The sequence below is a fragment of the Triticum aestivum genome, chromosome 5D (genome assembly GCF_018294505.1).
Source record: "Triticum aestivum cultivar Chinese Spring chromosome 5D, IWGSC CS RefSeq v2.1, whole genome shotgun sequence".
Classification (NCBI taxonomy): Eukaryota; Viridiplantae; Streptophyta; class Magnoliopsida; order Poales; family Poaceae; genus Triticum; species Triticum aestivum.
In genome coordinates, this window is record NC_057808.1 from 468,551,488 (window position 1) to 468,622,188 (window position 70,701).

General features: G+C 47.5%; 5 protein-coding genes across 5 annotated transcripts; 3 read left to right on the top strand and 2 right to left on the bottom strand.

Annotated features, from left to right (window-relative positions):
- Positions 1–21,020: 21,020 nt before the first annotated feature.
- LOC123120934 (probable glucan endo-1,3-beta-glucosidase A6) lies at positions 21,021–22,748 on the top strand. Its single transcript, XM_044540894.1, has 2 exons — positions 21,021–22,485; positions 22,708–22,748. The coding sequence occupies exons 1-2, from the start codon at positions 21,042–21,044 to the stop codon at positions 22,746–22,748; spliced, it is 1,485 nt and encodes a 494-aa protein (XP_044396829.1). The 5' UTR covers positions 21,021–21,041.
- Positions 22,749–33,402: 10,654 nt separating this feature from the next.
- On the top strand, positions 33,403–34,456 carry LOC123122857 (transmembrane protein 256 homolog). Its single transcript, XM_044543220.1, has 5 exons — positions 33,403–33,560; positions 33,648–33,718; positions 33,844–33,924; positions 34,013–34,056; positions 34,203–34,456. The coding sequence occupies exons 1-5, from the start codon at positions 33,509–33,511 to the stop codon at positions 34,300–34,302; spliced, it is 348 nt and encodes a 115-aa protein (XP_044399155.1). The 5' UTR covers positions 33,403–33,508; the 3' UTR covers positions 34,303–34,456.
- A 385-nt stretch (positions 34,457–34,841) lies between these two features.
- Positions 34,842–36,826, bottom strand: LOC123122856 (glucan endo-1,3-beta-glucosidase 1). The gene is made up of 3 exons (XM_044543219.1): positions 36,604–36,826; positions 35,695–35,952; positions 34,842–35,165 (listed from the first exon to the last, which is right to left on the bottom strand). The coding sequence occupies exons 1-3, from the start codon at positions 36,728–36,730 to the stop codon at positions 35,131–35,133; spliced, it is 420 nt and encodes a 139-aa protein (XP_044399154.1). The 5' UTR covers positions 36,731–36,826; the 3' UTR covers positions 34,842–35,130.
- Positions 35,951–42,545, top strand: LOC123122854 (protein TORNADO 1). Its single transcript, XM_044543217.1, has 3 exons — positions 35,951–39,160; positions 39,461–40,692; positions 40,923–42,545. The coding sequence occupies exons 1-3, from the start codon at positions 37,603–37,605 to the stop codon at positions 42,276–42,278; spliced, it is 4,146 nt and encodes a 1,381-aa protein (XP_044399152.1). The 5' UTR covers positions 35,951–37,602; the 3' UTR covers positions 42,279–42,545.
- A 28-nt stretch (positions 42,546–42,573) lies between these two features.
- Positions 42,574–46,113, bottom strand: LOC123122855 (oligopeptide transporter 3). The gene is made up of 5 exons (XM_044543218.1): positions 45,470–46,113; positions 44,672–44,769; positions 43,729–44,566; positions 43,456–43,638; positions 42,574–43,359 (listed from the first exon to the last, which is right to left on the bottom strand). The coding sequence occupies exons 1-5, from the start codon at positions 45,986–45,988 to the stop codon at positions 42,745–42,747; spliced, it is 2,253 nt and encodes a 750-aa protein (XP_044399153.1). The 5' UTR covers positions 45,989–46,113; the 3' UTR covers positions 42,574–42,744.
- Positions 46,114–70,701: the final 24,588 nt, after the last annotated feature.

Consider the following 70,701-nt stretch of genomic DNA (forward strand, 5'->3'; position numbering starts at 1 on the left):
CCACAATCAATCACGGGGAATGCACAAGCAACAGGATGCAATACATGAATGATATGCAAGATATGATATGCGATGCATATGCGTGCTCTGGACGAAAAATGATGAACAAGGCAGTAACTTGGCAAACCAAGCATGCCATTGGAAAGATGAGATGATTTCGGTTGAAATCGATATAAAGATCACCGGAAATGGATGCACGGTTTGCAAATGGCAAGCAAAACAAGAATGACACGAATCTGTGATTAACAGCATGATAGCACTTAGAACACAACAAGTAACAATGCTACAGCACTCCAACATAGCAACAAAGCTTATGAAAGTAATCTACAGGTGATGCTTGACAAAAGATGGACATTGAGCTACGGCTAGATCACAACACAACAGGTTCAAACAAGCATGGCAAAAGTGCAAAAGATATCAGGTTCACAGACTTAGTGAAATTACTGGACATGCCTGAAACAGCATCAGGTAGCAATGTTCAGAGCACGAAATCAACATGCTACAGGAACTTAACATAGTAAAACAAGGCATGGCTGTAATCTACTAAAAGCATAGAACAAAAGTCCCTTACTGACCATAAGCCAAAACGGACCAGAAGATATGATGGCAACCATGTAAACATAGCAAGTTTCGTTAACAGGTTCCAGACTTGGCAGAAAACAGAGAATGACAGAAACAAAAATAGGAAGGCATCTTAGTGAGCTTGATGCACTCATCACAAAGCAATCCATGACAAAAAACAGCATACCTACAGCAAGATGGCATGTTTATGAAGCTATCCATGGCAAGAGCAAATACATAGCATGAAAGGAACAACTACAAAAAGCTTGGAAAAATTGAATATCATGTTAACAATCTGCCAGAAATATTTTATAGCAAAAGTAGAGCAATATTGAGTCATGCTATGGCACTCCATAATTGCAAACAAGGGCATGGATGGATCAACTACAACCATATCTACAAAACATCCTTACTGAACATCCTCAAAATAAGCATGGATCTCTCTGTAGCCACATGGATATATAGCAACAAAATAACAGCAGTCACAGACTTGGAGAAATCACGAAGTCCCTGAAATCAGAAACATTACGGAGCCTAGTTTGCATGCTTGTGCTAGTCACCAAAGAGATCACAAAAATACATGGCATACACCCCTGTAAAGATGGCATGGCATACAACAAAACACATGTAGAGCTCATGCCCATAAGATGCACAGATTAAATGAGACAAACATAACAAATCCTCAAGTTCTGATAGGTAACAGCAGTTAACAGCAATTAGCACTCTTGCACCAGAGATTTGGGCATCAAGATGGACTCAAATGAACATGACCAATGGAACAAAATGTAGAGCATCTCGTAACGAACATTTAGATATATTACACGCGTGAAACGGAGCTATATGCAGAGAGTTATGATGCGATGAACAGAGGCACATATTGTAAAAATATTAGGACTTCGGATTTCGGGAGAGGGGGAAAGTCAACCTTCGGGTTTGACTAGATCGGGATCGGCTCGAGGCAGCGGGCTCGCCGGAGCTAGGGTTCGTCGCCGGAGAGAGCTCGTGCGAGGGAGGAGGAGGAGGCGCCGGGGGACGCCGTGGTCGGCGGGGACGACGGCGGGAGGAGGCGGCGAGGACGGCGGAGGAGAGGGGCGGCGTCGGGCGACGGGAGGCGAAGGCGCGACGGCACGCCGGCGGGCTCAGGCAGCTCCGTCGCAGTCGAGGCGGAGCGGCGGCGAGGACGCCCTAGGCGCGGCGACGGGAGACAGGAGGTGGAGGCGCGGGGCGGCGGGCCGGGGAGGGCCTCCCGCGGGCTTCCCGGGCCGCGGCGGCATGGCGTACGGGGCCGCCACATGGCGCCCCCTGGTTGGCCGGGCGCGGCGGCGGGGATGCGTCCGGCCGGCGACGGACGTGTCCGGCGGCGCGGGGCGATGTTTGCTAGGGTTAGGGTGGTTTTTGCCCGAGATTTCGGAGGGGGAGGTGTTTAAATAGCTAGAGGGAGCTAGGAGACTCCAAATGGAGCACGGTTTTCGCCCACACGATCGTGATCGAAAGACCGAGAGCATGGAAGTGACTTAGAGGGGTTTTGGGCTGTTTAGAGGGGGGGTTTTGCTGCAACACACAAAAGGACTTTGCGGTTACCCGGTTAACCGTTGGAGTACCAAACGACCTCCAAATGGCACGAAACTTGACAGATGGTCTACCGGTGGTATACCAAGGCCACTTGGCAAGCCTCGGTCCATTCCGAGAACGTTCAACACCCGCTCACGAAACAAAACAAGAGGGGTGCGCTAGAGGAGGTGGGAGTGCCGGATTGCAAAACAGACAACGGGGAAAATGCTCGGATGCGAGAGACGAACACGTATGCAAATGCAATGCACATGATGACATGATATGAAATGCATGACAAGAACAAAATGCAAAACGACAAACAAAAACCCGGCCACGAAGGGAATATCATAACACATAGCCGAAAATGGCAAGAGTCGGAGTTACAAATATGGAAAGTTACATCCGGGGTGTTACATTGGCCGACCACACATGGGGCTCCCTGATAACCCACAAGTATAGGGGATCGCAACAGTTTTCGAGGGTAGAGTATTCAACCCAAATTTATAGATTCGACACAAGGTGAGTCAAAGAATATTTGAAGGTATTAGCAGCTGAGTTGTCAATTCAACCATACCTGGAGATTAATTATCTGCAGCAACGTGATCAGTAGCAAAGTAGTATGATAGTTTTGGTAATAGTAGCAGCAGTAACGGTAACGGTAACAATGATCTCTACTCCTAATGGAGCAGTTGGTAGTCTCGCTTCCAGGGTTTTTTTCGTCCCACCTCTCATGATTTTTTTGGTACCTCCTCCCACCTTCGCTGGTTTTTTTTCGTTCCCTCCCCCCACTTCATCGGTTTATTTTCGCGTCACCCTCTCACACAACGAAAGAAATCTGAACAGATCAGAACTTTCCATACTGGCGCAAGTTATTTAGTAATGTAGAATCAATCACGAACAATCTCTAAAGATCAAATCTAAATTAATTAACCTTACCTTAAATCACTCAATCACATTAATTAGAAAATAAATAATTGATTTTCAGAAAAATCGCTCAATCACATTAACCTTACCTTAACTCACGGATGGTAATCAATCTCCAAACAAAGGAAACAATACATCGAGGGAGCAGTAAATAAACTCCCTTTCTTATGACATGTATATGATCTTCCCTTCCCTCTCCATTGTCGAGCGTTCTTGATTCTCGAGGCCGATGCTTGCGTTGCGTCACTGGGTCGCGACGGTGCCGGACGACGAGGACGGCGAGGCCGGGTGCCGCGGCACCCCGTTGGCCGCGGCCGGTGAAGGGGGCGAAGAAGCGCGGCTTCCCTAGCCGTGGTCGTGGCCCTGGGAGTTGGTGCGGTGGAAGCGGCACTTGAAGGACCCGGCGTGGGTGGCCGGCGCACAGACGCACTTGGAAGCGGGCCTATGGCCCGCGCCGGACGGCGCCAACGCCGACCCGGGCCACCTCCTCCGCGTATTCTTGGAGCTGTGGCTGGCCGATTTACATGAAATTAATTCCTTCAGTTGTGGTGGCAAATATAATACACATAATCCATATTGTTATGCACTAGCGTGTGTGTGTGTGTGAAATAGATGGATTATGGTCCCGTACTGTTGAGGATATAACCATTAGAGTCACCCGCCCAGGAGGGGCCAGGTTACGTCATAATGGTCATCACGCGAAGCCGAACACCAAACTTGAAGACGGCGGGTCAATAATGGGCTTAAGACCCGGAGATGGCTTAAGGCCCGTAGTGTTAACCGTCGTTAGGGTGAAACTTGTAGTGTAAGGCAAGAATAGTTAAGAGTCCGAGCCGGACGCTGTTATGAGCCGGCCGGGGCTCTGAGAGCCGTTGGGCGTCAACCTTTCTATATAAAGGGGCGACCCGGCGGCGGTTTAGAAGGAGGTAAGACAAACTCGATAACCAGGCAGGATGGTTTAGCTCCTGGTCATTGAAACCCTAATCAATACCACCTCAACTGGACGTAGGCTTTTACCTTCACCGTAAGGGGCCGAACCAGTATAACCCTCGTGTTCCTTGTCCCGTTTAACCCCTTTAAGCTTCCTAGCTGCGATGGCTCTACGACTAAGTCCTTGCTCGAGGACATCTGCCGTGACAATTCCACGACAGTTGGCGCCCACCGTGGGGCCTGCGCACGGTGGATTTGAGTTCTTGAAGGGCAGCTTCGAAGGGCTCAAGGGATACGCTGTGGGCCGGATGACCAAGAGTCGTCGCGGCAAGCTCTACATCGACGATACAAACTGGGGCCCCGACGCCGGCTCAATTGAGTACGGGTACCGGGTCCCCTTCGGCGGAATTCATGTCTTCATTGGCAAGATTGGTGAGCCGGGCCCTGAGCCGGATCTCTGCGCCGATCTCATCGAGACGGCTCAGCGTGCACGACCCGCCCGGGCTTTACCTGCCTTGAAGCATGCTTTCGTGGGATGTGTCCACGGAGGACTCTCTGAAGGATCTGGATCTGGTGATGAGACGGCCGCTGGCTCTGACGGCGAGTCGTCTACGGATGAGTCAAACTCGTTGTATCAACTTCAAGATGGCAGGCTCAGGGGTTGTTCCGATGGCGACAGCATTCCGGACCCCTTTGAGCCGCCGAGCCGGGTTGGAATCTTCATGGCCGGCGCGCAACCTGTTCAAAACCCCGCCTCCGGGTCAGGAAGCCCGGTGCCTTCGCCGGCTCAGGTGCTGATGGATCTCACAGATAAGATGACGGTCCTGTTGACCGCTACGGTTGCTCCGGCGGATCAAGTTCAGCATGACGCGGAGGTGGCACAGTTAAAGTTGGATCTAGCAAAGGCCAAGGAGGATCTGGCGGCGGAGGGGATCAGGATGGCTGCAGAGAGGGCGGCTCTCGACGCCCAGACTCAGCTGATTCAGGCACAGTCCTTCCGGCTCACGATGGATCAAAACGCGTCCAATGAGGTCATGAGAAGGAGGCATCAAAAGGCCCAATCTCGACTCCCTCCGGTTTACGATCCTCGAAACCTTTTCAACACGCCGGGTGCAGGGTCTAGTGACCCGCCATAGATCATAGTGCCCGGGGTTGGGACGCCAATTCAGCCCCAAGTGATGGGACCTCCCCGGGTGAACCCTGCCCCGCCTCAGTACGTACCAATACCACCGGGTCATTATGCCAACCCGTTGGAAAACATGGTCGCCGCGGCGGCGCGGCTGGCGGCTCTCCCAATTGATGGTGACTCTCCAACGGCGGTTGAAACCCGCCGGGTCAGAGAACTCCTTCAGACGGCTCTGGCGCAGCAAGAGGCATATTCTTATAGCCGGGACAGGATTCATTCAACCCCTCGTCCAGGCCGGAGCCCGAGTTATAGCAGACACATGGTCTCAGCGATCGGCTCAAGTAATGTCCGACGCCATGACTTGCCTCCTGGCCACGGCCCGGCTCATAACGGGGCCTTTCACGCGGTAGACCAAGACAGAGCACGGCAAGAGGCGGAGCAGGTGCCTCAGTTGACGGCTTACCAGCCACCCCCGGCTTATCCAACGGCTTCCATCGACGTGGGTATCCCTACGAGGACTGGAGGTGTCCCTTGTCTAGTGCCGGCTCTCCGCAATGAACGTCTGCCCAAGGATTTCAAAGGGCCTAGGAAGGTGCCTAATTACACGGCTGATTTACAACCCGGAGCCTGGATCGAGAGTTATGAGATGGCCATGGAGTTGCTGGAGGTCAGCGAAGCGGCAATGGCCAAGTACTTCACCATGATGTTAGATGGGACTGCCCGCACTTGGTTGAAAGGGCTGCCACCGAATTCTATCGGGTCTTGGGCTGAGCTGAAAGCCCGGTTCATCCAAAACTTCAAAGATACCTGTAGGCAGTCTATGTCAATTGTGGATTTGACTAACTGTAAACAGCAGGAGGGTGAGTCCACAACCCATTGGGTTCGCCGGGTCAAAGAGATAATACATTCATCTGATAAGATGGATGCCGGCTCTGCAGTCTTAATGTTGGAGCAGAATTGTCGTTTCCTGCCCCTGAAGATGAAACTTGGGCGGCTCAAGCGCGATTGCAATGATATGGGTACGCTGATGGCGGCTCTCGTCAAGTACGCCGACTCTGATAGTACCAAGGACCCCGCGTCAGATGATGAAAGGACAGGGAAGGGAAAGAAGAACGGCAATGGCAAGGGCCCACAGCATAACCCGGCGAACCAAGGAGGTAGCAAGCGTAAGGCTGATGGCAGCATAGAGTTTGTGGCCAATGCCAGCTCACAGGGTAACAACCAGCGACGTAAGGGGAGGCCACCTCCCCGAGCCGGCGGTTCAGGCCCAACGCTTGAGCAGTTGTTGAATGAGCCCTGTCCAAGGCATGGCTCTAGGGAGAAGCCAGCTACTCATCTATGGAAAGATTGCGCAATCATGAAGGCCTTTAAGAATTCCAATGCCTTTAATGGCAACAATGGCTCGGGCGGCGGCTCAGGCGCTGGCGGCTTTCATGGCCCGGGCGGCGGCTCAAATTCCAATCTTCAGAATGTTCAAGGGGGCTTTAATCAGCAGTCCGGCCAGGGTCATCAACAGCAGCAGGGGGATACCAGACCAATCCAAAGCAGCCCAATGGTGGACAGTATCATGTGTTTACCACCAGTCTGTGTAAGCGAGATCAGAAGCTTCATAAGAGGGCTGTGAATGCTGTTGAGCCGGCGGTTCCACGCTATTTAAGATGGTCTGAGCAGCCTATTGTGTGGAGTAGGGAGGATCACCCTCCCCGGGTTGATAATCCGGGTCACCTGGCCCTGGTGGTGGCTCCTCAGGTGGGAGGATATAAGTTCACTAAGGTGCTCATGGATGGAGGCAGCAGCATCAACATCCTCTATTATGAGACCTTCCGTCGTATGGGGTTGATTGATAAGAACCTCAGCCAGTCCAATACTGTTTTCCATGGTGTGGTGCCTGGTAAGTCGGCTTATCCAGTTGGTAAGATCGAGCTGGAAGTGGCCTTTGGAGATGAGTACAACTACAGGGCGGAAAAATTGACCTTTGAGGTGGTCAAGATAAGAAGTCCGTATCATGCCATATTTGGGCGGCCGGCTTACGCCAAGTTCATGGCACGGCCGTGTTACGTATATTTACAGCTCAAGATGCCGGGTCACAATGGGACCATTACGGTTCATGGCAGCCGAAAGATAGCCTTGGAGTGTGAGGAAGGTGACGCGGCTTATGCAGAATCTGTTTGTGCAACAGAGGAGTTGAAGTTTTACAAGGACAATGTTGACCCAACAGATATGACATCTCTGAAAAAGCCGACCAGGGAGCATGAGCCGGCAATGAAATTTAAGTCAGCTGATGAGACTAAACTTGTTGATTTCGTTCCAGGTGACTCATCTCAGCAGTTTAGCATCAGTGCCAATCTGGATCCAAAATAGGAAAGCGCGCTCATCGAGTTCATCCGTGAGAATAGGGACATTTTTGCATGGAAACCTTCTGACATGCCAGGTGTACCTAGAGAACTCGCTGAGCACACTCTCAATATTGATCCGAAATTTAAGCCGGTCAGGCAATTCCTTCGGCGGTTTAATGAGGAGAGGCGGAAAGCCATCGGTGAGGAGGTGGCCCGGCTCTTGGCGGCCGGGTTTATTGTCGAAGTCTTTCATCCAGAATGGTTAGCTAACCCGGTGCTCGTGCTCAAGAAGAATGGCACCTGGCGGATGTGTGTGGACTACACGGACTTAAACAAGGCGTGTCCGGCTGATCCTTTTGCTCTCCCCCGTATTGATCAAATCATTGATGCTACGGCGGGTTGTGAGCGCTTAAGTTTCTTGGATGCTTATTCTGGATACCATCAGATTAAAATGGCAGTTAAGGACCAGGAGAAGACGGCGTTCATCACTCCCTTTGGAGCCTTCTGTTATGTGTCTATGCCTTTTGGACTCAAGAGTGCTCAGGCGACTTATCAGCGTTGTGTGCAGAATTGTCTTCATAACCAGATTGGGCGCAATGTTCATGCCTATGTGGATGATATCGTGGTTAAGTCCAGGGAGAAGGAGACCCTGGTAGATGACCTTAGAGAAACCTTCGATAATCTCCGGGTTTACAAGATGATGCTTAACCCGGCCAAGTGCGTTTTTGGTGTTCCCGCAGGCAAGCTCTTGGGTTTCCTGGTTTCTAACAGAGGCATTGAAGCTAACCCGGAAAAAATCAAGGCAATCACCTCTCTGGCTAAGCCGGCGTGTATAAACGACGTCCAGCGCCTGGCAGGCCGCATCGCTGCTTTGAGCCGGTTTATAAGCCGTTTGGGTGAAAAGGCCATGCCACTGTACCAGTTGATGAAGAAAACTGATGACTTTATCTGGAATGATGCTGCTTTTGAGGATTTGAAGAGACAGCTGGCTGAGCCCCCAGTTCTTGCTGCTCCGGTTGACAAGGAGCCCTTATTACTGTATGTAGCTGCTAACACACGAGCCGTCAGTGTGGCTGTGGTGGTGGAGCGCAAGGAAGAGGGTAAGGAGTATCCGGTTCAGCGGCCGGTTTACTACGTCAGTGAGGTGCTCATCGAGTCCAAACAGCGGTATCCACATTGGCAGAAGCTTGTTTATGGTGTGTTCATGGCAAGCCGGAAGCTTAAGCATTCCAGGGTCACCCCATCACTGTGGTTAGTTCTGCTCCCCTTGGAGATATCATCCAAAACAGAGAAGCCACAGGAAGAGTGGCTAAGTGGGCTATAGAGCTTGGGGCTCATGGTCTGAAATACGTACCACGCACTGCTGTTAAATCTCAAGCTTTGGTGGATTTCATCAACGATTGGACAGAGCTACAGGTGCCTGAAGAAAAGCCGGATAATACATATTGGACTATTCACTTCGATGGGTCTAGGCAATTGGAGGGCTCGGGGCCTGGAGTTGTATTGACTTCCCCTAAAGGTGACAAGTTTCATTATGTGCTACGGTTGATGTTTCCTTGTACTAACAATGCGGCTGAGTACGAGGCCTTGCTCCATGGTCTTCGGATGGCTAAGGAGATGAGCTTGAGCCGGGTAAGGTGCTTCGGTGACTCAGATTTAGTGGCTCAACAAGTATCAGGCAAGTGGGATTCCAAGGACCCTCTCATGGCGGCTTATCGCCGTGAAGTTGATGCCATCGCTGGACACTTTCAGGGTTACCAAGTAGAGCACGTTGATCGCAGGAAGAACGAAGCGGCTGATGCATTAAGCCGGCTGGGCTCTCAGCGAAAGCCGGTGCCGCCTAATACTTTTTTGGACATCTTGCATAACCCTTCTGTTAAGTTGCCTACGGAGGAAGACTTGGCTGTCCCTGACCCGGAGGCACAGTTGGTGGCGGCTCTCCACATCACCCCAGACTGGACAGTACCATACTTGGCTTACATGACCCGGGGGGAGTTGCCTGAGGATGAAACTTTGGCCAGACAAATAACCCGGCGGTCTAAGTCAATGATAATTATCAATGGTGAGCTACATCGCCGCAGTGTCACTGGAACTTTCCAGCGTTGTGTTTCCCCTGAGGAAGGCCAAGATATTTTGCGTGAGATTCACGAGGGGGATTGTGGCCATCACGCCGGCTCAAAATCTCTTGTGGCCAAGGCTTTTCGTCATGGTTTTTATTGGCTGACGGCTCATGCTGATGCGGAGGACTTGGTCAGTAGATGTGACGGTTGTCAGAGGTTCTCGCGACGGGCTCATGTGCCGGCTCAGGAGCTGAGGATGATTCCAATTACTTGGCCGTTTGCGGTCTGGGGGCTTGATATGGTTGGGCCTTTTAAAAGGTCCAAGGATAAGAAGACCCACCTTTTGGTGGCAGTTGACAAGTTCACAAAGTGGGTTGAGGCAGAGCCAGTTAGCAAGTGTGACGCGGCCACAGCGGTTCAGTTCATGAAAAAGGTGATATTTCGCTTTGGTTTCCCACACAGCATTATAACTGACAATGGTACCAATCTGTCTAAAGGCGCCATGGAGGAGTTTTGTCAACGAGAGCATATTCGACTTGATGTTTCATCAGTGGCTCACCCTCAATCCAATGGTCAAGCTGAGAGAGCTAATCAGGAGATTTTGAAGGGCATTAAGCCCCGGCTTTTGGTCCCTTTGCAACGGACGCCGGGTTGTTGGGTGGAGGAGTTACCCTCCGTGTTATGGAGCATTAATACTACTCCTAACAGATCTACGGGTTACACGCCTTTCTTCATGGTTTATGGAGCGGAAGCAGTCCTCCCTAGCGACATCCGTCATGACTCACCTCGAGTGGCGGCTTATGTTGAGGCGGATAATGAACGGGCGCGCCAAGATGCTCTTGACTTGTTGGACGAACAGCGTGATGTGGCAGCAGCCCGCTCGGCGATTTACCAACAAGACCTGCGCCGTTATCACAGCCGCCGGGTTAAGTCCCGGGTCTTCCAGGAAGGTGATCTGGTGCTCCGGCTCATCCAAGATCAAACAGATGCACACAAGTTATCCCCGCCTTGGGAAGGGCCCTTTGTGGTCAGCAAGAACTTGCACAACGGGTCATACTACCTTATCGACGTTCGGGAGCACAAGGATTCACGTAAGTCGGAGGAAGAGACCCGTCGGCCGTGGAACATAGCTCAGCTTCGGCCTTATTACACTTGAGCCACCGGCTCTCATAATGTACATATTTCTATAGCCATGTATATATTATGATAAATAATAAAGCAGGACCTCTGTCCTTTTCTCCTCCAAAGGTAAAACGTGTTATTTCCATTACAACATCACATGGTCACTTGGAGGTGGATCCGGCTTATGATCGTATTCGAATCTAGCCGTAAACAATATGATCACCTGGGGGCTTCCTGTTCAAACATAGGTCGCATTCGAACCAAAGAGAACATAGCTGTCGATACCCACTTGATTGGCAAATTGCCGAGCTCATTGGGGAGTTTTCTTTGATCATATTTGAATCATAGCTCAACCCCCTTTGGGAACCGACGTGGATCGTATTCGAATCAGCGTCGTTAAACAACTCTTAAGGTCATTTGGGGGCTTCCTGTTCAAACATGGGTCGTATTCGAACCAAAGAGAACATAGCTGTCGGTACCCTCTTGATTGGCAACGCCAAACCCACTGGGGGCTATATGATCGCATTCGAATCTTAGCTTAACCCCTTTGGGACGGTTCTCTGGTCGTATTCGAATCAGAAGCCCTTAAGTTTGGATCTTTTGGTTTACAACAAGTTATTTTGATCATGTCAACCGTGTGCAAGGGCGGTTCTGGCTCTGCCGGCTTAACTTTGGTAACACGCAATAAGCTTTACCAATGCTGGTGAACAGGAGTTGAGATGTCAACCTCATTATTCGGGTTACATAAACCGGCAGAATATTTGAAGGCTTGTAAGTATGCTATTATGGTTACATCGAGGATATAATTGAGGGCCAGTCTTTGGTGACTTTGGTTCATATTCCGGGTTATATATATAAGGTCTGGGACTCTCAGTGCGGTAAGCCGCCTAGAGACTTGTGATTTGTTTTCTATGCAGGATGGTTAAAGACAGTTCTTCAAGCATAAGGAAAATAAATGGTCAATTGTAATCCGGAGGAATATAAAGAAGCAGCTTCAATGGAGTTAAGCATTCAAAACATGCACGATGGCACGACAAAGTTAAGTGTTTGTCCTACTCTATTACAAGACTCCCAGAGTCCAAAGATGAGGCATTGTTTTTAAGGCATGTCTGTAAGCCGCTTAACAGATCAAGGAGCTTGTTGGGTCGAAGCTTCCGACTCATCCCTCTCCGCTTCTCCGGCTGTTCCCATGACCTGGAAGGTTGATGATTTCCAGTCAATGCCGCTCAAAGCCTCGAATTGAGCCTCATCATCAATTAACCCGGCCGGGTCAACTTCTGGGGCAAAGGTGTGCTTACGAGTCGGCGGAATCAGGCTGATTGCTTCATAGCGTGGAGTTGGGATCCTCTGATTCTCCGTGTCATAACCCGGCTGATACTTGGTAAGATCTGTGTCGTTCCCGATCATGGTAGCCACCGGGCGCACGCTTTTCACACAGGCGGCAAAGTCTTTTTGGTCGAAGGGGGTGCCGTCTTCCTTCAGGCTGGGGTATCCAAGAGCGATGTCGGCCGGGTCTAGCTCCGGGAGAAAAGCCTTGGCCCGGCTCAGTGCAGCTATAGCTCCGGCTCTTGCAGAGGCCCGTCTTAGCTCTTGGAAGCGCTGAGGAAGAACGGCAAGCCGCCTGAGTACATCCGCCAGGTGAGTCGGAACCTCGTTGGACAGGGCCACAACGGCTAACGCACGCTGTGACCCGGTATAGAGTTGCTCCACCAAGGTGTACACGGCCTTCAGCTTGGTCAGAACATTCTGGTTAAGGTTGGAGCTTCTGGGACCTGTTTAACAAAGTCAGATAAGCCGATGGCAGTAGTGGGACTTATGAGACATAAAGAATGAAAACTTGTTAAAAGCTTGCAGAATGACTTACCGAAGATTGCGGAGACCATCTGGGACACATGGCGTTTTAAGCCGGAGAGTTCGGCGGTTCTCTCAGTTAGGGCAGCCTCTGCTTTTTCGGCCCGGCTCAGCAAGGCGGCTCTCTCCTCGGCCCAAGTTTTTCTTTCTGTTTCAAATTTCTTCTTCAGCTTTTCCTGTGCAGCAACACTGAACTCGAATTTAGCATTGGCCTTCCGGGTCTCAGTTTCCTGAGTCTTCAGGCGGTTCTTCAGCTCAGAGATTTCAGATTCAAATGTCTTGCAGGCAGCCTGTACAAATTCGGGATTACAGTGTGAATAATTATCATGCAGCATTAAAGTCCCAAGCACTTTGCAAAGCAAAGACACTTGGCACTTGGGGGCTAATGTATGTTGAAAGACTCTATTTATAATTGCCGGTTCATGAAGGTAAGCCGGAAGTTAAGTCTACAACCTATTCTATCATAAGTAATAGACTTGGGGGCTAGCATGGTAAGGATGATTATGGAGTAAGCAAGAGAGTTATACCTCAGATTTTTGTTGTAGCTGCTTCACCATGTCAATCTCCAGGTCCCGACTGTTGTGCACTTGACTAATGTAACCTGAAACAATGTCTCCAATGCTCAAATTCGCATAGTCGGTAATCTCCAGTCTGGCCCTGCGGCGCTCCAGCAGTTCTTCTTTGGCAGAGCATTTGGCCAGCACAGTGGGTCTCCCCGGTTCGACAAATTCTGTCCGAGTGATTACAACGTCCGGGTCATCGGCCGGCTGAGCTGGGCTGGGGATCTCCGGGTTAGTGGAAGCCTCTATGACTGGCTCGTCAGTTGGAGCGGTGGCTTCAGGAGCTGAGGCAGATGGCGGCTCTTGAGCAGAAGCCTCCGGTTCAGTCAGGACCGGTTCTTCGACCGGTTTGTTCTTTTTCGCCCTCTTGCTGAGCTTTGCTTGAGCACTGAAAGGACAGAAGGTTAGTACAAAAGCATGAGTAAAGATAAGCACAACATAAGATGATCATCATTACCCGGGTGCGGTCTTGAAAGCCGGCAAGTTAGATTGCATAGAGTCACCAGAGGAAGGTGAAGTTTCCTGATAATTTGAATCAGACTAATTGAGCGGTTGACGGGTAACGCCCGCTAAAGGATGAAAAGGGTATAAGTTGGAGATAACCTCGGTCCGGCGCTTTCTTGATGCCTCGGGTAAGCCGGAGGAGAGGTCTGCATCCTTGCTGGCCCGGGTTTGCCTCCGGCTCTCATGAATCTGGTGCTTCAAAATAAATTGAGGATCTTGATAAGCTAAAGGATGCGAAAATCTTACTTTCCGGGTTACTCTTCGGACTTTCAGCCTTGGCAAGGGGTCCGAGTCGGAGGAAAGTATAGTTACCTCTTCAGTCACCGGGTTACTCGCTCCGGTATCATCCTGCGGATAATCAAGTCGATAAGGTGGTTAAAAAACAGACGAAAAGCAGAATAGGAGCCTAACGAATCAAGGGTTACCTCTGACTCGGAGCTATCATCCAACTGAAGCAGCTCTGAGGCGCTAGGCCTACTTCCCTTCTTACGGGGAGCGGCTCTCCTGGCGGCTTTCTTAGCCTTCCTGGCCTTTTTAGCCGCCTCATGGTCATACTTGACCTTCCAGACTTATCATTAGCCTGAAAAATACGACAAAGATTTCTTAAGGTTCGGATGAAAACTATTAAAAGGGAAAGTAAGGTGCTCAGGTTAGTGGCTCACCGCCGGAGCCGGGTTAGCTCAGCAGAAGGGGCTTAAGCCGGTCCTTCCACAGTCGGCTAAGCTCTCATTCAAGAGAGACTTGGTCATGTCGTCCACGACGTCCTCAGGAAGATCGTTGGAGCTGTGCCGCAGAGGGTCATCCTTCCGGCCCGTGTAATTACACATTAAGCCGGGGCGGCGGCTCAGGGGAATCACCCGCCAAGAAATCCAGAACCGGACCAGATCAACGCCGTTAAGGCCATTTCCCAGAAGAGCCTTAATCTTGTTGATGGTAGGGATCAGTGGTTGACGTTCGGCTTAAGACAGTTTGTCTAGCGGGGGTGAGTTGGCTCCAGACGCAGAGCACGAAAACCGGGCAGAGGGTTCTCATCAGCCGGAGAAGTATCTTGGCAGTAGAACCATGTCTGATTCCAGTCCTTTGGGTGGCTTGGCGGCTCAGCGTAAGGAAAGAGGCAATCTCTCCGTCGTTGAATGGAGATTCCACCAAGCTCCAAGCTAGGCCCGTTGGCGCACTCATTCTGGTGGGTCAGATAAAACAGCTCCCTGAAGAGCAGTAGGCTGGGCTCTTCTCCAAGATATACTTCGCAGAATACTTGAAAGTTGCAAATATTTGACACGGAATTGGGTCCTATGTCTTGCGGCCGCAGATCGAAGAAGTTCAGAACATCTCTAAAGAATTTTGAGCCGGGAGGTGCGAAGCCCCGGCTCATGTGATCAGCAAATATCACCACCTCACCATCTCTTGGTTGAGGTCTTTCCTCTGACGGGTCAGGGGCACGATAAGACATGACCTCCTTCTTGGGCAGGTAACCCGTCTTCACGAAATCAGCTAAGGTTTCATCAGTGACATTGGATCTCATCCAGTTGCACGTAATGGGTGCCTTGGGAGCCTTGGGCGGCATTGTGAAATATGAAGCCTATGACAAAAGGAAATGCCCGGTTCAACTATAAGCCGGAAGAAGTTTACGGTTTAGCACTCAAAATGGCGGCTTATGAAGGGGCCTAATGACATATGGCTAATTGTGTCGGGTTATCTAAGCCGCTGTGGGCGTCGTGAGTAATTCAAGTTGTCTACAGCTTTATCATAAATGAGCCGGAAAGATTACAGCGCGTGGCCTCTTTTAAGCCGGAGATATGAGCCGCCATAGCTAAACAGATGCAATTTTTGACTAAGTGTGGCGCAAACAAGTTTCACAGATCGCAGTAATTATTTTGGATCAAACGATCGGCTAAAAAGAAAAATTTCTAGACCTAGAACTGACACAGATGAAGTTCATAGGCTCGAACGGGGCCTCTATGCAATGGAAAGGATCTATGTGCATTCGGAAACGGGTGCGAAACGATTACCGCAGCAGGTTCATACTGTCTAAAGATCAGGAAAGGGTGGTAAAGGTGGAATCCATCAAGTGTTCGTGACGAACGGTGACGAACACCGACGAACTCGAAGATCACTAATGCAGATCTAAGGAACAGGGAGGGGAAAACTTACAGATGCAGAGTTACTGCAGAGATCCGTCACGTTTTTCTGGTCAAGTCAGGTTGATGCAGCGGCCTGAGTTGGTGAAGACGAGGAGATCCGCGGTGGCGGCGGTGGAGCTCGAGCGGCAGTACAGTAGCGAGAGGAGGAAGACGATGGAGGCGACAGGTGAATGGAGACTCATGGGCCGGGCTTATTTATAAGGTGCGGTTAATAAGTGGGCGCGAGAAACGAGGAGGCCACGGCATGATTATCTCGCCACCAAAGCGCCTCGATTTTCAGGATGGCCATTAAAGATAAGATCTGTTGGGATATGACAGAATAAAAAAATGAACTTAATGGAAGATGACGTCATGGCGGGTTATCAGGAATCCAGAAGATGACGTCACGGCGGGTTAAAGCCTTCGCACAAATATAAGCTGGAAGATTTTCTCTCAAAGGGATTGAAGATTGACATGAACCGGTTCAAATCAATCTGGGGCCTAATGTTGAGGATATAACCATTAGAGTCACCCGCCCAGGAGGGGCCGGGTTACGTCATAATGGTCATCACGCGAAGCCCAGCACCAAACTTGAAGACGGCGGGTCAATAATGGGCTTAAGACCCGGAGATGGCTTAAGGCCCGTAGTGTTAACCGCCGTTAGGGTGAAACTTGTAGTGTAAGGCAAGAATAGTTAAGAGTCCGAGCCGGACGCTGTTATGAGCCGGCCGGGGCTCTGAGAGCCGCTGGGCGTCAACCTTTCTATATAAAGGGGCGACCCGGCAGCGGTTTAGAAGGAGGTAAGACAAACTCGATAACCAGGCAGGACGGTTTAGCTCCTGGTCATCGAAACCCTAATCAATACCACCTCAACTGGACGTAGGCTTTTACCTTCACCGTAAGGGGCCGAACCAGTATAACCCTCGTGTTCCTTGTCCCGCTTAACCCCTTTAAGCTTCCTAGCTGCGATGGCTCTATGACTAAGTCCTTGCTCGAGGACATCTGCCGTGACAATTCCACGACACGTACCCAATAAGATGAATATGTGTGTGTGTGTGTTAGAGAGAGAGAGGGAGAGGGGGAGAGAGAGTGAGGAAGAGGGAGAGATAGAGTGTGTGTGTGAGGATTTGATGGTAAAAAAGGTCGCCAATGTCACTTGATATGTATGAGAATATTAATATTGAACTCTTAAAGTTAATGTGGCCCCGTTGCAACGCATGGGCGTTCTTCTAGTAGCAGTAGTTTGGTAGCAAGTGTAACAGTAACAGCAGCAGTAGTAACTTAGCAAGATCACTATAGGACAAATTTGTAGGCATTGGATCGGTGACTTGTTGGATGATATTCGTCATGAGACAGTTATAACCTAGGGCGATGCGGCACTAGCTCCAGTTCGTCAATATAATGTAGGCATGTATTCCGTAAATAGTCATACGTGCTTTATTAAAAGAACTTGCATGACATCTTTTGTCCTACCCTCCCGTGGCAGCGGGGTCCATATTGGAAACTAAGGGATATTAAGGCCTCCTTTTAATAGAGAATCGGAACAAAGCATTAACACATAGTGAATACATGAACTCCTCAAACTACGGTAATCACCGGAAGAAGTCCCGGTTGTTGTCACTCCGGGGTTACTGGATCATAACACGTAGTAGGTGACTATAACTTGCAAGATCGGATCTAGAACATGGATATAATGGTGATAACTTAAACGGTTCAGATCTTAAATCATGGCACCCGGGCCCAAAGTGACAAGCATTAAGCATGGCAATGTCATAGCAACATCACCGACCAGCGAGCCTACAAAGGAATTACTCACTCCCGGTGGGGAGCATCATGGAATTGGCGATGGAGAAGGGTTGGTGATGACGAAGAACAAAGATCCCCCTCTGCGGAGCCCCAAACGGACTCCAGATCCGCCCTCCCGAGGAAGAACGGGGCTTGGCGGCGGCTCCGTCTCGTGGATCGCGATAATTCTTTCTCCCTAATTTTTTCTGGAAAAATAGGATTTTATAGCGTCGGTTTCAGGGTCTGCGGGGCCACCAGGTGGGGACAACCCACTTGGGCGCGCCTAGTGAGGGGGGGGGTGCCCTGGTGGGTTGTGCCCACCCAGGTGCCCCCCTTCGGTAGGTCTTGGCTCCAGAAATTCTCTTATTTGATATAAAAAATCCTTGCAAAGTTTCGTTCCATTCCGAGAACTTTTATTTCTGCACAAAAACAACACCATCGTAGTTGTGCTGAAAACAGCGTCAGTCCGGGGTTAGTTTCATTCAAATCATGCAAATTAGAGTCCAAAACAAGAGGAAAAGCGTTAGGAAAAGTAGATATGTTGGAGACGTATCACTCCCTCATGGGGGCCCCACCCCTCCCAAAACATGCTCCACTATCTTTGAGATAAAGGCCCAAAGGGGGGCTTTCTTACCCAACCAAAAGCCATCAAAAGGGGGCTGCCCCCAAAGGGGGCTTTCCCAAAAAGCACTCCCACGAATCATGGGATCTTGTCTCCTCACGCTGAGACAAGATTTTTTCCGCGACCGTTCTCTCCGAAAAAAATCTAGAAGGTCCAGAACATTTTCGGCGGCCTCTAAAATAATTCTGGATGCGTTCCCAAACATTTCTAGTATGATGGTTTTACTCCAAAACAATTTTTGGTTTCTCCGACACACTTCAGGTTTTCTCTTTGAAACTTTTTCTCGTCTCTGAAACTTTTCTGGTGACTATCTCTCGGACTCCCTATCTAGTACTCAGCAGATCGATGACCCTTAGTGTGTGACCGTATAGGTTCGGTGAAATATAGACATGACCGGAATCCCTTCCGAGATCAATAATGGAACTGTGGACATCCATATTAACCCCTATACGGCTATACCCATACGAATAAATATTCGAGTGAACCTGTAGTTACCGAATGTTGTTCCTATTGCTTCGTGATATGTTACAAATACTCGAGGTGACATTTAACGGCATCCCCGTGTATCAACAACTTGTTCACAATGGGAGTTACCTCGTTGCCTATTTTGTTCTCTTTTCTCGCTCCCGCGTTCCAACGTTCATGTGATCCAATCACACTATATCTGGCCAGACAATGATGGATACTGTAACACCGAGACGTCCCTAAGAATATCTCTCCATCACCGGAGGAGAAAATCCCAGTCTTGAACTATTTAATTCCTTGTCATACTTTTCCACGAATCCGTAAGCCGCCGTAATAGCCATCCTGTTACAGATGTCGTTTTACACACCCCAAAGTTCATGAAGCAAGTATGAAGGGACTCGATACTCTCATGGTTTAAGGAGTTATGCAAACGTATAACTTTCTCTGTGTTATAAAACCATTAACTCATGACGAATGTATCTCATAGCATAACATCAATTGGGTCAATTCAACACAAGTGTTCTTCTAACATTGTGTCCTCAAAGTTGTCGGCATATTATGCCAATGATCAGGAAAACGTGACCATCATGCATCACTTGAGCTAGTCTTAGAGGCACGATTAGGAATATATTTTTACCATTTATTATTCCATACATGCACATAGGTTTTCCTCTGATCCTTTATGAATATATGGGCTCAAGGGCCGTTGCAATTAAAGCACAAAACATAAACATTAATTACAAACTTGAAGATAAATAATAACTGTTATTATTGCCTCTAGGGCATATCTCCTACAGTCACCACGCGCCAACTGGAGTTCCTCAGCTTGGGTCTTCATGCACTCTGGTGACCATACTGCTCGCATGCATGACGTCACACAAGCACCATCCTTCCTCATCCCTACATAGATTTGTTTGCCCCACACAACACTGGCGCTCTGAACCAATGAAGTTGTGGACCAAGTGCTTCTATATCCGCTTACCAAGTTTTTGGGTGCGAGTGATAGGTGTGTTGACATTAGTGATTTGCCCATTGACGACGAGTTCACCTTTATATGATTAGATTTTCGATAAGTACTAATTACTAACTTTTATTATTCCCATGTGATATCATCTCTTTCTTTCATTGTTTACATGGTGTGATGCTTGGAATTTAATTGTTTGTTAAGTATCGGGTGTTGCTCTATTGACTCGCGAGCCCTTTTTTCATGGTATGTCACTCACCATCTGTTGCTCTCCTTTCATATCCAGTTAATTTTTTTAATCAACCTAGATCATCTCTTATACGTTGTTGAGCGGGACTGTCAAGAATAACATACGAAAGGTGCTATATTCAATTTTGTTTCAGGAGTTCACCAAAATCTAAGACATGTGATGTACATACATTGCTATGATATGAATACGATAAGCCCTGGAACATCAACAATGGCTCTTACATGGGCTAGGATCTTTTACTTCTATATTCTCTCATGAATCATAACACATGTAAGATGTTTGAATGGTTCCGAGTTCTTAATATCTAGAGATGCATCATGTTTATAGAATTTTAGACCCCAGTTGATGATAATGTAACAAGTTTATATGAGTTCAGTTTGATCATCATTGTATTTATATTCAATATTTTTGTGCACCCAAGTATCATTTTACAATTCATATTTTAGGTCCTTCATGGTGCTCCATGGTGTGCAGGTGCTAAGGGTGCCACATAGGCAAAACATTGATGTGAGAAAGCAATTAAAGAGGAGTGAAAGCATTACGATGCCTCGGAAAGAAATGATGTTAAGCACGTGAACCTATGCAAAATGGCTACCAACCAATGCATGTTAAGGAAGATTAGCTACAAAAGTTAATCACATATGCATTTGGGAAATTAGGACCTCACCAAAACACCAATGCACCGGAAAAGATTTGTCTCTAACTTCCGCAGTAACGCTTTGGATAGCTTCTACTCCCTATGTAAACTCATTGACAAACGTCTATATTACTGAACGCAGGGAGTACTATGCAGTCATATGTATAGTTACGTACCCTAGAGTAGGGATGCAGAGCGGCGCCCGATCCGCCCCACTTTGTAGTCAAAGTAGATCAAGTTAGTTATAATCCTCCAGGTTCAGCTTTAGTTCAGTTTAAACTAAACTCCTGTTTTTGCGGGCTTATGCAGGATGCCCGTTTGCATCCCTACTCTAGAGCCCTGAAGTGCCGTTGGTATTTGTCCATAAGTTAACTATCGGTGACTGCGAGCAGTGATCGAAACACGAGTCACACTAAAGAACGCCATTGTTCTTGATCCAAACGCGCATGAATTTTATCTGATTTTTCTTTACGACCTTGAGTCGTTGCTTGTGCGTAGTGGGACAATAACAATGGCCGCTGGCGTCTTGAGATCGATGCCTTCACCTGCTGCCTCTATCGTATTCCTCAAAAATTAATCGTATTATACCAAATTTCTCTACTTTTATCGCTGGAATCCTGCAAGTTGTGCTTGCGTTATGCTACATCCACGTTATAAACAGAAGTCTCCCGCTATGCTATGCCATGCCATACCATTAGGGTTCACCTCCGCCATGGCAATGGCATCATCGTCCCTCACCGTCCTGCTCAGCTTCATCTTCCTCGCCATTGCCGCCGCGGAGCCGGCCTCGGGGACAGCGCAGCACTTTCTGGGAGTCAATTACGGCAGGCTTGGCGACGACCTCCCGCCCCCGCACATCGCGCTTGAGTTCGCCCGCTCGGCCGGCGCCGCCGCGGTCAGGTTCTACGACGCCAACGCCACCTTCCTGGCCGCGGCCGCATCCTCCGGCCTCGGCTTCGTCCCGGCCGTGCCTAACGAGCTCATCGTCTCCCTGGCCGCCTCCCAGCGCGCCGCCGACGCGTGGGTCGCCTCCACGCTCCTCCCCTTCCGTCGCAACCGCCGCCTCCGCTACCTCTTCGTCGGCAACGAGGTGCTCTCCGACCCCACCACCAAGTCCCGCTGGTCCCGGCTCGTCCCCGCAATCACCAACCTCCGCCGCGCGCTCCGACGACATGGCCTCAGCCGCGTCAAGGTCAGCACCACGCTCGGGATGGACGCTCTCGTCGGCCAGAACGTGTTCCCGCCGTCAGCCGGGGTGTTCCGCCCCGACATCATCGACGTCGCCGTGCGCCCGCTCCTCGCCTTCCTCGAGCGGACGGACTCGTACCTTTTCTTTGACGCGTACACCTACTTCACCTGGTCGGCGAATCACACAATCGTGCCGCTCACCTACGCGCTGCTCGAGCCGTCGCCGGCGCCGGGGTTCCAGTACCACGACCCCGGAACGGGGCTGTCGTACACCAACCTCCTCGACCACATGCTTGACGCCGTGGTCGCCGCCATGTGCCGCGCGGGCTACTGCGGCGTCAGGCTGGCGCTGGCCGAGACCGGCTGGCCCAACGCCGGCGACCTCAACGAGTTCGGCGCCAACGTGCGGAACGCGGCCACGTACAACCGCAACGTGGCGCGGCACCTGGCGTCGGGCGCCGGCACGCCGCGGCGGCCGGGGATGCGCATGCCGGCGCTCGTGTTCGCGCTCTTCAACGAGAACCTCAAGGGCGGCCCCGGCACAGAGCGGCACTGGGGCCTCTTCTACCCCAACGGGAGCGCGGTGTACGAGGTCGACCTGACGGGGCGCCGGCCGGCGGCGCCGTACCCTCCGCTGCCGCCGGCCACGAACGACCTGCCATACCCCGGGAAGCTGTGGTGCGTGGCGAGGACGGACCGCCACGTGGCGGTGGCGAACGAGACGGCGGTGAGGGAGCAGGTGGCGACGGCGTGCGCGGACGAGGCCGGGCTGTGCAACCCCGTGCGGCCCGGCGGCGAGTGCCACCTGCCGGACACGGTGGCCGCGCACGCGAGCTACGTGTTCAGCGCGCACTGGAACAGGTTCAGCAAGCAGTACGGCGGGTGGTGCTACTTCGCTGGCCTCGCCGTGGAGACGACCGTCGATCCCAGTGAGCCATTCTTTCGCCTTACATCCTTGTTTACATGTTGCTCCAGAAATTATTTTCAGAAGTTTACTATAAATACACTCGAAATGTGCCAATGACATTGCACATTTGAATGTGTGTTCTACTTATTGCCTATATGTTGTAGAAACATGATGAAACTAACTTAGGAACCGCGGCCATCCAACTATCCACCATCTAATAAGAATTCTTATAATCCTTTTTCAGGTCATGGATCGTGTAAATTTCCCAGCGTTACACCAGGCTGAAGAAGTGAAGATGCTGGTGGCGTTCCCTCCGGTCTAAAACACACCAATGATTGAATAGTGAACGCTTGTACCTCCCGCTATATGTGTCTTGCTGCAGTCAACTTTCAGGATATTCTAGTTTGAACTGTCTCACGGTTCGTATTGGAGGAAATAAAATTTGATGGTTCTTGTTGTTGGTAACCCAGTGGCGGAGCTAGGGGGGCAGCGGCCCCCCCGGCCTCAACATAGGTACGCCATTGTGGTAACCTTTGCTGGTTATATTACTATGTGGCAGCGCTATATTGTTCGCCAAGTAGAAGAAAATCTGACCACCTGTCAGTAGTGCACGAAGAACACTTGAAAATATGTTCGGCTGAACAGAAGCATACATATTTCTTTTCTTTCTTTTGAAAGGAAACACAGATTTCTATTACGATTACTCGCTGGCCATATCATCAGCAACAACATCTAGTACAGGTTGCGGAAAGTGACCAAGCCAGGTCTCATAGCAGCCACTCTCCATACAGACTCCACTCGCAGCTAACATATGTGCTGCTTTATTGCAACCACGGCTATAATAATCCACACTTGCAACATTTAGACCTACGTACATCTTAAACTTCACATCTGTAAACAAAGTGCTTAAAGCTGAAAGATCATAGTTGTTACTTGTTATTGCTTCCTTCAGCGTTGTGGAATTTGTTTCAAATATCACTTTGATGGCAGCCCAAATGAGTAGTAGTAATAGTTGCTTGCTGAAGGGCCAAAGCTTCAACATGCAATGGATTGGAGACATGATTCAGATTCCCTGCACAAGCCGCCAGGAGTGTTCCTTGGTCATTCCTGATGGTAAAACCCCAGCCACCTGAGTGTGTTTCTTCAGTAAAGGATCCATCTGTGTTTATCTTGAGAATTCCCTTCGGAGGTGGCTTCCACTTATGTTTTGCTTGCTTGCTCATCTCTTCCTTCTTCGTCTTGTCCTTCATGCACATGTTCAGATGATAGTCAGTTGAAGATGATATTTGTTGTATACTTCGTGTGTGTTCAACCTTATTACTTTGTTTCTTTCATGCCACCATAACCATAAAAGTAAGCAAACTTTCAAGCACTCGGTTTTCTTTAAAGTGAGAATGTTTTTGAATACTTCCTTTGGGTCATGACATTCAACTAACTTTAGTATGATATGTTCAAGTTGAGACGCTCTCCACAGATTTTTAACCTTTTTGCATTTCAAAAAGAGGTGGCCTCCATCCTCATCCAATCTATAACAAAGAGGGCACCTAGTATCAACAGGAATACCTTTTCCGTGAAGTTTCATTCGCAAGGGAAGGATATACGTCACAACTCTCCATAAGAAGTGCAGTACTTTGTTTGGTAGAGGGAGCGCCCATAACTTCTTCTAGTTGAAGCTTGAGATTTCCCCTTCTGCAATGGAAGTTGAAGTTAACCCTGATACAGAATCTCTAGCTGCACTATCTACAGCCACCTTATAAGCCGATTTAACAGAAAATGATCCTTTTTTATCATAATGTCATGCAATTAAATCACACGTATCTTCTTGAATGGGTATTCGCATTATGAGGTTTGCATCCTCAGCCGATAAGGTCTGTTGTACCAGCTACATAGCCCATTGGTTTGTTATCGGGTTTATCAAATCAGCTACTTTGTCCACTAGATGGTTACCTTTTGGTGTATTGGGCCTCCGTGTGTTTCCTCTAGGAATCCATGGATCAGTCCATATTTTGATCCTTTCCCCGTTTCCCACTCTCCCTATCATCCCTTTCTTCAGTAATTGTATGCCTTTTATTATGCTTCGCCAAGTATAGGAAATACCTGCACAAGGAATAGCCTCAAGCATTGATCCATTTGTGAAATATCTGGCAGCCAGCACTTGGGAGCACAAGGAATGGGGGTTCTTTAGAATCCTCCATGCCTGTCTAGCCAACATAGCTAGGTTGAAATAGTGCAGATTCTGCCAGGGCTCCGCCTCCTCCTCCTCCTGCAAGAAAGAAAGTTAGGGTTCGTGCCTCTCGCCGGCGCCGGCGCAGGTCCGCCTCGTCTCCGGTGGCCCTAGGGCCATGGAGGAGCGGTGGATCCTGGCAAGGGCCGGCGGGAGGGCTCCGTTTTTAGTCGTTTTTTTCAATCTTGTTAGGGTTTGTGTCCTACGTAGGAAGGCGAGACAGCGGCGGCTCCCTGAAGATGGAATAAAGGTCTCCCCGCCTAGCCCCCGTTCCGGCGGTGCGTCTAGCATCGTTGGTGGGCGTGTGGAGGTGTGTCTCCGGCAGATCTATCTTTGGTGGATTTGCTCAGATCTCGTCATTGTTCGTCTACGTTCGTGTGTCTTCGGTTTGGATCATTCCTATCTACGTTATTTTTCATCGGCGGCGGTTGCTGTTCTGAGGTGCTGGTCCTATGGGGCCTTAGCACGACGACTTCCCGACTGTCTACTACAACAAGTTGTGCCCGGCTCCGGCGATGGAGGGGCGACGATGGCGGCGCGCCTTCGGCTCGCTTCGGTGCTTGTAGTCGTCGCTAGGTGGTCTACGAATCTGGATGTAATTTTTATTTCTGGTGTTCGTTGTACTGCCATGATTGAAGAGGAATAGATTGGAAGTTTCTCCGGAAAAAAAAAGAAATAGTGCAGATTCTGAAAACCCAGACCTCCATCTGTTTTCGGCTTTGATAGCTTTTCCCAACTAACCAAGTGGATTTTATTGGTCTTGTCCATTTGGCTCCACCAATAGTGTCCTATGAGAGCACTCAGGTCGTCACAGAAGGTTTTGGTCAGGTCCAAGCATGCCATTGCATACACTGGAATTGCAAGCGCTGCAGCTTTTATCAATATTTCTTTCCCTGCTTTTGCCAACAATTTCTCCTTCCATCCCTGTATCTTTTTCCAGACCTTCACTTGAATATAGCTGAAATTCTTTGCTTTTCCTTTGCCATTATATGTAGGAAGGCCTAGCCCTCTTGATGCTCATGATCCTCTTCATATTGTTTTTCCGTCCCTCATCCGTATTTTTGCTAAAGAATATTGATGATTTATCCTTGTTTATCATTTGGCCTGAGCACTATTCGTATGTACTTAATATCCTATTTACCTCTTGTGCTGCTTCCTCACTTGCCTCCATTAACAATAATGAGTCATCTGCAAAGAGGAGGTGGCTAACACTAGGGGCGTTTCTGCATATTCTTATGCCTCTGAGCCTTCTATTTGCTTCGGCTTCATTCAACATTGCAGAGAAACCTTCAGCGCAAAACAAAATTAGGTATGGGGATAAATGATCTCCTTGGCGTAGTCCCCTCTGAGGTACGATCACATCAGTTTTGCCCTGGTTTACCTTAATTTGGTATCCTACACTAGTTATGCACTCACTATCAGCTGGACCCAAACCCTTCTAAATCCTAGTTTTATCATCATGTCTTCAAGAAACTTCCATTCTACTCTATCATATGCTTTGCTCATGCCCAGTTTTAATGCAACAACACCTTTTGGTCCAGATCTTCTTCTCTTAATAAAGTGTGTCAGATCATAGGCAAGCAAAATGTTATCAAAAATCATGCGGCCTGGTATAAATGTGCTTTGATTTGGAGAGATGATGTCAGGTAAGACAAGTTTGACTCTGTTCGCAATTACCTTTTATACCACTTTATATAAGACGTTGCAAAGACTTATGGGTCTTAAATCCTTCACGCTTTCTGGTCTTGGTGTCTTGGGGATCAACACAATTGTCGTGTTGTTCCAATCTTCTGGCATATCTCCTCCATTTAGAACATGCATCACCTCTCTTGTTACTTGGTTTCCCACAATATCCCAAAATCTCTTAAAAAATTGCATGCATTCCGTCAGGCCCTGGTGCTTTTAGATCTCCAATGCTAAAAAGATTTGTTCTTACTTCCTCCTCCGTTTATTCCGCACACAGAGCTTCATTCATGCCTTGGTGGACTTTCGGAGTGATCATCTGCAAGATGGCCTCATTGTTTTGGTTTGTAGTTGAGGTAAATAAGTTTCAGAAATAACCTGCGATATGATCTTTTAGTCGTTCTTCGTTCTCCACCCAACTACCATCCTCTCTTTTTAATTTGCTTATAGTGTTTTTCTTTTTCTCTCGGAAGCAAAGGCATGAAAAAAAGCAGTGTTCTTATCCCCGGATTCAAGCCATTTGACATGCGCTCACTGCCTCCAATATATATATCCTTCTGGCTCTCTAGTCTTTCTAGTTTCTCTTTTAGGAATGCTCCTGAGATGTCCCCTCTTCTTACCACTTCTAGTTCAGTTTTAAGCTCTTTTATCCTCTTATCTAGTTCACCTAGAACATTGGTGTCCTAGTCTTTGAGTTCTCGAGCCACTAAAATTTTCGTGAAGTGCTGTTTCCTTCTTGCAGGCCAGCCTCAATCCATGCATTATTTATCACTTCCTCATAGCCGCAATTTTCCCTAGGCTGCAGGACACGGGGAGGCTGTAAAAAGCGCGCTACAGGCTCCTGGGAACTCGAGAAGTTCAACGTCATGCTCGGACACGACATAGGTGAGCTCTGGCGATGATTGCAACAAGACTAGCGCTGGCGAGCTCACGGGTGCAACAGGAACGGTGGCTAGAGGTGACACGCGAGGACGAGGGGTTAGGGAAAAGGGGGACAAGCTCACTGCGGTTCCAATGGGCAGGTCGGCGGCTCGGGGGAAGCTCGGTACGACGCAAATCGACCGAAGTCGTGCGGCGGTCGTGGCGAGGAAGACGGCGGCGATGGCGATGAAGCAGGGCGACTCTGGTCGCATGCTCCTGCGTAGAGGTCGAGGGAGACACGAGGAACCTCCTGGACATGCTATCTTGACAAGGTTGGTCACAGGCCGCGCGGACGGCGAGCAGCGGCGACGGGCTCGCTTGGGGATGCGAGAGAGAAAGAGTGCCAGAGAGGAGGAGAGAGGCCAGAGAGCGAGGGGAGAGATCGAGGGGGTCGTGCATGTCTCCTGGGCGAGGGGATTGTGGGACGGGGAGGGCGTGAAGCAGGCATGGAGGAGGAGGGCTCACGCGCGCGTGCGTTCGACACGCCTCTGAAGACGGCGAAATCACTAATTAAGGAGTACTCGTTGCAAAGAACACTCCACTTTCTCAGGTCGCGACAAATGGCGCACATGCAGTGCGGCACTTGTCGCAATCTGAAAGTTTTCCTTTTTTTGTAGATCCGTTTATTCAAAACGTTTTATCTCCAAAACCGTGCGTCCAAATCTCGAACCGTTTTCACCATTGGATTCCTCGCGTCGAGATCTTCAAAACTAGATCCCATGTTGATAGGTTTTGATGAACTTTTTTTTATGAAAAAAAACGGACGAAAAAACGAACCGGGAGCACGATTTTTTTCCCCTTTCCGAAAGAGGCACGCCCGTGCCTCTCGCGAAATCACAACCGTGCCTCTCGTGAAAGCAAAACCGTGACTCTCGTGGAAGAAAAAAAACAGAAAACGTGTTTTTTCCCGTTCCCGAGAGGCACGGCCGTGACTCTCGCGAAAGCAAAGCCGTGACTCTCGCGAAAGAAAAAAAACAGAAAACGCGTATTTTTTTCCCTTTCCGAGAGGCACGGCCGTGACTCTCGCGAAAGCACAACCGTGCCTTTCGCGGAAGCAAAACCGTGACTCTCGCGAAAGAAAAAAAAAACAGAAAACGCGTTTTGTTTTTCCCTTTCCGAGAAGCACGGCCGTGACTCTCACGAAAGCACAACCGTGCCTCTCGCAGAAGCAAAACCGTGACTGTCGCGAAAGAAAAAAACAGAAAACGCGCTTTTTTCCGTTTTCGAAAGGCACGGCCGTGACTCTCGCTAAAGCACAATCGTGCCTCTCGCGGAAGAAAAACCGTGACTTTCGCGAAAGAAAAAAACGCGTTTATTCATGCAAAAAAAAATTTCAAAACTTTTTTTAATTGAAAAGCTAAGAAAGACCAGGGAAAACCAAAACGTCGAAAAAGCCCGAGAAAAACCGTTTTAAAAGCCGAAAACGCGTGCGGAAAAAAAATTCCGGAGGGAGCGTCCAGAGCGCGACACGTGGCGAATGGCTGAGAGCGCGCCAAGTGACGCTGATCGTTGCGAGGCTCCCGAAGGAGCGCTCGTTAACTAGTTGCTCTCTGGCGCTGGTGGGCTGGACCTCAGCTACAGTAGCAGGCCGCAGGTAAGTGCCTAGGTAGTTTCCTCTCTCTCTTTTTTTATATCTTTATGTTTTTTTATTTTGCATGTTTGCTTGAATATGGTTACTGGACCAAATCATTTTATAAACTTCTGAAAATTATTATGTGGCGTGTTAAAATATATTCAAAGCCACTCACAAACTTTCAGAATTATTGGAGTTATATTTAATATATAACAAATATAAATCCAATTCAAGTAATTATTGGATTAACTCGAATGCCCAAAATAAATATTTCTGAGATTCCAAAAATATTTGCTTGAATTTTAACTCTTGCCAATATTTTTATATATTAACAGGAACATTTTCTTGGACTTGTTTGAAGAGGATTTTAATGTTGATCATTTTTAGAATATTTCTGAGGCTTTGAGAATTTCCTCAATTCAATTTCCTTTTAAATTGAAATGGTGCATGATGATGCTCATGAATGCAACTATTTACAAGCAATATTCTAGGGCTGTGACAGCAGACTACATTGATGACAATTTGGTGATGACAGAGAGCACTTCTATCTTCTATGTCAAACAATTTGCAACGACTATTGTAGAAGTGTTTGGTCCACCGTACTTGAGAGCACCCAATGCTCAAGATTCTTAGAGGCTTTTGGAGATGAACAAAGCCCGTGGGTTTTCAGGTATGCTAGGGTCCGTCTATTGCATGCACTGGAAGTGGAAGAATTGTCCTAAAGCATGACACGGACAGTTCAAGGGTCACGGGAAGGATGCCACCATCATTCTTTGAGACCGTTGCCGATCAAGAAACATGGTTTCGGTATTCATATTTTGGGATGCATGGATCCTGCAATGATCTCAATGTGCTCGACCGATCACCTCTTTTTGTGAAGTCAGTCAATGGAGAAGCACCACCGGTGACCTTTGAAGCAAATGGCCGCACATACAACTATGAATACTATCTGCGGATGGGATCTACCCGAGGTGGAGTACTTTTGTGAAGCCAATCCAAACCCCCTAAGGTAAGAAAGAACTCTACTTTCACAATGCTCAAGCGGCGGCTAGAAAATATGTTAAGAGGGCATTTCGGATTTTGCAACCCCAATTTGCTATTGTGCGAGAACCATCTAGATTCTGGGATAAAAAAGTTTGGCATATCATGACTGCTTGCGTGATCATGCATAACATGATCATTAAGAATGAGCGTGGACAAGATTTAGATTACACCTTCTACGATCTGATGGGTGTACGTGTTATGCCGATGAGAAAAGAGGAGCGAATCAGACGTTTCATGTAGGTGTACAATGAGATTAGAGACTCCGATGCGCACAATGAACTTCAGAAAGACTTGATGGAGGAGTACTAGAAATGACATGACGAAAGAACTGACTAGTTTCATTATTTGTTTGTTGTATTGTGCAAGAACTTCATTGTATTTGTCTTGCATTTGATGTTGTGAATTTGATAAACTAGATGATACCCCGCGCGTTGCGGCGGGAACTGGTTGATATATATTTTGATGATAATCAATTGTACTGATCCTTTGCATTTCATAACCATCCTCACCAATGTGAAAACCACATTTTATCGAAGTATATATAAACGGGAACTATGTTTGGTTAGGAAATTGGAATCAATACAAATAACCATCACAATTAATTTGGAACCGCATTAGTGACAAAATTGACATCTTGAAATGGCAACGTATGACAGAAAATGAGGAATGGACTTGATAACCACCAGCATATGTATCTTATGGAAATATTACAAATTAACAAAGTGAAACATTTTTTATAGTAACACTAACTGAAACTTGTTTTGGCTGTGAAACATGACATATCCTAAAGCATCGAAACAACTGCACTGAACACTAAATTTGCAAGAAGCATCTCCAACAAATCAGTGGAAAAAAAATTATCACCTTAGTCAAGGGGACTCACAAACAAATGATGGATGAGTTACCTCTGGCACATCAGACATGATAACCATCATAGATTATGTGTATCACTGGCACCGTGTTCCCACTGCATGGATGTGAACTAAACATAAATTTAGTTGTGAAACCAATAGTAGATCAAGAAATTATAAGATGTGACCATTAAACCATATATAGTACTAAAGAAAAATATCTAAAATTGAAAGCTAACCTTAGCATCTTGAAACGGTTCAACGGTTCTTCTTAGATAAGCAACAACCAAATATATATATATTGTTCTCTATTGCCACATTCTGCAAGGAATAAGTGCAAGAAAATTCGCCTAAGGGTGAATAGGGTGCATTTTGTAACAAAGATGAAGAAAACAAAGCGAAACACAATCGTATAGATGAATGGCAATAAATAGATTGGCATGGTAATATTTTAATATACCTCCTCCAAATGGGCAGGATGCATCTGGCAAGATTAAATGCATACAAACTATTAATAGAGAAAAAGAAGAACATATTTGTACTGCATGAAATAACTTATTCGGCCACATCGGTAAATCATTTCATGAATCGGTTAATATGAATCTACTTATATGTGTTCCGTGAAGAGGCAAAATCCGAACATATTTCGACTTCCAAAAAATCATAACATGTTTAAGATATGTATAGATGTTGAATTCTGATGCTTCTATGTCTATCCTAATTTTGCAAAGGCATACCGACCGATGGATTGAAGTTGCAACACTTATATGATAACCTATTGGGAAGAGCACTTGTGTACTAACTTGTTCAATGGAGCAATTTACAAACTCGCATACTGTTAGACACATATCTCGTACTTTTAAATTCTTAGGGAGGGACATCTATCAATATGACGGAAAATAATGAGCAACTAAGGCAGTAAAGTTGAAAGACCTAATTGTGAAGGAAGGCATCACACCATTACACATTAGTAATTGGTAAAAAAGTCATAAGAAAACAAAGGCATATATTAGCAATCAAACAATGTATAATCAACAAAGATATTTGTTACCTTATGTCCAAGTGAAAGTGCATCTCCGTGAAGTCTGTGTGAAAAGAGGCAGATCATTGGTAACCTGGACCAGTGAGTGTACAACACGGCGGTACAGCAGACGGTGCGGCGGGACTCGGGAATGAACCGTGAAGGCATGCACACAACCGGGGTTGGGGTTTGGGTGGCCACCATGGAATGGGAGGCAGGAAGAAGAGGTAAGAGCAGCTTGCCTTGGTATAGTAGGACAACGTTATTTTGGCATGGAGGTGGTGAGCAGGAGATTTTAATTTTATAGGAAGTCGACTGCTCGCCTGCCTCGTCGTCGTCGGTTACATGCTTGTATTGATTCGTTTCTATTGCATGGAGAAGCGTCTCGACTACATAGGAGACGGAGAGTAGCCATGTTCTGAAAGAAGATTAAAAATTTAATGACATGGTGACCCGGTGGACTCCTGTATGGGCGTTCCTTCCAGGCCAAAAAGAGAAAACCTCCACGCCATGGTTGAGGCCTTGCCCGGCGGCACACCAATGTGTTCCTTCCATGATGAAAAGGAAAAAAAATGAAAATTAGATGACATGGTGACCCGGTGGACTCATCTGTACACCGGGTGTTCCGTCTAGGCAGAAAACAAATACCTCCACGCCATTGCTGAGGCCCTGCCCAGCGATGCACCAATGATCGAGTTCCTTCCGAGGATGAAAAGAAAGCCAACTTCAGATGAGAAACCCACCAGCCGCCGATCTGACTCTGCTGGAACCGGCCGACATCGACCTCCCCAATGGCTGTGCAGCTACCTAGTCACGACGGAGAAAAACACGGGGAGTGGAGGACCAGCGCACGCATCGCAATACACCGGCAAGGAGATTCCTAGAGAGCCGCCGAAGAGAGCAGCAGTTCCCTGATGCAGAGATCGGATCGGCTCCCAGCAGCCGCCGTAGCGAGGTGAGAAAACTGTTGTTCTTTTTTGTGGGGGACAGAGGGGTCGATCTTTTTGTGTTTTTTCCAATGAAGAGATATGTCCGTGCTTTACGGCTGGAAGTGGAAACAAAGAGAAGGCAGGTGTATAGGCGGACGCTGGTAATGAAACGTTGCACGTTAAGAGTTACAAATACGTGCCATGTAGCATTGTTGTAGAAATTATTATAGGAAAATTACATAGAGAAGAAAAACCTTTCTATATGTGGGACCTACATGATGACTTGGATAGCCTGCATGTTTAGATAAATAGGTTAGTGGAGATGAATCTCTTAGGTATATAGGATTATGTAATAATTTGATATTGTGGACATGTGAAAATTTAAAGTTCGACTCGGTATGTTTTCATTTTAATTTATGCGGTTGTACAGTGGTTGTACACAGCCGCGTTTACATCTTTATTTTCATCATCTATTGGAGTTGAAGACTTACATCACCAATATATATCATCTGTTGGAGTTGACTCTTTTATAAAGATGTAAAATGCACTTTTTAATGATTTAAATTATACAACACCTAATTTTATGGAGTTGTTCTAAGCAATGCGCCTTGCTGGCCATTCATCCAAGTATCCAACGTCTCACAACTGTTTTGACCGATTTGGCCACAGAAAATAGTTGACTGCTGGCAGCAAAACGCCAACTCCCTAAAAAAACGCCAACCACCAGCGGAGAGGGAAGGAAAGCGCAAGCAGAAGCAACCGAGCGAACGGAGACGACGACCCGAAGAGGGAGAAGAAGATGGTGATGCCGACGGACCCGATGCTATGGCACAAGGTGGCCGCCGTCTCCGGTAACCCCACCCCCCTCCCCTCTTCCCCTCCTCCTCCTCCTCCGGTTGCTTCCGCACTCTGACGGCTGGGTGAAATTGGTCGAGCAGGGGTCGCTGCTCTTGGACTGGGCACCTACGGAGCGCACATGTTCCGCCCGCAGAACCCTAGATACAAAGAGGTACACCCGGCCACTCTCCGTCCATCGATCCCGGCCCGCTCCCTCGTCCCACTTCCGACCCGTCCCTCCAAATCATGAATCAATCTGCGTCTTACAGTTGTGGCTTGTGGGGAATTTTTTGACAGATTTGGCAGACCGCCTCCCTGTACCATCTCGTCCACACCGCGGCGCTGCTCGGGGCTCCCATGACGAAGCGCCCCAACATCGTCAGTACTAACGCCCGCATCGCGCTTTCGCTTTTTTTCTTTTATCTAGCTGCGCGCTAATTCACGCGGTTCTTTGCTGTGCATGCAGTTCGGAGGGCTTCTGACAACTGGAATTGTGCTCTTCTCTGGAACGTAAGTGTGTGTATGTGTTTGTCTTTAGATTGCACTGTGAGTTTTCGTGGGATGCAAAGAAAACGAGGACCGCTGGTCTTGGATTTCGTTTGCGTTGTTTGGAATGATGGGATTGCACAATGATTGTTGCTCATTTCCATTTCTAGGTGCTACACTGTGGCTTACCTTGAAGACAGGAAGTTCTCTTCACCAGCACCGATCGGTGGCTTTGCATTCATTGCTGCTTGGGCCAGCCTGCTCTTCTGATTGTATTGTGTTTTATCGGGTGAAAACTATGTCTACTTTACACAAGGCTTTGTATCAGTCGCTCTATTAGGTCATGATTGTACTGCTGTGGCACACATCTTTCTCATGCCTTTAGAGAATAATTAAAATAAAACAGTTCCCTTGATGTTTCGCACCTCCTCATTTGTACATCCTGCTTAACAGTCCGATCAATTGCTCATGCCAATGAAGCTGCGTCTCTTGTTTCTTTAGATTTAATGCCAATACTTTTTCCATGACAATCACGGGATCTTGGCTCTCGTGGTTGTCCTTGCAAACATGGTCAGCTTGATTTCTGTCTGTCAATCTCTCTGCTTCCATCCATCAACAAAATATCCTCATTTTCAGGTTATAGTTTGGTTCACCGTGCTCCCGTAACTTGTATCATTATAATTTATTTAACATTGTAGAGATCGGGCACGGGCACGGGCACGGGCACTACTTAGTGTAGCAATGATTTGATCTATTTGCGCTACAAGTGTCAGATAACCATAGTGATTATTGCTTGATTATCTCCTAGCTGTTTGGGTCTCTACCCCTTTACACACCATATAAAAACTTGCTCAACTTTTATTGATACAAAACCAGGTACATGACTAAAATTGAAAAGAGTCTGATTACGATGAGACACAGAGTTGACACATTTTGAAGTATGGAGCAATATTAGACATTGCCCTCCTGATTCGAGTAATGGCATCCCCTCCACAAAGACGGAAAATGTGCCGAACATTTTTTCCATTCTTTTCCTGAAGGATCAGTAGAAGAAAACCAGGAATGCATGCATCTTCCAGTGCTTCGCCCACCGTTATATCAGGGCACCACTTCAAAGTTACATGACTTACGACCTGCATTGGCATGACAGCACGAAGTGAATGACATGGCTGAGAACAATAATGTTTTTGTATACTCCCTGTCATTCACAATATAAGTAGCCTAGACCATTTACACGGTTCTCAAAGTAACACTTTGATCATAATTTTCTCAAAAATATGTTGTTTCAAACAAATCCTAAATATAATTATGACAATATTCATGTCAGTTTCATATTGTCTAAGCTGGTAATTCTTTCTATATCGATGGTCAAACCTAAAAATGTTTGACTAGCACAAATTCAAAAACTGCTTATATTATGAATAAGGAGTAAGATAAGTTATTTATATTTGGATGCTATCCTAAATTCTCTAAGAGTACACGCTGATTCCAAAGAAAAGAACTTCCTTACGTCCGTGCGTGCGTGCGTGTGTGTGTGTGCTTGTGGCGTGCGGGTATCTTGTGTGTGTGATGCGTGCTTGTGCTCTGCATGTTTGATCTTGCTAGTGGAATTTCAACCTGCAAAAGTGTATGCCCTAATGATGGTTTAGGTTATGAACATACTTGGATTTAGGTTGGTGACCATTGCAGCTGCATTGAAGTAGCAAGAACCACCATGTTTCTTGTATTTTTGCCAGTAGCTGTTGAAGGCATAAGATGCATGGTCCCTGACTGTATTGGGAAGGTAACATGATTTGTTAGGCTCAATCATCGTACAATCTGCACCTCCAGGACCACATGCCCAGCTAAGAGCAATCTGTAGGATATCATCTGGTGTTTGCTCATCCGCTATGCACCATTGCTTCTCCCAGTTGCGATCCTCTGCTTGAAAATTTATAGGTGTAAGTATTTCTTCAAATTCCTTAAATGGTTCGGTGGTTCATTGATTTATCTGGGAGACAAATGAATTCAGATCACACTATTTCAGTTACTGGATGGTTCTTTTCAATGTTCAGTGATTATTTCTGTATTTACTAGGGGGTCAAGGTTACAGTTGACTTTATCTTGTTAGCATAGCACCCCATGAATCTAAGTATGAACAGCAATGAGGCCATGATTTCTCAGGCTCAAAAGTTTTTGTATCTCAAGAGCAATAAATATACCCACTAATGATTCTGACAGAAATCTGCTTATGTAACTTTGAGCAGTGGATCTGGCAATAGTGGCTCCCCCCTCCCCGGGTTTACATGGTTTAAAGTCTGCATATCTTTGTTTTCAGTAACAGAGTTAAATCACTCGGTATATGCTATTTCAGATATGCACATATCCTCACTCTACCAAGCTACCATACGGCATGTTTCAGACTGTTAGTCTTTACTATATTGCTTACTCTGAGATTGGATTTTATGTTAATAGAATTTTGAAAGAAGAAACACTGGGATGATTAGAAATAATAAGATTAAAAAAATGGAAAATAAAGACTAAATAGCGCATGAGCATTTTGGAATCAGGAGCCAGAAGTTATTTTCATACCTTGCTGAGCCGAAACTGTGGCGAAGTGAAGGATAAAATAAAGTAGCAGTATCAGCCTTGTTACTGCTTGCTTCTTCAGATAGCAGTTCTTCACTCTGGCTGCACTTGGTGGTAAGTATGTATGCATTTTGTTTCTTTCTACTCCTAGCACCTTAACAATTAAGTAACTCTACAATGTGCTTGGTTTGATGGAAATCTACAAGTTGTGTGAAGCTCATATAAGGCTCAGTCTCTGTAGACATTAAGAGGGGAAAAGGATGGGCTAACTTTTATTATCTGAATATTAAAGGCATCCTGCACTTATTCTTTACTTCCTGGACACTTCTGAGAATCTTTTTCTGATTAAAGCGCACACTGCAATATAATGTTAAAATTAAGAAATAAGCAAATTGATTACCAGTGATGTAAGACAATGGGAAGTAAATCTTCTTTTATTTCCTGAATTCTGCAATGAAACAAGTGAACAAAATTTTAAGTTTATTGTTTGACAATGTAGATGTTTCCTGTCAAAATTTGTGCTGGCGTTGCAATATCTATGTGTTATATCTGGATGGGTGCACGTAGTTAGGATGGATCATACATATAGTGGAGTCATGGTTGATGCTTTAAAAAGTTGATAATCAAAGCAAAACTTTGATATTTTCAGGCTTTCAGCATACAACTTTGATACCTTAGTACGTGGAACTACGCAAGTGATTCCGTATACTTGGAACTTATTAGCTTTGCCAATCATGTTCCTTCAGACAAGCAAAGCAAAATAAAGATTATTCCTTTCTTTATCATGCTCCCTAGACAAGCCAGGAATCTGATGCCTGACCTTGCCTTGCACTCGTTTTCTTTAGAAAACTTTCTTTCCAGTTGCCATATATGACATCTGCCTGTGAAATCTGTTTTGTTCAGACACCTATATACATCTGAATTCTACTTGCATGGTAAAGGTAAACCTTCACCTCTGCTTCCCGTCCCTCATTCAACTGCTCTTCATCGACACCTCCAAGTATGGGTGATGGGATCATCATGGCACCATCACCATCTAACCAGGAGTATATCAGAGATGTTGCAGAAATTGATTTACAGGAGTACAAGGACATTGAGAACATCGCGTTCTACCAGGTTGCAGCAAACTCTGGATCGGGCTTGTCTATGGAAAGTGAGAGATCACTAAGGATCCATATTTGTACAGACCAGAATGGTGTCAACTTTCTGCTTGAGTTTCTGCATCATCTTGTGGATTCGAAAGAGAGCTACAGAGGCGTGACTAATCTCCTTTTTCATGGTATTGAATGGCAGCCTGAAGCAATCCAACTTCTCTGTTCATACTTAGGCCCAGGCTCGAATGTGAAGCATGTGGAGTTCCAAAAAAATGTGTTTAGCACAAAATCAGCTGTTGCTTTAGTCCCACTCTCGGAAATGCTCCAAAGGAACAACACCTTGAAAGCAGTTGTTTTCAATGATTGTAGAATTGGAGCTGCTGGAGCGACACTGCTTGCGTCAGCTTTGGCAAAGAACAGAAGTGTGGAAGAGTTTCAAGTATGGGAAGACTCCATGGGCTCCAAGGGAGCAGAAGAACTCTCCAAGATGATTGAGGTGAACTATATGTTGAAGCTGCTGATTATACTTGACAACAACTCCATTCCAGCGGCTCCGCTTATCTCTGCTGTGCTGGCACGCAACCGCAGAGTGGAGGTGCATATATGGGGACGCGGTCGTGATACAAGAGGTGGCATGAACAACTGTAAAATTGTTGAGTTCCTGCCAGAAACTGGAAACATGAGGATTTACAGCAATATCAATTCTACAGGCCTGCAACGGGTTGCTTGTGCTTTGGCGTGGAACACCACGGTGACAACATTGGACATGACAGGTGTCCCTCTGAAGTCCAGATGGACCAAAGAACTTAGAGAGGTCCTCGACCGGAATAGGAGCCTAAAAGTTGTCAAACTTACCAAGTGTTGCCTCAGGGACAAAGCAGTGGTGTATATAGCTGCAGGACTGTTCAAGAACAAGTATTTAGAGAGCTTGACTTTGGATGGGAATCGCTTTGGTGGAGTTGGATTGGAGCATTTGTTATGCCCTCTTAGCACATTCTCACCACTTCAGACACAAGCCAATTCCACTTTGAAGGTTTTGAGTTTTGGGGGAGAGAGAACAAATATAGGTAGATATGGTGTGGCTGCAATCTTGCAGATGTTGGAGACAAACCAGAGCCTTATTCAGCTGGCAATATGTGATGATGCAAGCCTGAGATCAAGTGATGTTGTCAATATCTTTACAACCTTACAAAGGAATGCCACTCTTCGAATTTTGTCATTCAGAGGGTGCAAGGGAGTTGAGGGGGAAGCAGTCTTACAGACCATTATGAATACTTTGCAGGTCAATCCATGGATTGAAGAAATTGATCTTCATGAAACACCTTTGCATGTTGCAGGCAAGACAGGCCAAATTTATGAGAAACTTGGCCAGAACGGGAGTTTGGTTCTGCCAAATGATTTGCTTGATTTGCCACTAAGTGCTCCTACATGCTGCCGAGTTGTTCTGTGTGGCCAAGAATTAGCAGGTGCAGTTTCACCCATCAGTACCCTCCTTTTTGCTAATCTATAGGCAGAAATAAGGCAATACTAGTTTTATTTTGTCCAGCATACAATTTTAATAACCTGTGAATTTTCTGATCATGTCAAATATCATTTTGATGCAATCTCCTTCACATTCACATGATATGTGGGCCTGCTAAATTAGTACCTACATTTTGTTGACTTCACTATAAAATATCTGTACCTTACATGACAGCTTTACAAAAACAAATCTCATTATGTTCGAGAATTGGTTATAACATGCTTCAATTTGCATGTGCTCTCAGGTAAAAGCACGCTATGTAGCTCCATGAATCAGTGCATGAATTCAATGAATTTGCCTCGCATGGATGCAAGAAAAACTCTGAAGACTCCAGTTGAGCAGATGCCATTCACCGATGAGAATAAGATGAACTCAATCTTTGATGGCAACACAAAGTTGACAATGTGTAATCTCGGTGGAAATGAAGGAAGTTTTGCGTTGCATGATTTCATGTTCGTGGTGCTTGGTGGTCCAAGCTTTTTCATGATTGTGTCTAGTTTGGTTGGAAAGCCTGCTACTAAATATCCAAAAGGCATAGACGAGATTGAATGGGAACTCATATATTGGCTGAGGTTCTTGATTTCAAATTATAGGCGGAGAGTATCACACTCGTTTCGACCCTGTGTAACTATAGTTCTCACCCATTATGACAAGGTATCTCATTTACCAGAAGGGCTACAGCCAATTGCTGCCGTTGTACAAAGGCTCAGAGAAGACTTCCAATCACATGCAGAAATTTACCCCACTGTTTTCGCTGTTGACTCAAGATCGTTGGTTTCAGTAAGCAAACTCACTCACCACTTGCGAAAGACAACAAAGACAATAACCCAACAAGTTCCTCAAGTTTATGAAGTATGTAATGATTTGATCAAGATTTTGCATGACTGGAGGTTGAAGAATAAGAGAGCCGTGATCAGGTGGGCTGAGTTCTGCGAGATATGCCAGCTCAACATTCCAGTGCTAAGATTGAGATCGAGGCGTGATAATGTGGAGAAAGTCGACACAAGGAGACGTGCTGTTGCCAGATCACTGCATACCTTGGGTGAAATAATATTTTTTGAGGAACTTGGACTTCTGGTGATGAATTGTGAATGGTTCTGCCGAGATGTCCTCAGCCAACTAGCTACATTGAAGTCAATCAAGATAGAGAGTAGTGGTGGTTTTGTCCACAAAGAGGAGCTGGAGAAGATGCTGCAAGAGAAGCTGCGCAACCAAATTCCAAGGTCAAACTGGAGAACTGGTGCATCCTTACAGGCCAGTGACATCATAAATATATTGCTGGAACTCGAATTATGCTATGAACAGGACCCTGGGAACCCACATACATTACTCTTACTACCAGCCATTCTTGAGGAAAACAAAGGAGGGGCTGAGAAATGGCAGTTAACTATGCCGGAATGCAGATTTGTTGGAAGGCGTCTCGAATGTGAAGATATACACATGCTCCTGACAAGTGACTTCTTTCCAAGACTGCAGGTAAAAACATACACCAACAGCTAATTACTAATGTAGTTTGTAGCTGCCAATATATTGCAAGATCCTTTATTTTTTAGAAGTTGAGGCTTTGCAAAAACAATGCCGCAGTTGTTGTGCTTTTTCTGATATTTACTCTTGAACATATATACTGACTGGTGGTTACACCTGGATATTGCTTCAGTGTAGTATAGATACAGATTCGATTTTCTAAAGGAAATTTTGCTTTCCAGGTTCGTCTGCATAACAAAATCATGTGTCTTGGGCAGCAGGAAGCAGTTTATAACCTGGAGAAAAACCTTATTTATACAGTGATTAATGGTGTCCATGTAAAGGTGGAGCTGGGAATGAAGTTTGGCTCATCCATAGATGTGCTTGCATGCTCTGATAGAAATATTACGGACATGGTGAGGCTACTCCACAAGTTTGTAATCCCAGCGATACTGAACTTGTCTCCCAATATGACGTTCAAGGAAAGCATTCTCAGGCCTGACTGTGTGAAATATCTCATACCGCGAAGGTTCCGTGCAACTCAGCAGCTCCCTCTGAAAAAAATTAAGCAAATTCTACTGTCACTGCCGGCAGAAAGTATATATGATTATCAGCATACCTGGAGTGCAGTTGAAAGCAATAAAAGGCTCATCTTAAGATCAGGATCAGACCATGCCAGAGATCTGCTATCAGATGATGACTTCCATGAAGTTTTGCACCGTAGGTACTATGATTTACAGTTTCTCGCGACTGAACTCGCCGTCACCCCAGACAATCTGCAGCAGCCTGAAACCATCCCAGAAGCAGACGTGGTCGATCCCTCCATCCTGGGCATCGCGAGAGGTGTCGAGATGGTTCTCCAAAGACTGAAGATAATAGAGCAAGGAATAAGGGACCTGAAGGAAGAGATTGCTAGCCTGAGGTACTACGAGTATCACCTTGTGACCGAGCTCCACAGGAAGATGGACTACGTGATGAACTACAGCATTCAACTGGAAGACCGAAAAGTGCCCCAGATGTTCTACCTTGTCAGCCTAGACAACCGCTCCAAGAAGCTGGTCACAAGAATCCTGCCTGGCATGCGATCCCTGCGGGTGCACATGCTGTGCGAGTTCCGAAGAGAGATGCATGTGGTGGAGGATCAGATCGGGTGCGATCTGATCCAGGTGGACAACCAAGCGGTGCAGTCCCTGCTGCCCTACATGAGCAAGTTCATGAAGCTCTTGACATTCGCCCTGAAGATCGGCGCACATTTCATCGTCGGGATGGGGGAGATGATCCCTGACCTGAGCAGGGAGGTGGTGCACCTGCTCGACTCCTCAGCCATGTACGGCGCCGCGTCGGTGGGGGCTCTAGGCGCGGCAGCAATGTACGGGAGGGCGAGGAACAGCGGCGCCAATGACATGGGGGAGGACATGAAAGCGGCCAGGCAGTGGCTCGTGGATTTCCTGAGAGGACAAGGAGTTCTAACAGGGATGGACATTGCGCAGAGGTTTGGCCTGTGGCGCGTGAGGTACAGAGACGACGGCCACATTGGGTGGGTCTGCAGGAAGCACATCGCCGCGAGAGGAGACGAGGTCTTCGAGCTGCCGCTCTGAACCATCCACTCCAGCGTGCCCGACGGCCCACGATGACCACAGGTGCCTCCCTCTCATGTCACTCTGCTGATAGCCTGATAGGTGACAATTGAGAATAGTGAATATGCTCTGTTCTTATCATTCTCTTCTGTTAAATTGTGTGTATTCCTGTATTCTCTGGGATTGATTTGCTTGCTACTTTGCATTGACCATTTCTCTGTGGATTCATCACACTAATAGTGAAGGGTGTGATTTGCCTGTGAGTATATTCAGAGCGATGATTTTATATAAGCTAGGCATTTGATTTCCTTGGAGAAAAACAAAACACACAATGTTCACAATGTGACTCAGGGCGGGCGGCTGCATCGGGTAATTGATGCAGAGAGGTTGAATTCATGGCTTCCTCTGTCAATCCAGACGACGATCGCTGCTAGCTACATACATGGCGGGCAGTGTCCGATGCTGCTCCGGCGAGCTTAGTTGGTGCTCAGAAGACCGGGCAGCCCTTGACGACGATGCCGGGCGCGGTGGGGCAGGTGGCGAGCGGGCAGTGGTCGACCTCGGTGCCCCACCACTTGAGGTCGTGGTGCGCGTTCTGGAGCGCGAAGAAGATGAGCACCCCCATGAAGGCGGTGCCGGCGTCGAGCGCCGCCGACAGCACGTAGTTGTACTTCTGCCACCACCCCTTGCGGTACCTGAAGACGAAGAAGTTGAAGACGGTGCCGGTGACGAGCCAGCTGGCGATGTTGGTGGGCGTGGCCGGCGGCATCCCGGCGAAGCCGTAGGAGATGACGGGCACGTTGACGAGCGCGATCCACTTCTTCTCCGGGAACGCCCTGCTCAGCAGCCACACCGGCACCGGCAGCACGGCGCCCACCACGAACAGCCACACCAGGTTCCGGTACAGCCCGTGTTGGCCGAAGAGGCGCCCCGGCCCGATGAGGCCCCAGATCACCGACGCGTCGAAGGTGACCCGGTACTTTGGGCACGTCCAGGGGCTGTCCGGGTGCAGCGCCTCCACGTCGCAGATGTTGTCGATGCTGTCCAGCATCCACCACGCCACTGCCAGGTTCACCACGCCGGCCACCACCGTGCCCACCAGCTGCACCGGGCAAGCGCACGTCGGTTAGTTCAGCGAGTGATGAGCACCTAGTTCATTGTGGAGGCTGAGAGATCTATCTCTGTCAGTGTCACGTACCTGGGCGGTGTACATGCAGCGTGGAGGGATCTTCATGTAGTGGCCGAGCTTGAGGTCGGCGAGGAAGGAGAGCGCGTGCACGGTGCTGATCCGGCCGTAGATCTTGAAGAGCAGGTTGGCGATGGGCTTGCCGGGCAGCGCGTAGCCGATCATGAACTGCGCGATGATGTCGTACCCGGGTTGCTGCAAGCAGATCAGACGATGAATCGGTTGATGATCAGTGCAGCGCAGACACTGAAGAACAAGAAGAACCATGCACATTTGTGTCCATACCTGGTTGGTGGTGGCCTGGATGACGCCGATGGGGAGGGTGACCACGAACGCGAGCGCGAAGGCGAAGAGCATGCCCCACCATGGCAGCTGCACCTGCTCCTTCCACACGAAGCACATGAGCAGCGACACGGCGATGCTCCCCGCCAGCAGCACCAGGAACCACCACTGCGGCACCTGCTTGTACCTCTGCATGAGCCTGGCGTGCACGTCGAGCTTGGCCGCGGCGCCGATGGCCCTCCGGCTCTGCCGCCACATGTCGGCGCCGTGGAAGAGCAGCACGTGCACGATGGTGGCGGAGAAGCGGAGGAACCCGGAGCCGATGGAGATGGCGAAGAGCGGGCTGAGGTAGAGCTTGCCGTAGCTGTCGTAGGCGGCGACGTTGAGGTCGAAGTCGCTGGTGAGCACCTTGGTGGTGTCGTACTTCTGGCCCGCCGCCGTGAAGAGCTGGTTGGAGAAGATGGGGAAGCGGCGGGCGTCGAAGGTGTTGAAGCGCCAGTAGCAGAGCGGCACGATGACGTAGATGAACATGACGAAGCCGACGGCCGTGTTGGCGATGGACGCCCACGGCGCCACCAGCGGGCTGCCGTGGTACGCCGAGATGCCCGCCCAGTCCAGCGTGAAGGCGCCCACGCCCAGGCCGTGGTAGCCGGACCCGACCTGCTGCGCCGTGATGCTGCGCGGCCACACCCAGCACGCCCACGAGAAGAAGGTCAGGATGGGAAGCAGGTAGCCGGGGAGCGCGTAGTAGGCGAAGCTCGCGAAGAAGAAGATGAGGAAGAAGCGCATCCTCGACGGGCCCGTCGACGGCTTCCCGCCCTCCTTCGTCTCGTGCAGCGCCCTGCATTCCGACGATCGCTTGATTAGCACCAACTAACAGTGTATTTTCTCGAGAAAAAAATCTTGGACTGCAGAATCTTCCTCGCGTTGCAAAGATTATCACTACCTGAAGAGGGAGACCTGGGCGAGATTGGAAGGCCACCACATCTCGGCAGGGTCAACCAGGAACCTCCTCAGCATGCCAGCCCAGCCATAGCCCAGAATCTGCATGTAGTTTTGCACAAGTCAGTACACTTTCTCCAGTTACTCAAAAAAAAGTACACTTTCTCTAGTGTTTGCTTTTGTATGTACTCACATCACATGAGTAAAAACACAGACACTTTTCTTTTGGATTATATTTAACTAATAATCGCTTAATGACATGACAGTGCATCCATGATGTAATATTCTTTTTGGAGAATATACGTCCACGATGCAATATTGCACTGATGACCGCAACCTGACAGAATTTCAAAGTTGACCACGATGAAATTCACTAGAGGCATGGTGCATGCATACGCAAGAAGAACAGAATTCCGCCAATTATTCTTAGGGCCATGGATTCTCACTGACGCGCTAAGATTTTCCTCCATCCTTTCTCCGAAGAATCATTGGCGGTAACTCTCTACGCGGACCAAAACATCACACCATCGATTGGCAGCCAGACATCTATAGTGTTGGTCACATCTCCTAGTCCTTAGCTAGATGCCTCGTGCCAGTCGTGCCCGTCGCATTCGCGTGTGGAATCGAACACCAAACGGAACAGAGAGCACTGTCAATTCCTTGATGCGTATGCTAGCAACTTGTTGACAAATGATCAACAGAACTTGAAAATAATTTTTTGAACATTCGATTCTGTGAATGACGCTAATTAACCATGGTCCAGGAAATTGAACAGACGAGACTGATGAAGAAGATATCGGACCTGCGTGGAGAGGACGATGAGGAGGGCGCAGAGGAAGCTGAGCGACTGCTTGTAGTAGGCCTTCATGACGGTGATGGCGCCGATGGAGTAGGCGTCGCCGCCGCCGTAGGAGACGCCGCAGTTGGCGAAGATGGTGATGATGACGTGCTCCTTGATGTTGAAGGGCCCCGGGTTGAGGTTGAAGCTCCCGAGGCGGCCGCCCAGCAGCCTGACCTCGCGGTCGGGCAGCACGGACGCCATGAAGCGGCCGACGGGGAGCACCAGGATCTGGGCCAGGATGCCCGAGATGGTGAGCGGCTGCGTGCGGTACGTGAAGAAGGTGTTGAGGAAGATGAGCACCACGCAGGAGGCGAGCCCCAGCGTCCACGCCCGGAATGTCATCACCGGCGTCGCCGGGTCGTCCGTCTCCGGCACCACCAGCGCCACCTCCTCCACCGGGTACCGCTCCCCCTCCCCCTCCCCCTGCGCCGCCGCCTTCCCTCCCGTCGCGTCGGCCGCCGGCAGCTTCGTCGACGGCATCTCTCTCTTCCTCTGTCACACACACACGTGGTTGCCCCCGACCCCGAGCTACGAAGCTACAATGATTTGCTCGTATCTATCCCTGGTGGAGTGGAGACGGCAGTACACTTGCGGAGATTCTTGGATGGTAGCGTCTGACCTCTGGTCGTCCCAATTTATATTCCACATTCGCGTCTCCGTGTTCCCTCCACTCCTCGTACCCCTGCCGCCGCCTTGGGTTTGGGCAAAGGAAACCCATCATGGCCGTCCGTGGCTTTGATCGGACGGCAGACGAACGGCCAGCAGAGCACCCCGACGGGCACGCGCCGGCTTAACCCCCGGCGCGCGGCGGCACGCGCGCGGCGCGCCGTGGCACACGACTCATCGTGCATTGCCACTTCGTGTGATCGCGCTCGGCTGATTGGGGTTCTTACCAGTGAAAGTCGTTAAAGCCGCTGGGTTGCTCTTGTGCTTTAGGAAAGTGGCTTTTTAGTCCTGGCCCTGATCGTGCAATGCGCGACGACATTGGTGAGACGGGGCTGTCAGTTGCGCAGCTTATTGTGGGTCGTTTCGTAGCGGAGGGATCCAGGCTACTCAGCATTGCACCTTTAACCCACGGTCCTACACTGGCAAATTGGCGATTGTGCCTTAATAGCAAGGCGTCGATCGTACTTGCTCAATGTTGGCCCGTATTCAGAGTATCAGCATACAGTTTGTCTAATTCATATCTAGATGTTTTTTTAAGAATGTCACATCTAAGCTCCCACAAATATATAATGCAGCAACAAAAAACAAAAAAAAAACTAAGACACAACATGAGCTTAGATGTGACATAGTATATATACATTGAGTAAAACAATTAGCAACGTCGTGTATGTATTAATTCATGGTCCGGAAACAGGGAACATCAGTTCCCTCGATAAATAATTCGAGACGAAACCTTAGGCATTGAGCGGGAATCAGGTGTCGTCAAAAGCGTCCCGGCTAAAGTTTTTGGCATGCTTGACGTGTCTGATGATAGTTTCACATGCCCCGAGCGACCTTTGTTCTCTTCTCTGCCTCATCCGGATCATTTAGATGCTCCCGCCTAAAAAAGCAAGGATGCATTCCCCAAGCCTCACGCCTCAAACCAAATATCTACAATATTGATATATTCGTGTCATCCACAGGACTGTTCAAGAGGGTTTGGATTTTGTACTCGATATCAGCGGGTGGAGCCGAGGGATCGAGCTAGGCACAAGTGGAGGGTGTAGGAAGAAGGCATCCGGTTCGAGCCAGCGAGCGCGCGCGCGCGCATGGACATGGGTGGCGGCCACGCGCGGTGCATGCATGCATGGGCGTTGCTTGTTTCTTCCGCCTGCAACAAGAGGACGTCATGCACAGGAAGGACCGCTGGCTACTGTGCCGTCGCCGGCAGGTACCAATCGGAGACGCTTTTGAGATGGGGATCGGCGATTAAAGGTGGCCAGCTTTCCGGTGCCCTTGTCCTCTCTCGTCATGTGAAGAACAGAGGAAGTGAACCCATCCATCAACCATGCATTGAAAAGTAAACTGGATAGATGCCATGAGCACTATTATGAAGACCGTGTGGATAAAATAGTTTTCATTTGTTTTTACTGGGCTCTAGCGCAGCTTCCATGCTTGCATCATGCCAGCAGAAGCAAATCATGACAATAGCTTGAGATTTGGGGCCCTGCATCGTTGACGATACCGTCAATAATGCGCGTCGCTGGTTGAGTAAAATTGCTGAGTCTCACGCCGGCCGTCCACGTATCAGGTAATAACACTGACTAGAGCATCTCTCCAACAGTGACCCTACGGCACGATGGATCGATCGATATTCGATCCGTCCAACGATACCGCGCATGCATGCTGGTGTGGACCTCCATCGATCGACCGGTCTGCATTCCCTCGTCGCTGCGTTGCGTGCACGCGTGCCACTCGCCGTGCGCGTCCGTTGGCCAAGTGGGAGTGGACCGTATGGAGCGACAGATCGCTGCCGCTACTCGCCTACGATCAGCAGTGGGCAATGGTGGTGGGCGTGCACGGTGCACCCGTGCATACACAACGCCCGCCCGCGACGCACGCGGCCGCATGTGGCCGTCGCGCCGCCGGCACGCGCCCGCGCACCCTGGCGCCGGGGCCCCGCGCGCGCCACCTCCGCGCCACATCGGCGTTCGGCCGCCTGATTAGCGCGCGCCGCCGTGTGTAGCGCACGCGGTTGTAGTGGAAGGGCTTTTCGGCATAGGTTTATGCACACCACCTGTGGACCAGCGCCAGCGCCGGCAACGCCTAACCCGAGGTAGTGCCTGTATCACTATGTGTGTGCACCTTTGGCTGCACAAACAGCAGCCGGGTGCAGAGGTATCTAGGCCCAAAATCTAGGTCATGTTATTTTTGTGCCACGTGTACTGAAGCCAATGGAGCAGTGCTAGCTTTCCGTGCTCGGCTGGTAGCACGGACGGGACGGGCAGCGCTGACCCCGGGCCGAGTCGTGTCGTGTGTACGCGCCACCTTTCCCTTCCCTTTCTGCTTTTGCAGGTCCGCCACCGCAGGAGGAGGGATCCGCGCGTTCGTGGAATCAAATCCGGCAGGGGCGTCGCCCAGCCACCCGTCGCGGGTCGTAGACTCGTAGCTCTCCATCCTCCACTGTCACCAACCAGCCTTTCTCCTCCCGCGCGAGCGAGACAAACGCCAAACGGCTAGCCTTCGGTCGCGTCGCCGTCCGGCGGTGGCGCCACCCCTCCGTTGCGTTCTGCGATTCGGAGGAGGTCACTGGCCAGAACCGCGGAAGTGCGGATTTCAATTACTGGCTCAACTCTCTCTCGGAGACGCATGCAAAACGATATCTGTCGTGGATTGGGGAATGGATGGGGTGCGCGCGCTCTAGTGCTGCACCTCGATTGGAAAATGATGGCTATTCTGTTTAGCGCTCGCTTTCACCAGCTGCACGGCGAACCATCCCCCCCCCCCCCCCCCCTTTTTTTTTTAGAAAACACAGGCGAACCATTCAAAGTCTTGTTCTTAGACATATATACAGGCCCGTTCCTAGATCCTAGAGAATGGCATTGGTTACTGTTTTTTTTGTCAGAAAAACTTTCAACCTATTCATCCTTAATCATGGTAGTACGATGAACATCAGAAATAATAAAAAATTACATCCAGATCCGTGGACCACCTAGTGACGACTACCAGCACTGAAGCGAGCCGAAGACGGGCCGACGTTATCTCCTCTCCCTTGTCAGTCAGTCAAAACTTGTTGCAGTAGATAGTCGGAAAGTCGTCGTGCTAAGGCCACATAAAACCAGCGCTTATCACATAGGACCGACGCACCACAACAGTAACTGCGCTGATGAAGAATAGCATAGATCAAAAGGATCCAACCTGAAGACACACGAACATACACAAACAACGACCAGATCTGAGCAAATCCACCATAGACAAATTCGCTGGAGACACACCTCAACAAGTCCGCCGACGATGTTAGACACACCACTGAGACATGGGCTAGACGGGGAGAACTTTATTCCATCATCATAGAGTCGCCGTCACCTCGTTTTCCTGAGTAGGGCACAAACCCTAATAAAACTCACAAGAACATCTAAAAATGGAGCCCTGCCGCCGGCCCTTGCGAACGATCCACCGCGCCCCATGGCCTAGGGCCACCGGAGATGAGGCAGACCGAGGGAGCACCGGTAGAAGACAGAGAACCATAGTTTTTTGGGAGGAGGAGACGCGGCTGCGTGTGCATTGGTTACTGGTTAATCACAAATTCATCATTGGATAAATTTACTCAAAAAGAGATTAGAAGAAGATAGTTGCGCAGTTAATTTACGGAAAACCGGATGAAAGGCGTTACAAACTTGCATACAGCTGGACAAGCGCACACCTACAGACGACCGCGGTGGCAGGCCGACAAACATACCCAATGATACTACCGTGAGGAATGCTACACCCACGCAAAGCTACGTATGTTTTACGTGATAGTTAGGGCATATTTCTCCCGTAGTGGTTTTGGTGATTGATGACAATACGTTTACGGACTAATCGTGTGCATTGAGCGTTTCAAATATTCATTCATATGGCACGAGACGATTTCTGCCCCTCGGCGTTTAAAGAGAAGACGGTGTTGTTTCCATCATTTCAGTTTTGGTGGACTTAGAGTCATAGGAAACACCGTACTATTAAGAGGGGGTCCGTATCGGAAAGGTTAGGGTGGAATTAACACGTACACGTCTCCTTTTGCACCCTCAGCTCTTTCGTGCATCTTTGGAGGATCCGTCGTTATCTTGGAAGTGGCATTGGAGAAGGGGGCCAGCGGTAGTACCGTGACATAGAGCGGTAGTACCGCCTAGAGCCATAGGCGGCAGTACCGCTGTGACAGCGGTAGTACCGCCTAAGACCCACAGGCAGCAGTACCGCTGTGACAACGGTAGTACCGCCCATGGCTCCAAGCGGTGGTTCCGCTCAGTGCCGCCCTAGTACCGCCCCGACTCGGGACGCCTTGTTTTCGTGTCGGGTTCTGCGGCAGTAGTAGCGGCAGTAGGTGTGGTAGTACCGCTCATGAGCGGTAGTACCGCCCTACCACCGTTGCTAGTGCCGCTCCTAGTTTTTCTCTCCTGCTCCTTCTCCCCTTCGTTCGTGTGAGCTGCTGTGCACAGCCCCAGCGGTAGTACCGCTGGGCCAAGCGGCAGTACCGCTGCGAGGAGCGGTAGTAGCGCTCGCTGCGGGCTAAGTTGTGGGGATAACGGTTGGATTTGATTCCCCACTATATAAGGAGGTCTTCTTCTCCAAGAAGACCTACCTCTTCCCTTCCCAAACTCCATTGTTGCTCCAAAGCTCATTTTCACCCGATTTCTCTCCCTAGCCAATCAAACTTGTTAATTTTCTATGGATTGGTTGAGAAGGCCCCGATCTACACTTCCACCAAGAGAAATTTGATTCCCCCACTAATCCCTTGCGGATCTTGTTACTCTTGGGTGTTTGAGCATCCTAGACAGTTGAGGTCACCTTGGAGCCACATTCCATTGTGGTGAAGCTCCGTGGTGTTGTTGGGAGCATCCAAGCTTGTTGTGGAGATTGCCCCAACCTTGTTTGTAAAGGTTCGGTCGCCGCCTTCAAGGGCACCACTACTGGAATCACGGCATCTTGCATTGTGCGAGGGCGTGAGGAGAATATGGTGGCCCTAGTGGCTTCTTGGGAGCATTGTGCCTCCACACCGCTCCAACGGAGACGTACTTCCCCTCAAAGGGAAGGAACTTCGGTAACACATCCTCGTCTCCACCGGCTCCACTTGTGGTTATCTCTTACCTTTACTTTGTGCAAGCTATTGGTGTGTTGTATCCTTTGCTTGCACTCGTTGTTGTTGTTGTTAGCATCATATAGGTTGCTCACCTAGTTGCACATCTAGACAACCTTTGTTGCTAACCCTAATTTGTTAAGAAAAGCTAAAAACTGGTAGTTGCGTATTCACTCCCCCTCTAGTCAACCATATCGACCCTTTCAATTGGTATCAGAGCCTCGCCTCTTTATTAAGGGTTTCACCACCCGAAGAGTATGGTTGACACCGAGGAGGAAGTGCCCGAGGCTGTGGAGTTGACTTCGATCACATGAGACGACTTAAATGAAGCTATGGCTTCACTTAAGACGTCTATGATGACCGAAGTCAAGTCCATGCTAAAAGAATTGCTTGAGGGATGAAAGCTTCACCCGATCGCTTGCTTGTGGTCAATCCCACCACATCGAAGTCAGAGGCCAATTCCGCTAAGGAAGCGGCTAAAGGTACTCATGTTTCTTCCCCTCATGACAAGAACGGGATGGGAACCTTTGCCTCGGTTCCCCCTCCCCGGTCTATGGTGGACCGGTCCCTACACCTCGCATTAATAATCATGGTCCTCCTCCCAAGCTTGTTAAAGGTGATTTTGCTAATTGGGGTTTTCGATCAAGTCTCATTTGAATCACAGCTCAACAAACCTTTGGAGAATCATTGAGGAAGGCTTCTACCCGCATGATCCAAACAACTTCACCCCAAGAGAAGAAGTGGACAATCAATACAATCACTCCGCTTTGTTCATCCTTCAAGATGCGGTCCCACCCAAAGATCTATCCCACTTACATCCCTTCACTCGTGCAAAGGATTGTTGGGAACACATTGTATCTATGTACAAGGGGAGCTCAAGCATCCAACAATCCAACTTTGAAGTGGTCCTTGATGAGGCCGATTAATTCGTGATGCTAGAACATGAGGATCCGCGTGATCTCTATCGAAGGGTGACAAGTCTTGCGGTTGCTCTCCAAGATCATGGGAGCAAGGATACGGATGACACTTGGATCAAGCGCGAGTTTCTCAAGGCCATCATGCCATTCAACAAGGACATGTCTTCCATGATTCGTCAAAGGCCGGACTTTCACACCTTGACCTCAAGTGAAGTGTTGGATGAGCTTATTGCCATGAACATCATGAACAAGACCGCCGACAATGCTCTTGATCGTGTCCGGTCAAAGAAAATCTCAACCACTCTCGATTTGAAGGCCAAGGCCATTCTGGAAGAGGAAGAGGAGGAAGAAGAGGAGTGTTACCCTGAGGATACCAAATATGCTTACCATGAGCACATGGCTCTTGCATCAAGGCAATTTTGGGGCAACAAGAGGAACTCAAGTCCCAACTTCAGCAAGAACAACTCAAGTGGCTCAAAGAATAAGCAACCACTACTGCAGGATGCTGCTAACGCGACACTACGATAAGAGACCCTTCGACGAAACTGTGTGCGATGCAATAATCACAAACGGTGGTGTAAAAAAACGTCAAAAAAGGTGCAAAACGTTTGCGATGGAGGATGCATCAAACACAGTTCAGATTTTAGTTGCGTGTGCGATGCAGGGCATACAGTTTAGTTCAATTAATTGTTTGCGATGAGGAGGAACAAAAAAACGGGCAGCTAGATGAAGGTGTGTGCGATATACAGCATACGGTTCTCTCGGGTGAAATGTTTGTGATTAGGCAACACAAAAGAAACGGTCAGCCAGATCAAGGTGTGTGCGATATACGGCATGCGGTTCACCTGGATGAACTGTTTGCGTTGAGACAAGAGAACAAAAACGGTTCAATATATCAAGATGTGTGTGACACGCGGCAAACAAGTGTGTAATCAGAAATGTGTGCGAAGACCGATAATAACACAGACGATTGCTTCTAACAAGACGTATGTGATATGCTCTGTCTACACAACATCTATTGGTCATTGGGGGACGGGCGGTCACCCGGATACGCCATAAGGATGCGAAGAGGCATCCTATATCAGCCAGGACTAGCTGTTCCACCAGTAGCTCATGTAAGAGAACTCTCAAGTTAAGTGTGCTCAGGCTGGAGCAGCCATCATATGGGTGACTGGATGGGAAGTTGTGTTGATGTTAAATTAACTGATAGAATGGGTCGTATTTGTCAAATTAAATGACTGATACGACCCATCCCATCAGTTAATTTAACCTCGAGGTCCTTGCTTTTTTATTTTATTTTTATTTTTTAACACATGTTAAAGAAGGTCTACCGCATTACTTTTTGACAATGTGCGATATGTGGCATACAGTTGATCCATCTGACCTGTTTGTGATGGAATAAGCCGTGTGTGTTGTGGGCAAACGCTTGCTAGTATTCAACCGTTTGCGATTGATGAATTCATCACCGACGGGTTCCCTAGTGTGGTCCGTGTTCATCTGATCATCATCTACTTCTTGTGCTAGCTCGATGTTCCTTCTATGCTAAGTTTCCATTAATTGATGGCGTTTTATGAACACGCCGCCGTTTCCCGCCATTTCCTCGCCTGTTTCCCGCCACCCAGCGGTATTGCGCATAAACCTAGGCGGCACGCGATGCACGGAGGCGACAAGCGCAGCCTGTAGCACATCCACCTTTTCCAAGCATGCCAACCCACCAAAGCGCCGCCTCTGCCATCAACCTCATCGACGAGAAAAACGAGTAGGCGCCACGGCCCGTCGAGGCCGAGGCGCTCCCCAGCAATGCGATGGAAGACGTCGTGATGTGCATCATTGCCAGGGGTTGAGCAGACCTTTGGTGCATGGCGCTTGAGCGCCGCGGATCAAGATAGGCATGTCAACGCCGACAGGCTGCAGCTCGTCGCACAACATGATCGATGGCGCGCCGCAGAGCAAGCTAGGCGCATCCGCGCCGATAGGCTGCCGCTCGCCGCACGGCGATACCGTTGGAGCGCCGTAAAGCTAGAGGCGCGGCGCGCTGCACAGCAAGAGCGGATCCATCGGCGCTTGCCTGCTGTCGACACGGCGTCGCAGCTGGGTACACGTCCCGTCAGTACCCCCATTCCTCGCCAGGAGTGGGCAGAGGCCCTCAGCGCCGTACTTGCACCGGACGCCCGTCGCGCCGTTCGCATGGGTGGCGCCGTTCGCCTTGTCCATGGCCCGCTGGATGGCAATGCGCTGGTCCATAGGCTCAACCGCCTCCTTGGCCCAGGTGTCCATCTGGGCGCAATAGAGGAACATGGCGGTCGCATCCTCGAGCTGGTGATCTCCGATGAAATAGCCAACTTGGAGCTCGAGATCGCCCTCCAGATGTACCGCGAGCATGTTGACCACTTGGACGAACGCCTGCACGAGTTCAGGCAGAGCCAAGAGCTACCGTAGGCAAGGGCTGCTGGTCATGGTCTCATGGACGCGTTTATTTTGTTGAGTCATTTCGACGTGGATAGCTATGTATTCACAACAATCATAGTATTGCTCTGTTTATTCCTCTGTTTCAATGTGTGTACTCTGTTTTCCGTTCTTATATGTTCTGTTTCAATGTGTGTATATACGCTTTCTATTCTGTATATGTGGATGAAAACAGCTAGATTCAAATTAGTATAAAAAATAGATAGAAAACGGAATTCATTATATATATATATATATATTAATTGTTCATTAGTTCATCACAGAATATATATATATATATATATATATATATATATATAATATCATCACATATACGTGATGATACTTAACTACTAGGTACAATGCATAAAATTGAAAACGAACAATACTAAAACTAATAATCCTTCCTGGGGCCAGTATTCTGACAGCCCCTCGCCAGCAGCTCCCTGGTACGCGGCGTCTTCCCAGTGCGGAGACAGTACTCTGCCTCCTCCGCCTCGCAGCGCTTGACGTCCCGATCTGCCTCTTGCTGGCGGACGCATGCGAATGATCTTGCCATTTCGTTGGGCGCCCACCAGAGCTCCTCATCGGTGGCACGCTGGAGCTTATGGGCCCACCTCCATGCAGTGATGAGGCGCCCAGCGCCTATGACCTTCCTCGCGAAGTACCCATCTTTGTACACCTCCTCCGCACGACGACATGCCCGCCCCCAAAGCTCCGCCACCTCCTTTTTCCAGGCGGCATCACGGGCTTCACAGGCCGCCTGGTACCTGGCTTCCTCCTCCGCCATCTCCTTCTTGAACGCCACTTGCCTAGCTTTCTCAGCCGGCGGCAGCGACTTCCACAGACAAAGATTGTACTGGCCCCAAAACCAATCCAAAGTTGGGGGGTCCGGCACAACCTCGTCCGGCGGCGCGTAGGGGTCCTCGTTGCTGCTATTTGAGTGAGCGTCCTTGGGGGGCGGCGACTCCTCGTCGACGCGTGGGCAGACCGGCGGCGCCATGGCAGAGATTTGAGAGAGAGAGGGCGAGCGAGGGGAGGATGTAGATGAGAATGCAGGCAGGACGACGTGAGCAAGGTAGTATTTATTGGCGGCCGGAATCTAGATCGACGGGAACAGTACACACGCCGGTCACCGGAATTTACGAGTACTGTAGTTTGAATTAGACACGATTCCCGCAGCAAAATCCGTGTGTGAACATAATAGCCGACGGTTTCCAATACAGAACCATGTTTGATTAATGATCTCCTCCACTCACCTACCAAACCTCGAGCCGCGAGATAGAGTGCCAATCGTGTGGGGGCCGATTATCTTGCCAGATCTTTACATTTTCTTTATTGAACACCAGATATTTACATCGTCTGATGATTTTTTTAACTTGCACACAAGTACACAAAAATATGATTTTTCAAACTGTTATGGTTAGCCGTTGCATGTAGATGTAGTTCAAATTTGAATTACGGTCATTAAATGGCTAGAAAATCACTTAAATGTCTTTAAAAGGTCAAATGACCCTTGAAATTTTCCAAATTTTCACATGACAATTGTATTAGTTGTAGCAATCTGACCTCAGACGGTCAAATCTCTGTGTTTAGTGTCATCCCTGGATCGGTAATGCTGCACACACAGTACTCGAAGGATTTATAACAGAGTAGCAATCACACACTTATTACATCGAATGTCTCATAAGAGAACTTATTACAATAAATATGGCTTAAGGCCATCTAAATAAGATAACAGCGGAAGGCTTTGGAAGATAAAGTGAGTCCATCAACTCCAGCGGCATAGCCAAGTGCACGACAAACGACCTAGCGCACCTTACTCCTCGTCTGAAAAGTCTGCAACATGATACGTTGTAGCCCGAAAACGGGTCAGCACATGGAATATGCTGGCAATATAACATAGTAGAGCAATGAACAGATAAATGCTATCACTACATGCAAATATGGCTGGTGGAGGCTCTATGGTTATAATGTTTTGCGAAAAGCCAATTTTCCCTACAACAAAGGAATATATTTTATTTAACTATCATGGTGGTTGAAACATTGAGAATGGTACCCCCATCTCAATCCCAATTAAAAAGTTACATTAACAACCCAACAAATTAATTTAGAGTGATGAGATCAAATCCAATAATTCAAGTACCAGATACTCAAGTTGTCCATAACCGGGGACACGGCTAACCATGATTAGTTTGTACACTCTGCAGAGGTTTGCGCACTTTTCCCCACAAGACTCGATCTCCTCCATTGGATTTCTCGCACTACATGATGTTTGAGAAACGGATGACCGAGACACAGTCTTTCAGAAGCATTAACTCTAACCCCGGGTAGACAGTACCAACCTACATCCCCTACATCTGCTAGCCTACCACTGGAAGAGGTCATGCAACATACTCAACTATGCTAGAGCCCATAATAGCTTGTGGCTGCACACGGAAGTTTCTAGCATGAATAATCTTATGATCCCTTTGAGCCTGGGTGGCGGACCATAGGAGGATCACACGGTATAACCCCGGGATCTCCTAGGACAACACTGGTATAACCCCAGGTGCCCAAACCAACAATCCACCCAGATGTGTATTAAAGTTGCCACCTTAAGTTGAACCATTAATTAACAAACTCACATCTGTCATGGATACACTCAAACCCAATCCACGTCTACGAGCATAGCATAGCAATATAAGCATAACGTAGAAGTAACTCCCAAGGGTTTGATAATAAAACAGGTAATAGGTTCTACCTCATCATCTACTTCCCAATACCCACAAGTTAATCACATCCTAATCATGCAGTGTTTGAGGATTGTAACTAATGCATAAAAACTGGGTATGAAAAGAGTATGATCAATGTGTTACTTGCCTTGCTGACGATGCGCAAAACCTAGTGACTCGTAGTAGCACGCTCCGCACTCCGGGAATTCTATCGCAAACTAACAATAGCATACATAAGCACTCAAGCAAAGATGCATGGGTAAAACTCAAATAAGAAGATCTAACCAGAAAGTTCAACTGAAGAACTCCGGTTTCCAAAAAGAATCAAATCAAACGGAGCAACGAAACTCAATCAACAAAAGAAACAAGATCCGTTTACTAATCTGGACTAAAGTCAAATTTTATAGTACCAAAATTTTGTTCAAGTTGGTTAAACAGAAAGAGGGCTTCAAGACGAAGATCTAGGCGCTTGTTTCACCTGATTTGGATAAACGAGCGAAAAGATAAACTAAAACGAAGATCAGGGCAGAAATCGCGATCGAAAATAATCGCGGAAAAACCCTGGAAAGTAAAACGAGACGAACAGGCTAACGAACGAACGTTCGCTGTCTGCGGCTAACTGACGAACAACGTTCGTTAAAATGAACATACGGACGAACATCCGCTATTTAACTGAATCAAAGAAAAACCGATCTAAAATAAAAAAACCGATCTAGGGTTTTTCTGAAAAAAGAAAACCGGGGCTAACCGAAGAAAACCGACCGGTCAACGGTCAACGGCGGCGGCTCGGCGAGATCCGACGCGGCGGCGGGAAGCAGCAGCGGCGGCGGCGCGGCGGCGGGCGGCAGCAGCGGCGGCGGCGCGGCGGTGGAAGCAGCGGCGGCGGCGGCTAGGGTTTCGGGGCGGGGCGCGGGGTGGATGGGGCGGCTGGGTGGGCTGGGGGCTGGCCTCGCCTCGTCTGAAAAAGGCCCGGGCGGCAGTGTCCCGGTCGGACACGGCCCGGTAAGGCGGTGCACGTTTTTTTAAATAATCCTGACGCGGAAAAACAAAAAAAGAAATACTAAACGGAGTCCAAAAATCCTGAAATTTTCACGGTCCTCTAATAATATTGCGGACAAAGTAAAAATTTATTTGGGCCTCTAATGCAATTTTGAAAACACATATTTTTCCTAATTCAAATAAATAGCAATAAAATCCAAATAAAAATTATTTATTTGATTTTAACATTTTTCCTCCAATATTTCTTTTATTTTGGAGAAGTCATATTATCTCCTCTCGTATATTTTAATATGAAATATTTTCGAAGAGAAAAATAATTAAAATCAAATGATCCTCTTTTCAAAATTTGAGAAAAACTCAAATATGAAAATAACGAAGTTCCCAACTCTCTCCGTGGGTCCTTGAGTTGCTTAGAATTTCGAGGATTCGCGAAACGAAATGCGATAAAATGTGATATGCATGAATGACCTATGTATAACAATCCAAATTGAAAATTTGGGATGTTACAAACCTACCCCCCTTAAGATGAATCTTGTCCTCGAGATTCTGGTTGGCTAGAAAATAGGTGTGGGTGGTCTTTGCGTAGATCATCCTCTCGTTCCCAGGTGGCTTCATCCTCGGTATGGTGGCTCCACTGAACTTTGCAAAACTTAATAACCTTGCTGCGTGTAACTCGGCTGGCAAACTCGAGAATCTTGACTGGTTTCTCCTCATAGGTCAGATCACTATCCAACTGAATTGCTTCCAGGGGCACTGTATCTCTCAGAAGAATATCGGCCATCTCGGCATGGCACTTCTTCAACTGGGAAACGTGAAACACATCATGAACTCCTGACAGTCCTTCGGGTAACTCCAACTTGTAGGCTACCTCTCCCATACGTTCCAAAACTCGGTATGGTCCTACAAATCTCGGGGCTAACTTTCCCTTTACTCCAAAACGTTTAACTCCTCGCAGAGGTGACACTCGCAGATATGCTCTGTCTCCAACTTCATAGGCTACCTCCTTGCGTTTTGAGTCTGCATAACTCTTCTGCCTGGACTGAGCTACCTTCAGTCTATCTCGAATCAGCTTAACCTTCTCTTCTGACTCTTTAATCAAATCCGGACCAAACAACTGACGGTCTCCTACTTCATCCCACATCAACGGTGTTCTGCACCTCCTTCCATACAAAGCTTCGAAAGGTGCCATCTTCAAACTGGCCTGGTAGCTATTGTTGTATGAGAACTCTGCGTATGGCAAATTGTCATCCCAACTAGATCCATAATCTAGCGCACAAGCTCTCAACATGTCCTCCAGAATCTGATTGACTCTCTCGGTCTGTCCATCTGTCCGCGGATGAAAAGTTGTACTGAACTCTAGCCTGGTACCCAAAGTCTGATGCAGCTGGTGCTAAAACTTTGAAGTAAACTGTGTTCCTCTATCTGATACGATGGTCCTCGGAACTCCGTGCAGACATACGATCCTGGTCATATATATCTTGGCCAACTTCGCACTGGTGTAAGTGGTTTTCACTGGGATAAAGTGACCTACTTTGGTCAAGCGATCCACTACTACCCAAATAGAATCATATCCTGATCGGGTCCTGGGCAATCCAGTGATGAAATCCATGCCAAGCTTGTCCCACTTCCATTCGGGTATCGGCATAGGCTGCAGTAATCCTGCTGGCTTCTGATGTTCTGCCTTCACTCTCTAACATACATCACATACGGCTACATACTCGGCAATATCCTTCTTCATTCCAGTCCACCAGGAATGTTCCTTCAAATCCAAATACATCTTGGTGTTTCCGGGGTGTATTGAGTATGGCAAGTCATGAGCTTCCTGAAGTATCAACTTCCTGATCTCGGCATTATTGGGAACATATACACGGTCCTCGAACCACAAGGTGTCGTGCTCATCCTCACGAAAACCCTTGGCTTTTCCTTTGCTCATTCTCTCCTTTATCTCTGCAATTTCTTTGTCATCCTTCTAAGCTTCTCGAATCTGTCCCAATAACGTTGGCTGAACCTCCATTGCTGCAACAAAACCTCTAGGAACTATCTCCAAACGAAGCTCCCTGAGATCTTCGGTCAACTCCTTTGGTAATCCTCCGCTCACGAGCATATTGGCATAACTCTTCCGACTCAAAGCGTCTGCTACGACATTGGCCTTGCCTGGGTGATAGTGCAACTTCATATCATAATCCTTTATGAGCTCCAACCATCTCCTTTGCCTGAGGTTCAGCTCCTTCTGCGTGAAAATGTACTTCAAACTCTTATGATCCGTGTACACATCACAACGGTTTCCAATAAGGAAATGTCTCCAGGTCTTGAGCGCATGCACTACGGCTGCTAACTCCAAATCATGCGTGGCATAATTCAACTCATGCGGTCAAAGTTGTCGTGAGGCATATGAAACAACCCTTCCGTCCTGCATAAGTACTCCTCCAAGTCCTAAGCGAGATGCGTCGCAATACACTTGGAAATCCTTGCTATATCTGGCAAAATCAGCACTGGGGCTGTAACCAAACGTTTCTTCAACTCCTGGAAACTTGCTTCACATTCTTCAGTCCAATGGAACTTGGTATCTTTCTTCAACAACGCCGTCATAGGCTTCGCAATCTTGGAAAAATTCTCAATGAATCTCCGGTAGTATCCCGCGAGCCCAAGAAAACTGCGGATCTCTCCAACTTAGGTGGGTGCCAACCACTCAGTGACAGACTGAACCTTGGTGGGATCCACTGCTATACCCTCTCCTGATATAACATGTCCAAGAAATCCAACTTCCTTCAACCAAAACTCACACTTGCTGAACTTGGCATATAACTGATGTTCCCTGAGCTTCTCGAGAACTAAACACAAATGCTCCTTGTGTTCCTCTTCATTCTTCAAGTATACCAAAATATCATCAATGAACACCACAACAAACTTATCCAAGAACTCCATGAATACCTTGTTCATCATGCTCATAAAATAGGCAGGGGCATTAGTCAATCCAAATGACATAACCGTGTACTCATATAGCCCGTACCTTGTGGTGAAAGCTGTCTTAGGTATATCCTGTTCTCGAATCTTCAGCTGGTGGTATCCTTATCGCAGATCGATCTTGGAGAATACCTTAGCTCCTTGCAGCTGGTCAAACAGATCATTGATCATCGGCAGTGGGTACTTGTTCTTGATCGTCACTTCATTCAACGCACGATAATCAAACACCATTCGTAATGATCCATCCTTCTTCTCAACCAAGAGCACTGGGGCTCCCCATGGTGACGAGCTTCGTCGAATGTAACCTTTCTCCAATAACTCATTAATCTGCTTCTTAATCTCCTCCAGATCATTTGCGGGCATCCGGTATGGTCTCTTCGATATTGGTCCGGTGCCTGGCAATAACTCTATCAAAAACTCAATGTCTCGATCTGGCGGCATGCCTGGTAACTCCTCTGGAAATACATCTGGGTAATCCTTCACTACGGGCACTTCCTCCTGAACAACTCCCGTGAGAGAATTTACTTGGGTTCTCCTCGGCGCATGCCTGGATACATACTTGATCCTTTTTCCCTCCGGGGTGGTGAGTAGAATTGACCTACTAGCACAGTCAATATTTCCTCCATACTTCGATAACCAATCCATTCCCAGAATCACATCCAATCCTTGTGACTCCAAAATTATTAGGTCTGAGGGGAAAACATGGCTACCAATGGTTAAGGGTATCCGATCGCACCATCGGCTGGCCATATACTCTATACCTGGTGAGCTTACTAACAAGGGTGTCCTAATGGCTACGGTGGGTAACTTAAACTTTTCCACAAATCCCCTTGAAATGTATGAATGCGATGCACCAGTATCAAATAGAACAAGAGCGGTAAATGACTTAACCAAAAACTTACTGATAACAGCATCAGCTGCTCTTCAACCTCCTCCACGTTCACGTGGTTCACTTGTCCCCTGTTGAAAGGGTTGGGCTTCTTCCCAGCGCTTCCATTGCCATTTCCGTTCTTCAATTCCGGACAATCATTGGCATAGTGCCCAGTCTTCCCGCACTTGAAACAGGTAATGTGACTTTGATCCTTCTTGGCGGGTGTGGCTGGGTTAGAGCGGTTCTGATTGCTGCCTGCTCCATTCTCGTTTCCATTCATGGGGACACTGTGGTTATGCGTACTTCCTCCATTGTGAGTGTGGCCTCCATGGTTATGGGTATACCCTCCCGAGTTTGGGGTAAATCAAGGCTTCTGCTGAGCTCCTGAATTGTACTTCCCTTGTCCATACTTCCTTTTGCGGCTCTCAATCTGCTGTTGCTTCCCTTCAATCATAAGAGCCCTGTCTACCAACTCCTGGTAGTTAGCGAATGTTGCTACCATCAACTGCATGCTCATCTCATCATTCAACCCTTCCATAAGCTTCTCCTGCTTCGCGGCATCTGTGGCCACATCATCAGGGGCATAGCGAGCTAATTTACTAAACTCATCTACGTACTGAGCCACAGTACGGTTACCCTGGCGTAAGTTGCGAAACTCACGCTTCTTCATGTTCATAGCTCCAGTTGAGACATGTGTAGTGCGGAATGCTTGCTGAAACTGATCCCAAGTGACATTGGCTATAGGGAAAGTGGCCGTGTAATTCTCCCACCATGAGGCTGTTGGTCCATCCAACTAATGTGCGGCAAAACGCACCTTCTCTGCATCTGTGCAACCTACGGTGGTCAACTCCCTTCCAATCCTGCGTAGCCAGTCATCCGCAACTATTGGCTCGGTGCTACTGGAAAACACCGGCGGCTGCAACCTCAGAAAACGGGCTAAGTTGTCAACTGGAGGTGGTGGTGGCGGGGGGTTGTTGTTGTTGTTGCCTTGGTTCTGGACTAATATCTGCATCAAGGCATTCTGCTGCTGGATCAACTGGGTGATCTCAGGTGGGAAGACAAATCCGGTGTCACGTCTCGGAGGCATCTGATGGGTTTAGAGGGGAGAGATTAGAATAGAAATGAGGTCTAGTGAGAAAGCACTACCCATATGCACATGAGACAAACACGATCATATCACACCAAATCAATTCAAGCAAGGGCATACAATCGGTCTAGAACTATCGTTACAAAAGTGCTCGGACTACTACTATATACATGGGGGAATACTACTAATCATATGGTGGTCATTCCAGAAATTTTGATCGGTGGAAGACTCCATGATATCCGCTCTAGCTTCGTCTTCATAATCATCATCACTATCGTCAAGGTCGGAGTCGGTGTTGTCGATGATGATGTAGTCTTCAGAACGTATTTCCTTAGGTTCGTCGTCATCTCCTCCTGGCACGGGGTCTCCCATAAAAACTCCTAGCTTCCTTGTCAAGTCGTCATTCTTCTCCACGAGTATCGTCATTTCCTCCTCATATCCATCACGTGTAGACTTGAGTTCCTCTTCTAGCTTTGAAATCCTGGTCATTGCCTTCTTTAGGTCTATCATGCCTGTGCACATCTGATTCTCCTGCCGACGAATATGCTGGTTTAGCTCCTGGATGAAAACTGCAATAGACCTATCCCTCATGGTGCTGACTATCTCCCATTGCTCATCTCAGCACCCACATATCTGATAGATAGTGTCCTTCAGCTCCTGTTTGTAGACTTCTCCAATTCGTCCCATAGCAATGTGGGCTGCCATGCTCTTGCCTAGACTCCAGGTGGGTGCATCAAAGGAAAACTCTATGGGCTCAGTGACTGGCGTGAATGTCCTTCCTGGAACTTGAACTCGAATCATCCAGCGCTCCTCTTCTGGCAAAGTGGCGGTGTAGGTCTCGGTGAAGCTTGGTATTCCGATGTTCAGGTACCTAGTGACTTCCTTCAAGTGTCGTCCAAAGGTGTGTCTTCATCCGGTTGTGCAAACTTGTTCCTTGAGTCCGCCATCCTAAAGAGTAGAAAATGGAGAGGAGTCAGAAATGAGTAGAGAAGAGTGACCTATGGCTCATCTTAATGGTCGTGTCCTACATTCAGCGTGTGCTCTGATACCATCTTGTAGCGATCCGACCTCAGACGGTCAAATCTCTGTGTTCAGTGTCATCCCTGGATCGGTAATGCTGACACACACAGTACTCGAAGGATTTATAACAGAGTAGCAATCACACACTTATTACATCGAATGTCTCAAAGAGAACTTATTACAATAAATATGGCTTAAGGCCATCTAAATAAGATAACAGCGGAAGGCTTTGGAAGATAAAGTGAGTCCATCAACTCCAACGGCATAGCTGAGTGCACGACAAACGACCTAGCGCACCTTACTCCTCGTCTGAAAAGTCTGCAACATGATACGTTGCAGCCCGAAAACGGGTCAGCACATGGAATATGCTGGCAATATAACACAGTAGAGCAATGAACAGATAAATGCTATCACTACATGCAAATATGGCTGGTGGAGGCTCTATGGTTATAATGTTTTGCGAAAAGCCAATTTTTCCCTACAACAAAGGAATATATTTTATTTAACTATCATGGTGGTTGAAACATTGAGAATGGTACCCCCATCTCAATCCCAATTAAAAAGTACATTAACAACCCAACAAATTAATTTAGAGTGATGAGATCAATCCAATAATTCAAGTACCAGATACTCAAGTTGTCCATAACCGGGGACACGGCTAACCATGATTAGTTTGTACACTCTGCAGAGGTTTGCGCACTTTTCCCCACAAGACTCGATCTCCTCCATTGAATTTCTCGCACTACATGATGTTTGAGAAACGGATGACCGAGACACAGTCTTTCAGAAGCATTAACTCTAACCCCGGGTAGACAGTACCAACCTACATCCCCTACATCTGCTAGCCTACCACTGGAAGAGGTCATGCAACCTACTCAACTATGCTAGAGCCCATAATAGCTTGTGGCTGCACACGGAAGTTTCTAGCATGAATAATCTTATGATCCCTTTGAGCCTGGGTGGCGGACCATAGGAGGATCACACGGTATAACCCCGGGATCTCCTAGGACAACACTGGTATAACCCCAGGTGCCCAAAACCAACAATCCACCCAGATGTGTATTAAAGTTGCCACCTTAAGTTAACCATTAATTAAAAAACTCACATCTGTCATGGATACACTGAAACCCAATCCACGTCTACGAGCATAGCATAGCAATATAAGCATAACGCAGAAGTAACTCCCAAGGGTTTGATAATAAAACAGGTAATAGGTTCTACCTCATCATCTACTTCCCAATACCCACAAGTTAATCACATCCTAATCATGCAGTGTTTGAGGATTGTAACTAATGCATAAAACTGGGAATGAAGAGAGTATGATCAATGTGTTACTTGCCTTGCTGACGATCCGCAAAACCTAGTGACTCGTAGTAGCACGCTTCTCACTCCGGAAATTCTATCACAAACAAACAATAGCATACATAAGCAATCAAGCAAATATGCATGGTTAAAACTCAAATAAGAAGATCTAACCAGAAAGTTCAACTAAAGAACTCCGGTTTGCAAAAAGAATCAAATCAAACGGAGCAACGAAACTCAATCTATGAAAGAAACAAGATTCATTTACTAATCTGGACTAAAGTCAAATTTTACAGTACCAAAATCTTGTTCAAGTTGGTTAAACAGAAAGAGGGCTTGAAGAAGAAGATCTAGGCACTTGTTTCACCTGATTTGGATAAACGAGCGAAAAGATAAACTAAAAAGAAGATCAGGGCAGAAATCGCGATCGAAAATAATCGCGGAAAAACCCTAGAAAATAAAACAAGACGAACAGGCTAACGAACGAATGTTCGCTGTCTGCGGCTAACTGAAGAACATCGTTCGTTAAAATGAACGTACGGACGAACGCCCGCTATTTAACTAAACCGAAGAAAAACCAATCTAAAATAAAAAAACCGATCTAGGGTTTTTCTGAAAAAAGAAAACTAGGGTTAACTGAAGAAAACCGACCGGTCAACGGTCAACGGCGACAGCTCGGCGAGATCCGACTCGTCAGCGGTAGCTCCGGCGACGGCGGGAGGCAGCAGCGGCGGCGGCGGCTGCGGCGGGTGATGCGGCGGCTGCTAGGGTTTCGGGGCGGGGCGCGGGGTGGCTGGGGCGGCTGGGTGGGCTGGGGGCCGGCCTCGCCTCGTCTTAAAAAGGCCCGGGCGGCAGTGTCACGGTCGGACACGACCCGTAAGGCGGTGCGCGTTTTTTTAAATAATCCTGACGCGGAAAAGCAAAAAAAGAAATACTAAACGGAGTCCAAAAATCTTGAAATAAATTTTCACGGTCCTCTAATAATATTGTAGACAAAGTGAACATTTATTTGGGCCTCTAATGCAACTTTGAAAAACGCATATTTTTCCTAATTCGAATAAATAGCAAGAAAATCCAAATAAAAAATTATTTATTTGATTTTAACATTTTTCCTCCAAAATTTCTTTTATTTTCGAGAAGTCATATTTTCTCCTCTCGTATATTTTAATATGAAATATTTTCGAAGAGAAAAATAATTAAACCAAATGATCCTCTTTTCAAAATTTGAGAAAAACTCAAATATGAAAATAATGAAATTCCCAACTCTCTCCGTGGGTCCTTGAGTTGCTTAGAATTTTGAGGATTTGTGAAACGAAATGCGATAAAATATGATATGCATGGATGACCTATGTATAACATTCCAAATTGAAAATTTGGGATGTTACATTAGTGCACGTTAAACGTAGAAAAAATTTGAAGGCCGTAAGAGGAAGCTATCTCCCGTTCGTCATCAAACATGCATTGATCCCTTTCAGAACCACGAACCTTCTAGTGAGTTGCTCTGGTTTGTGAGGGTTGTGCGTCCAAACTTTTGTCAAACAGGCCAATTTTTTTACCACATCATCTTGGTGGCATGACATTACATCAAGCAAGGTTTCATGTTTTTCTAATCATTTTTTAATTTTTTGGAATTAAAATGCCATGACACTCCATGCATGTGCTCATGCCGTGAGACCAATATGTTCGAAAATTCCTTCTAATTTACTGCACATAGAATAAACTCGCACACAAGTACACAAATATGATTTTTCTAACTGTTATGGTTAGGCGTTGCATGTAGATGTAGTTCAAATTTGAATTACGGTCATCAAATGGCTAGCAAATCACTTAAATGTCTTTAAAAGGTCAAATGGCCGCTAGAATTTTCCAATTTTTCACAGTACAGTTGTAGTTGTGCACGTTAAACGTAAAAAATGTCTTTAAAAGGTCAAATGGCCGCTAGAATTTTCCAATTTTTCACAGTACAGTTGTAGTTGTGCACGTTAAACGTAAAAAAAATTGAAGGCCGTAAGAGGAAGCTATCTCCTGTTCGTCATCAAACATGCATTGTTCCCTCTCGAAACCACGAGCCTTCTAGTGAGTTGCTCCGGTTTGTGAGGGGTGTGTTTTCAAACTTTCGTCACACATGCCAATTTTTTTACCACATCATCTTGGTGGCATGAGATCACATCAAGCAATGTTTCATATTTTTCGATCATTTTTTATTTTTTTGGAATTAAAATGCCATGGCACTCCATGCATACATATGCATGTGTCCATGTCGCGAGACCAATATGTTTGAAAATTCCTTCTAATTTACTGCACATGGAATTAACTCGCACACAAGTACACAAATATGTTTTTTCAAACTGTTATGGTTAGCCGTTGCATGTAGATGTAGTCCAAATTTGAATTACGGTCATTAAATGGCTAGAAAATCACTTAAATATCTTTAAAAGGTCAAATGACCCCTAGAATTTTCCAAATTTTCACCTTACAGTTGCATTAGTGCACATTAAATGTAGAAAAAATTTGAAGGCCATAAGAGGAAGCTATGTCCCGTTCGTCATCAAACATGCATTGTTCCCTCTCGGAACCACAAGCCTCCTAGTGACTTGCTTCGGTTGTGAGGGGTGTGTGTCCAAACTTTTGTCAAACATGCAAATTTTTTTACCACATCATCTTGGTGGCATGACATTACATCAAGCAAGGTTTCATGTGTTTATGATATTTTTTTAAAAAAAATTAAATTAAAATGCCATGTCACTCCATGCATACATATGCATGTGTCCATGTCGTGAGACAAATATGTTTGAAAATTCCTTCTAATTTACTACACATGGAATTAACTCGCACACAAGTACACAAATATTATTTTTCAAACCACTATGGTTAGCTGTTGCATGTAGATATAGTTCAAATTTGAATTACGGTCATTAAAATGGCTAGAAAATCACTTAAATGTCTTTAAAAGGTCAAATGACCCCTAGAATTTTCCAAAATTTCACATTATAGTTGTAGTAGTGCACGTTAAACGTAGAAAAAAATTGAACGCCATAAGAGGAAGCTATCTCCCGTTCGTCATCAAACATGCATTGCTCCCTCTCGGAACCGCGAGCCTTCTAGTGAGTTGCTCCGGTTTGTGAGGGGTGTCTGTCCAAACTTTCGTCAAAGATGCCAATTTTTTTACCACATCATCTTGGTGGTATGACATTACATCAACCAAGGTTTCATGTGTTTCTGATTTTTTTAACTTTTTGGAATTAAAATGCCATGATACTCCATGCATACATATGCATGTGTCCATGTCGTGAGACAAATATGTTTGAAAATTCCTTCTAATTTACTGCACATGGAATTAACTCGCACACAAGTACACAAATATGATTTTTCAAACCGTTATGGTTAGCCGTTGCATGTTGATGTAGTTCAAATTTGAGTTACGGTCATTAAATGGCTAGAAAATCACTTAAATGTCTTTAAAAGGTCAAATGACCCCTAGAATTTTCCAAAATTTCACATTACAGTTGTAGTAGTGCACATTAAACATAGAAAAAAATTGAAGGCCGTAAGAGGAAGTTATCTCCTGTTCGTCATCAAACATGCATTGTTCCCTCTCGGAACCACGAGCCTTCCAGTGAGTTGCTTCGGTTTGTGAGGGGTGTGTGTGTCCAAACTTTCATCAAACATGCCAATTTTTTTACCACATCATCTTGGTGGCATGACATTACATCAACCAAGGTTTCATGTGTTTCTGATATTTTTTTATTTTTTTTGAATTTAAATGCCATGGCACTCCATGCATACATATGCATGTGTCCATGTCGTGAGACAAATATGTTTGAAAATTCCTTCTAATTTACTGCACATGGAATTAACTCGCACACAAGTACACAAATATGATTTTTCAAACGGTTATGGTTAGCCGTTGCATGTAGGTATAGTTCGAATTTGAATCACGGTCATTAAATGGCTAGAAAATCACTTAGATGTCTTCAAAAGGTCAAATGACCCCTGAAATTTTCCAAATTTTCACATGACAATTGTATTAGTGCATGTTACACGTAGAAAAAATTTGAAGGCTGTAAGAGGAAGCTATCTCCTGTTCATCATCAAACATGCATTGTTCCCTCTGGGAACCATGAGCCTTCTAGTGAGTTGCTCCGGTTTGTGAGGGGTGTGTGTCCAAACTTTCGTCACACATGCCAAAATTTTTACCACATCATATTGGTGGCATGACATTACATGAACCAAGGTTTCATGTGTTTCTGATATTTTTTAATTTTTTGGAATTTCAATGCCATGGCACTCCATGCTTAATTGTGTCATAGTCGTTAGACCATTATGTTTGAAAATTCCTTCCAATTTACTACACATGGAATTAAATCGCACACAAGTAAAAAAATATGACTTTTCAAACCGTTATGGTTAGCTGTTGCATGTACATGTAGTTCAAATTTCAATTACGGTCATTAAATGGCTAGAAAATCACTTAAATGTCTTAAAAGGTCAAATGACCCCTGAAATTTTCCAAAATTTGACATGACAGTTGTATTAGTACTACAAAATTTCTCGTACATTTAAAACACCATCCGTTGCCACTTTACTCCAAATTCGTCTTTCACAGCAAATAAAAAATATCTACAACATCACACAGTTGCTTTCCAGGAACAGTTTGCGATGAAAAAATCTGGGTCTATTTAAGTCTCCCTCCTTAAGCTTTGCCGGCTCGTCTGCTCCAGTGCCGGCAACCCCCGAATCCATGAATCCTGATCCCCATTCCCGCACCCCCTTCTTGCAAAGATGATGCCATGGAAACGCTTCGTGAAGGCCCGTACAGTGGCCGCGTCCCCCCCCCGAGCGCCGCCGCCCGCGCTGAGAGCGCGGCCACCTATGCCGAAAGTGCCACCGCATCCGCATTGAGCGCGGCCGCTTCCGCCGAGAGGGCGTCTGCGGCAGCCGACAGGGCAGCTGCAGCAGCTGAGACGGCTGCAGCTGCTGCTACGACGGCGGCTGCAAACGCCAAGAGCGCTCGAGATGCCGTCCGTGCCGCCGATGTCGCCCTGGCCCGGGTCGAGGCCATCCATGCCAAGATCGAGGATGCACACGCCAAGATATTCCAGGCCACCTCGGACTC

Coding starts and splice junctions, on each gene's coding strand:
- LOC123122857 (XM_044543220.1), top strand. CDS start 33,509: ATGGTGATGCCGACGGACCCGATGCTATGGCACAAGGTGGCCGCCGTC. Junction 33,561..33,647: donor CAAGGTGGCCGCCGTCTCCG/GTAACCCCACCC, acceptor TTGGTCGAGCAG/GGGTCGCTGCTCTTGGACTG. Junction 34,057..34,202: donor ATTGTGCTCTTCTCTGGAAC/GTAAGTGTGTGT, acceptor TTCCATTTCTAG/GTGCTACACTGTGGCTTACC.
- LOC123122854 (XM_044543217.1), top strand. CDS start 37,603: ATGGGTGATGGGATCATCATGGCACCATCACCATCTAACCAGGAGTAT. Junction 39,161..39,460: donor GTGTGGCCAAGAATTAGCAG/GTGCAGTTTCAC, acceptor ATGTGCTCTCAG/GTAAAAGCACGCTATGTAGC. Junction 40,693..40,922: donor ACTTCTTTCCAAGACTGCAG/GTAAAAACATAC, acceptor TTTGCTTTCCAG/GTTCGTCTGCATAACAAAAT.
- LOC123122855 (XM_044543218.1), bottom strand. CDS start 45,988: ATGCCGTCGACGAAGCTGCCGGCGGCCGACGCGACGGGAGGGAAGGCG. Junction 44,567..44,671: donor GCCCAGGTCTCCCTCTTCAG/GTAGTGATAATC, acceptor GTCGGAATGCAG/GGCGCTGCACGAGACGAAGG. Junction 43,639..43,728: donor TCCAGGCCACCACCAACCAG/GTATGGACACAA, acceptor ATCTGCTTGCAG/CAACCCGGGTACGACATCAT.
- LOC123122856 (XM_044543219.1), bottom strand. CDS start 36,730: ATGCATACATACTTACCACCAAGTGCAGCCAGAGTGAAGAACTGCTAT. Junction 35,953..36,603: donor CACAGTTTCGGCTCAGCAAG/GTATGAAAATAA, acceptor ATTTTCAAGCAG/AGGATCGCAACTGGGAGAAG. Junction 35,166..35,694: donor GGTCACCAACCTAAATCCAA/GTATGTTCATAA, acceptor ATGCCAATGCAG/GTCGTAAGTCATGTAACTTT.
- LOC123120934 (XM_044540894.1), top strand. CDS start 21,042: ATGCTATGCCATGCCATACCATTAGGGTTCACCTCCGCCATGGCAATG. Junction 22,486..22,707: donor GGAGACGACCGTCGATCCCA/GTGAGCCATTCT, acceptor ATCCTTTTTCAG/GTCATGGATCGTGTAAATTT.